Below are 72,089 nucleotides of genomic sequence, written 5' to 3' on the forward strand. Positions count from 1 at the left end.
AGAGCAAAAGTCTTGAGCAAAAAAAAGCCAGACCCCTTTTTCAAGTCCCAGGACTGGCACAAAAATAAAAGATTTCAGGTAACACACTAGGTAACTGCCATACTGACAACATTAAAATGTACTACTACTCAATGAAATTAGAAAATAATTACACAAGGAGCCTGGCAGTATATTTTTCTCAGAGAAACTAAACAAGAGTAAATGCCATAAAATCTCAGGCTTTCATATAATGAATGATTGTTGTTCCATAAGGTACTATGTTATCTCTCATCTCTTTTGCTGTCCCTTGGTTATCTCATATTGTTACAGTATCTCACTTTGTTACCTGATATATAAGATATATTTGTATTTGGTTATTTGAAATTGGATAGGGAAGGGGGAAAAACAAGATGAGGGGTGGGGGTGGGGGGAGGGAAATGGTGACCAAGACATGTGAAAGGGTATCAATGCATGTGAAATAATCCACCTCCTATCTGACAAATATCATGTAACCCTTCTATTAATTACAATAAAAATACATAAAAAAACTCAGGCTTAGCATAATATCACATGCTCAGCCCATTGCAAAAAATTCCAGAGAGACAAGAAGCCTTTCATATTTTTAAATATAAAGAACTATATGAATTATATGCAGCTCCAAAATAGAAATACCTTATCTTTAAATAATTTTCAGAAATAACTATTCTTTTATTAATATGTTGATTATATGATGAATGCTATATTTAAGGCCAATAAGCAATAGGTGTATATAAAATTTCATATATACATCATCACAAAAAGGAAAGATTCATCCTCATAGTCACATATGACAGTATTTCCTTCCTTTGTAAATAGTGAATAATGCTTCATATGTATTAATGGTATCTTTACATTTTTAAGTCCATCAAGCTAAACTATAATAGAAAATATCTCTATTGAAAAAAGAATATGAAGAAAAGCAAGAAGAAAGAAGAAGATGAAGAAGAAAAGGAGGAGGAAGAGGTGGAGGAAGAGAAAGAAAAGAAAGAAGAGCAGAGAAGAAGAAGGAAGAGGAGTGAGGCTGTGGTGGCAGCAGCAGCATATCCCAAGCATAGGGTCTTTCTTTCCTCCACTCCTACAAAATAAGCTTGGTTCTTAGATATCGCTATCTACTATGAGATAGAGATGACCCTGTGCATGCCATGATGCCATGATAAACTTTCGGTATTCATGTGTATTATATTAATATATTCATAATTAATTAAACATAACTCGGAATGAACAGACTTACTTTAACAATTAGTATACTTATCTCAACAGAGAAGAAGTTGCATTTTTAAAATTATTTCAACTAAGCAATTCTGAATGAAAACTTTGATGATGTAGAATTCTGCTTGAAGAATGAATTGTAATTATCTTGGGATGTGTCTCCATGCAAACTTGTCAAACCATGAAAACCAAAACCTTATTTGCTATTACTTCATTCCATTCTCAAGTGTAAACACTCATTTGCTTAATAGTCTCCCACAAAAAAAGTGTCCGCACATTTCAAGAGTCCCAATATTAAGTATTTAGTTAGCACATACAGAGAGAGAGAAAGAAAGAGAGAGAGAGAGAGAGAGAGAGAGAGAGAGAGAGAGAGAAATAAAACTGTGAATCTCAAAGCCGTTTGTGAAAACTAAATCTATTTTCTAAATAAACTGTACTAAACTACTAGAAAATATCAATTAACTTATGTATTTTAGGAAATACTCAACAGCACAAGCTGTCTGTAGTGCCTTTTATTGTGGTGGTTGGCGCCTTTTGAATACACCTACTGTTATTTCCTCCAGTACATTGAACAGGGAAGCGGGATATAAGATAAAGTACTTTTCAGAGCCAGAAAGATATCTGTGAAAGACTGTTACCAAATGAGGAAAACTCTACTGGGAATGATCAACTTTCTATAGGCCAAGGGCTGAACTCATCTTGATGAGATCTCAAGATCTCCCACCTATCTGGATTTTAGGTAGGATCTGCAGCATGAGCTACCATGTCTAGCTTCTGGGGGAAATAGTTTAATATTAACATTTTTGCTAAGACTGGCCTTAAACCAGGATCCTCACAATCTCTACCTCCTGAATCACTAAGATTATAAACATCTACTACTCAACATATTAATTAGAATATCCAAAATACTTCTTTTAACTTTGATCTTCATTAAATGTGTGTGCATGTGTGTGTGTGCATGTGAATGTGTGTAGGAAGATGAACTTTCATGACAGTGAAAGTGCTAGAAGTCACATCGATTTAGGAAGTATATCCATATCAACTGGAATACTGTCTAGATGTGCTAATCAGACAAAATAAGATGAGGGGCGGGGTGGAGGGAGGGAAATGGGGACTAAGACATGAGAAAGAGTATCAATGCTTGTGAAGTAATGTACTTTCTACCTGGTGAATATAGTGTAACCCTTCTATTAATTACAATAAAAAATATATGAAAAGAAGAAAGGCTGATAGCAACATTCTTGGATGGTGTGAAGTCCCAGCATATGGTCCTAGTTAGCTGGAGCTGAAATCATTAGGAACTGTTTATCTCCCTTAGGAATCGTCACCGTCTGCAAGGTCAATGTACTCAGTTTTTACAACATCGTTTGTTCTCCAGCTTCTCAATTTTCCTCACCATGGACTCTTGAGATTTAATCACATGTATAGCAAAAGACTTATGGTCTATTTTCTCTTTTTCAAGGGCTAAAATTTTGAATCTGTGCTGCCTGCCTGCACCAGTATTGAGTATAATTTACTTTTCTAACTGATCAAAATGTCAGACGTGTGTCATTTCTTCCTCCCAAAGACCAAAACTGACCACAGCACTTAGCGTCCACTTTATCCAAGAAGTCTCTCTCCTTTCTTCTTGTTTAGAAAGTGTTGTTTCTCTTGAGTGTTTCACAGTGTTACCCCCAATGCAATTACAGTCTGGATTATAAATGAAGACTCCAAATGTAAAGTCATGAACACAACACCCAAACTAATATCAATACTTGGATAGAAAAGTCATCTATCTACAATCCAACTAATGTCAGATGTCAATAGAGTTCTTTTCCTCCTGTAAGAGCATGTATCATATTTCCACTGAGTCCAAGTGAGGAAGCACTCAGTGAGGATTGATATGTGTTCACAGAAGGAGTCCTTCTACAACTTTCACAGGCAAAAATTGGTATTCTGTATTAAAAAAAAGAACTATAATCTCCTTAAGAAAATTATACCAAAGGACAGGTTATATAACCAGCAGACAGAGAAATGGATGAGTAAATCAAAATTTCTAAATAGCCATAACTGACACAATTAGGTTTACTTATGCAATATTGCCAACCTATAACTCACTGTATCCTGTATTGTCCTTCATTTGCAACTTAAGGTAACTCCCAAGACTTGTGTCTTCTTAACAGTGTGTTTTCCTTTAGTACTGAGAAAGTAAGTACACTGGAGTGTTTAAACTCATCACTAGCTTACCCAACCATTTCTGTTAACAAGTCTTGTGGGTAAGAAAGCCATAAGATACCTATAAAGAAAAACCTTTACCAAGAGGTGCCAATGCTACCCATTCCCCAGTTCCCATGGTAGTTTATAATGCATGACTATGTGGGTCCATTCTCTGATGCTTGACTGAGGTTCTAGATATTTGATTATGCATGACAGGAATTTGGGGTTAAAGATAGTAATGACTATCTCCATGTGCTTAGAAGGATGGGAAAGGAAGAGTCCAAAAATAGCACTGTATGAAGGAAGGAGAAGAGGAGGAGGAGGAGGAGGAGGAGGAGGAGGAGGAGGAGGAGGAGGAGGAGGAGGAGGAGGAGGAGGAGGAGGAGGAGGAGGAGGAGGAGGAGGAGAAAAGGAAAGAAAACCTGAGACATTGTGAACTATGTTCAGACTTTTCAAAAGGATGTTCCTTTACACTGAAAGTCTCCTCCCATAAATTCCCTCTGAGATTTAAAAAAGAGAGCTTCCTTTGGCTCCTCCACAAAAGCCTCATTAATCCATTATCTTTCTGTCTAGCCAGACAGCCCTTCCTAAGAAACTGGCATGATTCAGCAGGTTTTGAGAGCTTGTGAAAAGAATGCTGAAACATAAAGCTTACTTAGAATTTGTAAATTGCATTCTTTCTTGATTGGAAAATTCAGTAAAAGAAAAGCACCACTTCTGGGGAAATAGTTTTACAGATCTTTAAAAATGCCCAAATTATCTCAAAGACTTGTTAAGTTTCTGCAATAATTATGTTTCAGCAAAAGCTGAATATGTATATATATATACACACACATATACATAAACTTTAAAAGAGGTGACCTAAGTCAAGTTATAGAAGGGAAAACAAATCAAACTCTCCTTTCATCTGCACAGACGAAAGCCAAAATTTTACCAGAAGCAGATAGACATTTCAAGTTCTATTATGAATCAGATTCCCAGGAAATCTGTATGAAGACTTGTTCTTTGGCTTTCTCGAGGCTGTGACTATGTTAAAATGAGACTCGGTCAAGACTGAAAGGACTACTTTATTAACCTGAGTACTCAAGATGTTGAGTCCTAAGGTATGAACTCAGTAATAATTTTTCAGGTACCCACACTTTGATACTTCTAATTTACTTTCTCATGTGCCTTTTTCATATATTTTTATTGTAATTAATAGAAGGGTTACATTATATTCACCAGATAGAAGGTGCATTACTTCACAAACATTGATACCCTTTCTTATGTTGTGGTCCCCATTTCCTCCCACACTCCCACCCCTCATCTTGTTTTCCTCCCTTCCCTATCCTATTTCAAATAACCAAATATGCATATATACAATATATCAGATAACAAGGTGAAATACTGTAACAATATGAGATAACCAAGGGACAGCAAAAGAGATGAGAGATAACATAGTACATTAAGGACAACAATCACTCATTTCATGTGCCTTGTTTATAAAAATAAATTTTGTATATTTTTCCTTTATTAACCAAACAATCTAGCCTGTTACCATAAAATTTAGCAGTTTAATACCTATAAATTTTTATAGGGAAGGAATCCAGGCACTTCTGGGGTATTCGGTTCCTTTGTTGTGAGACTTCTCCTGACATGAGAACAATAAATCTAGCAGCCAGCCTCACACATAGGGTTCCATAGGCACAGCCATAGTCATTCCAATGTTCAACTAAAGCACTCACTGGTTGTTGGCATTATCGCATTTCTCTAAGCTGAGGACCTGGCTTCTTCCTCACAACACTGGCATGAAGCACCCAAGGGCAAAATAACAGCAAGTATTATAGGATGAAAGAAATGGTATCCCATCATGTTTGCTGTAATCATGAAAAGTATATTACAAAGTCCAGCTATCCCCAAAGGAAAGTACCTACATCATAAATACCAGGAAGGAGAGAGAGACCATTAGGAAAAATCAGAATTTCCTTATCCCAAATATATGCACTATTTTACAGTTCTTTTTTTGCACTTGTAGAAGTAGTATAAATTGTAGAAGCTACTGTCAACTTACAGAGGATTATTTGTACATTCCTAATACTTTATTTTTTTATTTATTGTTATTGTGGAGTTGATATACAGAAGAGTTACATTTACATGAATCAGGTAATGAGTACAATTCTTTTTGATCTATGCTTTCTTTTCCACTGTAGTGTGCTCAGTTAACTTATTATAATTAGGAATGTACATATCTTGTGTATTTTACTTTGACCCATTAGCAGCAAAATGGATAAACCAATAGGACATTTTGTCAAGTAAACTACACAGGGAATGACAAGTGGTGAATATTTATTGTATCTGGAAGCTTAAATTTAAGCAGTCTACCTGAACATACAATAGTGACTTCTTTAGGTTGGGAACACAGGGAAAGCAAGTGGAAAAAGAGGATCTAGCTTTGATTAGTCCTGTTTTCTGAATGGTTGGAATAGCAAACAGAACCCACTAACATGTACACCTTATATGTGTTAATCAAAAATAAATATTTTGCTTGTAATCCTAGCAACTAAGATGGCTGACATCTGAGGCTCAGGACTCAAAGCCAGCCTGAGCAGGAAACTTTGTGAGAATCTTATTTTCAATGAACCACCAAAAATTTTAAATTAAAATTAAAAAGAAACAGAAATGGCATTGTGCCTCAGAGTGGTAGATCACTGGCCTTGAGTGCAAAAGCTCGGGACAGCACCTAGGCCCTGTGTTTATGCCCTATGGTCACACAAAAAAAATTAACAAATGTTTGTGTACCCACAATCTCACCAATGAATTATATAGCCAACATTTTATGTCTTTGCCAATATGAAAGGTAGAAAATGTGTTTTCTATCCTTTTCACATGTTTTAGGTTCATTAGACATCTTTCTCCATGATCTGCATACATCTTTTGCCCATTTTTTTCATATATTTATATTGTAATTAATAGAAGGATTACATTATATTCACCAGATAGAAGGTGCATTACTTCATAAATATTGATACCCTTTCTCATGTCTTGGTCCCCATTTCCCTCTCCCCATCCCCAACCCCATTTTGTTTTCCCCCTTCCCTATCTGATTTCAAGTAACCAATTAAGCATATATGCAATATATCAGATAACGAGGTGAAATACTGTAACAATATGAGATAACCAAGGGACAGCAAAAGAGATGAGAGATAATATAGTATATTAAAAACAGCAATCACACATTATGTGGCTCTTGTTTCTATATCCTGGAGGTCCTTTCATTTAGTGTCATACTATATGGCCTTGTATATCTTTTTGTTCTACTGTAAATCTCTGCTAGGAGAGCCCAAGTTTTCTACTGATTATGACAAATGAGGGAAACTATTGAGTCTATGTTCCTTTGAGTCTGGCTTACTTTACTTAATATGATTTTTTTCTAAGTCTTTCTATTTCCTTACAAATGGGGCAATGTCATTTTTTCAGACAGAAGCATAGAATTCCATTGTGTATAAATACCACATCTTGATGATCCACTCATCAACTGAGGGTTTTTGCCCATTTTTTAAAATCAGATTTTGACCATTCCTTCTCCCATTCTTTACTTTTTATGAGTTCCTTTATATATTATGCAAATTTGCTTTTTGTCTATTTTTCAAGGTGTAAATATGTTATCTTAACTGGCAATTTGCCTTTTCACTATGCTGATGATTTATCCCATGCAAAAGCTCAAATTTATCCCATGGAAATTCAAATTGATCAGTCTTTCAACGTTTTACTTCTGAAATTCAGGTTAAAAATAGAAAGGTTTTCCCACACAAAAGTTACAGAGAAATTCACTGACACTATACTCTGATACTTGGTCTAATTTTCATATATTTAAATCTCTGATCTATTTGCAATTTATGCTAGGGTTTTATGTAAAGTATAGATCCAATTTTATGTCTTTACAAATGGTCTGTTTTCTCACCATCACTTATTTTTTTTTAAAAAATCTGTCTTTCTGCAGAAACTGTTGATCCCATCATTAGATATTAAACTTGAATGTACACGTCTTCCTATAATTTCCATTAGAATTGTACCATTAGACCATCTAGTCTGATGCCAGTTCTGTACTGGTTTAATTAGAGAGGATTTAGAGAACATTTGTATATCTCCTCACTCCTGCTCTTGTGCATGGTACTTCTTGATTCCTTTTCTCGTGATTTATCCGCCTCAACTTTGTCACCATGTTATCTTACTCCAAAAAGAAAACAATCACCAATGTCAATGAGATCATATTGAATTAGTGTATTAAAAAAGTAAAAATTGGCACCTCTACAAAATGGAGTTGGCTTATCCAAGAACAAAGAATGCCCTTTCATTTGCACAGATATTATCATATCATTCTTACTTCTTAAGATGTCTCTTCTATTCCATGCTGCAGTTTCTCTTTCCCCAGATCCTCTAACCAAGCATATGGACTACTTGGTTTTGTATCTTACATATGCATTAATAGTTTGAAAACTACATAGGCAGAATATGCTGTCTCTAATCTAAGCAAATAGGGACTTGAAAGATTTCAAGTTCAACCAATATAAACAGCTAGTCTAATACTAAAATTTCCATGATTTTAACAAGTTCTGGTTACAAATAGATTAAATTTTGAAGAGTTCCAATTAAAGTATAAATAGGAAGAAAAGTGATGAGGTAGTATACATCCTACATGAACTTTCACTAGTTCTGAATTCATATTTTAAATGACTAATATGTTTTTAAAGAAAATGTCAGAATAAAATTTTACAAGGGTTACATGGTGTCGAGACAAGTTGACTATTCAGGGAGAAAATAAAACGTAAGACAAAAAGTGTGTGAATGGTGAGTGTACACATAGCTGAGTAGCATTAACAGACTCCAGATCAGCCCTCATCTAAGAAATGGATGCCACCTCATTCTCCTTTAGTCAAAAAGAAAAATCTAAACAGTTTCTGTCAACCAACATCAATATTTCTTGCTGATAAATGCAATCAAATCCTAAAAGTAGGAAACCTTTATTGATGTTTTTCCTTGAAACTACTAAATCTGCTTTCTGACAGGCAATGAAATAACAGCAAATAATGTAAGAATCAGATTCTGTAATCACCAACAGAACTCTCCAAAATCTAACTGAACAGAAAGACTACCATATGCAATGAATATGAAGTCTTCCATAGTGAAAATGAAATCACTCTCAACAGATACATTTAGTCCAAACTTATATGACAAACAAAACACTAAATACAAATCAATTAAACTGTCAGAAAATTTACAACTCTGTCCCTGGGTTGTGAGAACTCTGCTATGCACAATTGAAGAGGTTACAATCACAGCAGCATTTCAGAACAAAAGTAATTTTAAGGCACATTAAAAGGAAAAGCTTTAGTTGAAGTTAATACCCTTGAGATCTTTATGTCAATGGGTTCTGAGCGTGGTAGATTTACATGGGTAGAAGGATAGCCCATTTTCTTAATGCAAAGGAGTTAGATTGCAATATTTCCCTTCATCCACAGCCATATTCACCTTCCACATTTATATCCAGCAGTCAACTCAAGGCCTTGCATTTAACTCCTTGTAAAGCCCTTTAATTTCATCATATTCAATTATTTTTCTCTACACTGATAACCTACCAAGAGAGAATAATTTTGTTTTAATGCCTACGCCCTTTCTCTAGACTCATAGGAATATTTAGGAAAATATCAAGTGATAAATCTTTGATGTTTATTGCAATTGGCTGCAGCTTTGTTGGACTTTATCAAGTTAATTCTTACACAGGACTAAATAGCATAACACAGTTTAAATGCTAATTCTTATAACTTCTAATCCCAGCAGGCCAGCTGCTGAAAATAGCAGTTATATAAAACTAAATAAGGATTCTCTAAAAATGTGAAAGAAACTGAGCTTTGAAAAGATAAAAAGAATGTACAATGCTTAAAAGAAAAGGAAAAATCGGTAGCAGTGGTTCTGGATAAGCGTTCCATCTGTTCTCTTTTACAGCCAAACCAACCTATCACTGTTATGAGATACCCGTCATTCTGCTTTGAAGCAGGCATATTTCCCCATAATCAGAAGCCTGCACAACCATCAAAAACTTATCTGACAAAACAGGCCTCTTGTCATTTATTGCTGTTTACTCTTGAGTGCATTTCACAGCTTGACTAAGTCTTTGTTTTACCAATGCTAGCCCACAGAAATCTCACTTGTCAACCCACACACAAGAGAACTCAAATTGCTTCTTTACAACTTGCGATTATAGAACAGTAGCAACCCTTTCCTCCACAAAAACCTAGCAATGCTAATTTATTCTTGACTTGTACATTTTGAAGCATACAAATCAGGTGGCTTGGTAACTCTCAGTAAAATTCTTCAAAAACATTTTCTTAAAAAAAAAAAGAATGAAAACTGGTACTTGATCATCAAGGTTGGACAGAAAGATGTAGGAAGAACAAACTGCTTAATGCATAAGTGCATTTACATGAAAGGTTAACAGATTCAGTCTTGCAGTTCAAGAATAAACCATCTGGTTTCAAATGCACAGTTGAAATGAGCCCATAAAAAGGTAAAAATTTTTGGAAAGATAGCTTCGAAATACACATCCAGCAATTTCCAATATGTCACTGTTCCATTTTTTTACTGAAAAAAACCACTTTACAATTTATATCCAAACCCACCAAGTGAACACCTGCCCTCTCCTCATCTATCACTGCCACCCAGTAAATAAGGTGCTACTATCTCTAGATTTCATTTTAGTAGAAGTCACTGTGGTTTTAATGTATTGATACAGCACTCGCTTATACCTCGCCCTCCCTAAGAAAAGAATTGCACTCTGTTCCTTCCTTCCCCTCCACTCAGTATGTCTCTTCCTCAGCCATCTGGTGGGCACAAGATCAAGCAAGGTTGTGACAAAATAGTAGCTTTCCTTGACCCCAACCTCTTGACACACTGAGAAGGTTTGCCCTGTTCAGATTATCAACAGCAGCTGGCTCTTTTTCAGAAACCCTGTGCAAGTAGCTACACTGGCTAGACTACCAAATAAACTAGACTGCTTTACTAAGTTTGTGCAGGCACTATCAAATAATAGCAAACAACATCCACACTTAGGTTAAAGGAGACTCCTCTGGTATTAGTATTCCTATCTTCTATTGCATTAGTTATCTACTACAATATGGCAAAACACCTTCAAGTTTTCTTACTTAAAAGAAAAGCCATCTGCCACACACCAGTGGTTCAGTCTTGTCATCCTAGCTACTCAGGAGCCTGAGGTCTGAGGATCACTATTCAAAGCCAGCCAGTGCAGGAAAGTCCACAGCACTCTGATCTCCAATAAACTACTAAGAAAAGACTGGAAGTGGGAGCTGTGGCTAAAGTGATAGAGCACTAGGGCCAGCACCCAGCTGTGACTTCAAGCCCAGGACCAAAAAAAGTGTAATTTATTATTTCTCACAACTCTCTAGTTGCAGAGAGTGATACTCTCCATCTTGTGGGGTAGGTTGGGGACATGCATGATGCCTGAGTACTTCACGGAAGTTAGGCTGGGAGGTTTTTGCTACCTTGCCACTAGTCAAAGCAAGCTACAAGGCTAGCCCAGGTAAAAGGCAAAGTAGTGTGCTGAGGATATATTTCTCCTCTTGACAGGAGGAAGGGAATTACATATGGGAAGTGGAAGAAGTGATCAGCATCTTGGAGACCCCTTTAAAACCCTAAACGGAATTCACATAAAAATTAACATAAAAATAAGCTTTTTATATAATAGAATAACAAATACTTGTTATCTTTTTGCTATCATAAAAAAAGATAACAAAAATGTTTTAAGTAAAGCAGGAAAGAAACATTTATCTGGTTAGTGTTCAGGAGGCTAAAATAATAGACTCATCAGTTTTAGGCCAGCCTGATCTAAGCAACAAGAAGCTGTCAAAAAAAAAAAAAAAGAAATGGAGGAAGGGGGGAGGGAAGGAGAGAGGGAGGGAGAGGCAAGGAGGGAGGGAGGGAGTAATAGAGAGGAAGAAAGAGGGAGGGAGAAAGAGGGAGGGAAAGAAGAAGAAAGGAAGGAATTACTCATTACAATACTAATGAGCTACACTGCTATACCAAACCTTTCTATCTTGGCTTCCTTTCACTGTCAACCAACCATATCTTACCACAAAGGAATTATCACAGATACATAAGAAGTACAAGCACCTTGCCAAGACATACAAATTATATGGGAATGTCTATTACTGCACTGATAGCCATGTTAATATTATTTGATGTACAGCTTTCTTTCCTAGAAATTATTGTCTTGTCAGAATATGGGCATGTTCAGGGAAAATGATGCTATGGTTACAACACTTCAAATATACATAAACAGATATTGTTACTATTTAATCAGTAATTTCCTGGCCAGAAAATGGAAGGAATGAGAGACTGAAAAAAGAAAAGTCCCTCGAGCTAAAAATAATAAACACTGCGTGTCTGCAGTAAAATCCTGACAACCTTATCCCATGTTCTTCCTAAGGAAAGCAACAGGGATTGGAGGGACAATCAGCTGATTTCTTGAATGATAACATCTCTTTTATGGACATACAATAATTTATTTAGAGAATATTTAGATGTTTTTGCATCCTTGCTATTATAAACATCTTTGTAGTGATTATTTTTGCACTTACATCTTTGTGGAAATAACACTTAAAATTCTTAGAGCACTATGGAATTGAATAATCAGGATCTGAAAGCTTAGCAGTTCTATGAGCAAGTATTGAATCAGTCAAGAGTTAGTACTGAACCTCAGAACTACTTAGTTTTATTGAATGCCTGGCATAATTTTTAGAGTGTTGGAAGACAGCATAATGAGCTATGTTTGTCCACAGCTGGTGCATAGATTTCTTTCCTTTCAAGTATCCTAGGGCCAACAGAGACTTGAAAGTTGATAATATGCGTTTTTCCACTTTTGCTCTTTCAGCAACAGTTGTGAACTGTATTCTTATAAAAATGTCTGATTTAGAGTTGTTTGTACTTGTTGCCAAAGTCATACAAATTACAAATGTCAGAACATTTATTCTGTTATTTTTGAGGAAAAAAAAGAATGGAAATCTGAAAATTAGCCTTGGAAAGTAGGACTCAGGAAGTAACCTTGTTTGTCTGTGGGACAATTCCTGCATCCACGGGTTTGCTGTGATTCACTGAGGGAAGCAAAACACATTCTAGCCAGAGTCAGGAGTCCAAATGTAGACCAAGCCCGAGGCAGTATTTTCCAACCAGACAGTGTATCAGGACCACCACTGCCACTACCTCTAACAATCACTAAACCACAATACTAATACAAATCCTATATCTAATCCACCACAACCAAAGACCCCAAAACATCCTCTAGGTGTTGTCCCGTATCCACTGGTTCACTGGCTCTACCATGGAGTTGCAACTCATTCATGAGTATTTATTAATTTTGTGGCGACAAGTTGTTCATTTGTAACAATCACATTGATGATTTGACTTCATACATTTATGTTGTGGTGATCTTCATGATTATGCCTTCAAAGCCATCATTATTATATTAGTTACTTTTATTGTGGCCATTTCAGAATACTTGATATAACAACGTAAGGAAAGATTTCTATAATCTCATGGCTTCAGAGATATCAGCTTATCATGGTAGGGAAAGTGTCAGAGGAGGATAGTTCACATGGAAGCCAGGAAGGAGAGAACAGGGAATGTGGGGAGAAGCCAGGGCAAAACAGCTTCTAAGGTCTTTTTTATTTTTATTTTTTGCTGGTCCTAGGGCTTGAACTCAGGGCCTCAGCACTGACCTTGAGCTTTCTCAAGGCTAGCACTCTACAACTTGAGTCACAGCCCCACCTCAGGCTTTTTCTGTGTATGTGGCACAGAGGAATTGAACCCAGGGCTTTAGTGCATGCTACAAAAGCACTCTACCACTAGGCCACATTCCTGGCTGTGATGGTTACTTTTAATTGCCAATTAGTTGGATCAAGAAATAAGTGTGTCTGAAGATGATTGGGAGGGAAATGGGGACAAACACATGAGAAGGGGTATCATGTGCGAGAAGTAATGTACCCAGTACCTGACGAATGTAACTGTAACCCCTCTATACATTATCTCAACAATTAAATAAATAAATAAATATAGGGAAGAAAAAATTACCCTAATTCAAAAGAAAGAAAGAAAGAAAGAAAGAATGTGTCTGGAGTGGCATTTCCAGGTATGATTAAATCCTTAGTGATTTGACCTAATGAATGGACTGATAGCTTCACAGATACATCATACACTAGTGTTACTGGAAGGTGGTAGAAGGTCTACAGTGGGGTCCAGTTAGAGAATGATAACATCTTTACACAGCTAGTTAATAATAGAAATATAACTTTAAAAGTATTATAGCCAGAGTAAAAGGCTGAGTATGCATGTGAGCTGAGAAAAAGAAGAGCCAGAAAAGAGAAGATGGAGATGGAATCAGAGGAGCAACAGAGAAGATCATGTGGCTCATAGAGCCACTGAGTTGCTTTGACCTTCTCTGAGAATACAAAGAAGTTATTTCAAGGTTTTGAGCAAACAGCAGCATGCTTTGACCCAGTTTTTAAAAAAGATTACCATGGCTGCTGTATTGGGACTAAAGCACTGAGGGAAATTGGAGGTGGTGAACACTGGTCACGAGGAGAAATGGAGTTGTTGAAATGATCTTCTGGCTATCTGAACAATGGTAGATGATTGGACTGGTGTGGGAAAAGGACTAAAATCCATATGGTATTTTTATTTTAACTGCAGCCAGAATGACATACAGATTGAGGCAGGGGTTATAAATAAAGGAGAGGACCGAGGATGCATCTCCACTTTTGCTTACCATTGGAATAATGGAAAAATCATCAAGAGGCACAAAGAGAGTATGCTGTGGAATAGGTTCGGAAATAAATACCCTCAAGCTGGTATAGGAGGAGATGCCTGTTAAGAAGTAAGTAGAGAAGTCAAGTGAGCAGTCTATATTTGTTTTGGTTAGAACTAGGCTGAAGATATGCAAAGTATACTTTGTATCCACGCTATGAGACTGAATGGCAACATCCAGGGAGTAAGATACATCAGCAATTAGAGCACAGGGAGAAAAGAAGCATCTGTTACAGAGATGAGAAGAGTCAGCCAGGACAGTAGGCTGCAAGCCATGAAGTATGGGGTCCCAGTAACTAAGTAAATAAAAGGTAGCAACAAGCTGTGAGCACGTGTGCATAGGCTCGAAAGGTCAACAAGGAGGAAGAAAGAAAATCGCTCATTGAAGCCCAGTGCCTAGTGATACTTATAATCAGTAGGAGGCTGAGATTGGAGGATCACAGTTCAAAGCCAGCCTGGGCCGGTAAGTCCAGGAGACTCATCTCCAGTTAACCCTCAGAAGTGGAGTAAGTAGGAAAGTACTCATAAGCACACAAGCTCGAGGACAGCACCCAGACCCAGAGTTTAAGGCCCAGGACTGGCACACAGACACACACACAAAAGAAAGAATGAAAAGGAGAGAAAGGAAGAAGAAAACAAGAAGAAGGGAGGGAAAGAAGGGGGGAGAAAAGAAGGAAGGGAACGTAAGAGATACAGAGAGAGACAAGAGAGAAAGAAAGAAAGAAAGAAAGAAAGAAAGAAAGAAAGAAAGAAAGAAAGAAAGAAAGAAAGAAAGAAGAGAGAAAGAGAGAAAGAAAGAAAGAAAGAGAGAGAGAGAGAAAGAAAGAAAGTGAAAGAGAAAAGAGAAAAAAGAGAAAGAGAGAGAAACAAAGTATAAAAGAAAAGAAAGAATGCAAAAGAAAAGAGAAATTGGATATTGAAACCCAAAGGACAAGCAAAATTACATTATTTCAGAAACGGTGCCAAAATGCTCTGTGAGACAAGGTCTAATCGCTATTTAAATTTAGATATTCTACTCTCATTTTCTTCCACTTAAGGTTAAGAACAAAACTATTAAGCAAATGTATCTTCTGTCAGACAGTAGTGAAAATGTTATTTTTGATTCCCCAAATCATCATAGCATGACCATAATGCCTAATGCTTAGTTACCTCACTAACAGCATTTCCTACAAGGCAGGAGGCCAAATGATTGCTCAGATAAGACCTGAGGCTCCAGGGTCCATCTGTGCACAGTCCTCATTCCACAGGACTTCCTTATCTACAGAAAATAGTCGGAGGAAGAGAAAAGAGCAAGAGAGATAAGCCAAAAGCTAAACATAAATTCTAAAAGCAATACCCTGAAAACTAAATAATAAATAAATAAAAAGAACAAACAATCCCAGAAAACCTCTTCCAGGAAAATATTTGAAATATGATCTTGATTTTTTACTTTTAAGTGTTTTTAATCATAAATTACACTATTCTTTATGGATAAGAGAGACCATAAAACTCTCCAAAAAAATTTTATCCACTATCTGACACCTGTATGTCACCTATAACAAATAATACCTACAGTAAATAACCTGTAGTAAATAGCATAGATAGCAAATGTCACCTATAGTAAATACACTGTCCCAAAGGTTCATCAAGTGTTTAAGGATGGATTCTTAAAATTCTATAGCTTGTCTTATACAGGAAATTTAAAAGAATGTAAAAGAAGAGATCACAGGTCATAACTGGCCAGGTGTGGTGGCTCACGCCTATGATTCTAGCTACTCTGGAGGCTGAGATCTGAGGATCAAGATTCAAAGCCAGACCCAGCAATAAAAAGTCCATGAGACTCTTATCTCCAATTAATCACCAGAAAACCAGAAGTGGCAATGTGGCTCAAATGGTAAGGTGGTAACCTTGGGCTGAAGAGCTCAGGGACAACACCCAGGCCCAGAGTTCAGGTACCACAACAACAAAAAAGGAATAACCGTGTATATTAACCCTATTGATGTCATGATTTTCTACACACCTATTATACTATCACCTTTTTTCACTAATCTTGGAGCTATAGGAATGAAAATGTATGTACTCATGTAGAGTTGACAGTGATAGACTTAGATTTACTTATTTGTAAAGAGATGGGTATATGTAAAAATATTAAGTATATGTATAGATAAATATAGAGGTATATGTACTCACATGTTAGATATATTTCTAAAGTAACTGTACAAGTAGAATGTTATCTTCCCCATGATGGAAACTGCAATTCTAGAGTTCTCTTCAAACTGAAGCCAAACATCTTTTTTTAAGTTACCTTTCAAAATGAAGAATAATAAATAAAGATTTTTGAGGGCTGGCATATGTCAGGCAGCACTGCAGGCACTGAGTTCAAACCATGGTTCCTGCTGGCAAGGAACCTCTTTGAGGTTATAAAACTATATAGACTTAAAAGGTACAGAGCTGAGCAAAATTATTGCCCAATGGGCAGTTCAGAAAATGAGTCTCCCCATACCCCAGGGGGGGGAAAACAAAAAAATCTCTGCATGTTAAGAGCTTGTTTCCCAGTGGTGATGGCTGAGATGGAATAGACCTGATTGAAGGAAGCAGTTCATTCACTGGGAGCAGAGGGAAAGACACAATATCCTAGAAGAGAGTCTTCTGTCCTTACCTCTTCCACTTCTCCTTTGCTTCCTGAGTACTAGAGAGTGAGCAACCTTCCTCCCCAGTGTCCTTTTACCAGGCCAAAAAGCAAAAGTAACTGTGGACTAATGCCCTGAAACCATAAGCCAAAATAAATCTTTCCTCCTTTGAATTGATTTTTGCCACCGTGATGAAAAGTAGCTAACACAGAAAGATAGCGACCAGGAAGTGTGAAATTGACAGCTTTCAGATGGTGCTGTGTCTTCTCCCAATGCTTTGCAAAAGAACGTGAAATTCATCCTATGAAAAAGGGACAGTTTAATAGCATGGATAAAGGCACAGTGGTGGGATTATTGTGGCTCAATCAGGCCAGATCAGGTCAAAATTCAAACTGTAAAATGATGTTTAAAAAAAGGAGAAAACCAGTAGTTATGGGCCAAAGACTGCATGAGCACTCTTTCCTTTCTTCCTTGTTCTCCTCCTATCTCCACATCAAGCCCCCTCCTTGCCTTGAAATCACTGTGTCTTTAGAAACAGATTTGAATCCGAAGTATCTGATTCAATGTCTGTATGAATTGCAAATTGTTGTTATATGGATCTCAGCTTCTTTACTTAAAAAGGTATTACTTCTCTATACTAGAATGACTTACTTTTCCAGTGGAAATAGTTGTTTCTAGTATTGTCTTGAGCACTGTCTCACTAAATCCATACTGCTTCCCTTTGTACAGATAAGGAAATGAAGCACATTGATTTGCTTGCCCTGAATCAGTAAAGAGAAATTGACGAAGCTAGGACTGATCAAAGATCTAATTGACCTCAAGTCTATATCCGAAGGCGTACAGAGAGACCAGGGATAAAGCACCCCACTCCTGGAATCCTAACTACTTGGAGGCTGACATCTTAAGATTCAGTTCAAAGCAGCCTGGGCAGCAAAGTCTGTGAGTCTGTTATCTCCAATTAATCACCAAAGAGCCAACGTGGAAGTATGGCTCAAGTGGTAGAAACTCCCCTACCAACCTTGAGGGGAAAATGAATAAAGCTCAAGGACAGCTCCTCAGGCTTTGAGTTCGAGCCTGGGGAGCAGCACATACCCGAACCAAAGAAAAAGCTTTGTTTGCACCAATGAACATGGAAAGAATAATAAAGAAGCAAAGTCAGAAAAGTTGACACCAAAAGCCAGTAGTCATTGGTTGTACTATTAGGTTGAACATACACTACCATGTATTGTCACAATTTATGTTCGTTCCATCAGGATATGGCCAAGTGACTGCTCCCACTACCTGAAACGTTAATAAAACTGAAGAGGGATGCCGGGGCACCCTGAGGAGAGTCAAGGGGCAGGGGTGGAAGGACTTATGCAGGTTCAAAGGTAGCTGGAGAGTTGCAGAGGTTCTCGGGATGTGCCCTCAGAGTTTGTGGTAACAGTAGGGTGCTGGGAACACACTGTGTGGGTCAATGGTTCCACCAGGTGTGGCCTGCTTGGGGGAACTGGGGTGCCTGTCACCTGAGGGGCAAGGGTGAAAAAGTGGGTTTTCACATCCAGAATGGGCTGCAGAATTTCAAGAAGGTCCCACTGTGGGAGCAAAATTGAGTTATGAGAACATAGCAGAGTCCCGTCACTACCTGACTTCTTCCATGACCTCTTTAGTACGTGTTAGAAATTTAAAATGTACACATTACAGTTTTTCAATCTTACAATGAAACTCTTTAACCCAACACGTGATTAATAGATTCTGATATATGTGAGGATCTAAGTATTTGAAATCTCTTGAGGTAGTACAGAAAAGAAATGGAGACTTTCCCTCCTCTATTTTTTTATTAACTGAAGAAATTTTACTTGAGTAATAGAAGAAAAACCGTAAGTTTTAAGTATATTTAATAAACTTCTAGTAGTGGCCTCTGTAACAGATTAAGGGTTTCTAGGTCCTGTGAAACTGAGACAAGCCATACTTGTAAAAAAAATCATTGTAAAAGTGATGTACAGAGGGGTTAGAGTTACATGTGTCAGGTAATGAAAACATTTCCTTTTGAACAGCGTCACCCCCTTCCTCGTTATCTCCCAGTTTTTTTCTCTTCAGACCCCCCCCAAATTGCATATTCTATTTCCAACATAGTGTCTAGTGGGTTTCACCGATGAATTAATTCACTCCCCTTGATTTTCATTCCCTTCACCTCTTCCAACGCTTGCCACACAATTACATGAATTTGTAAAGAATATCCTCTGGAAATTCAAGGAAAAGGCTAAAAGAGGAAGCAAAGAGAAGTAGGAGGAGATTGTAAGGGCCAGTTGACCTTGCTGCTATTTCAGACTTTAGTGATAGGTATACATGAATATCAAACTGCAGATTCCCTAAAAATAAACTACTTCATTGTTTTCTATCTAGGTGATTGCCAATAACACTAGTCAATGCCACCTTGATTCAGTTCTACTCTTAGATGAACTAATTAAAGAATTAGAAAGAAGTTATATAAACCTTAAGACAGAGGGAAGTTTAGAAAAGTCATCCATATCTCTGTAGGCCAGAAAAGAATGAACATACCATCCAGAGACAGAGCCACAGACTTGCTCTATTCAACGCCCCAAAGGAGGCACTAGTATCTTGACTGTTTCTTCCTACAGGATAAGAAAGACTATATACTCTTCTAGATGAAATGGTACAACAGTCAGACTCATTATTGAAGTTGTAGTGAGACTGCTAAAGCCACGCAATGCAACTTATTCTAGATCTAGGAAGACAGGAAAGAACAAAGCAGCCTCCCCAACCCAAGTCAAGCTAACCTCTCCTAGCATCAGTACCTGGATCTGCTCTCATGCTTCTGCACAGTGACTCCAACATCACTGTCAGCTTTTAATCTAGGTTAGAGATACCAGATGGCTAGCAGAAAACAACTACAAAATAGACCATGGTGGTGGATGATCCGGAAATCCAATGTAGATACAAAAGAAAATCAATAAAGTACATTAATTACATGAAAAATGAGAATGAAAGTATTAAAAATGTGGAATGAACTTTAGCAGATGATATGCAATAATATAAATTTAAAACTTAATATGTTGGAACCAACCCATATGCCCCTCAGAAGATGAATGTATCAAGAAGATGTGGTACTTATACACAATGGAATTCTACACCGAGTTCTATACTTATACACAATGAAATTCTACATCAGAAAGAACGACATCGTCCCATTCATAAGGAAATTGAAAGACTTGGAAAAAATGACATTAAGTGAAGTAAGCCAGACCCAAAGGAACATAGGCTCCCTGGCTTCCCTCATTAGAACACATCTAGGACTCTCCTAGCAGAGGATCACAATACCTCAAAAGCTATGTACATAGGATCATACAGGGTGAGACTAAATGAAATGAACTCTGAGATATGGAAACAATAGGTTTATCTTTATGATTATTCCTTTTTTAATTACTTAAGGCCCCAATAAATTTTATTGGAGAGTGTTGTTCCAGATTCAAGATCATATCTCTCTCACATTGTTTAAACAGCCAGTTAGAATATATCTTTTAAGTATCAGCTCAGTTACAACTTTGAAAGTGTTTATGCGCTATCTATCTCATTGAGCAAGGCCTATATGCATTGTGAACAAAAACTGATGAAGCTCTGAGCAACCCTCGAAGGAAAGTAAAGAATACTAAAGATATCAACCCTTTAGTGAGAATAGACAATAGGCGAGGTGCCTTCTCCATATTAAGAAAAAAAACAAAATCCATAAAATACTTCCAGGCTGTTTCTTTGAATCTTTTTGAAGCACATGGATTAATCTTAAAGAGATGCCTAAATGATTACCAATCAAACATCTACTACCCTAAAAGCCATAGAGGGCAATAGATATAGCTGTACATGCTAGCTCCTATTGTTTAAACTCAAACATTCCCATTTTACCTTTTAAGCAAACTTTCTGAAATTAATTACTAAGATCATACAGCTAATAAGCATTTAGTCTGACTCACATCCATATGATTGTTCTTAATGTACTATGTAAAGTTATTTCTTTTATATTTTTTCCACTCAAGGTTAATCTCATGTGGTTACTGTATCTGACTTTGTTACCTGGTGTATTATATATATATGTTTATTTGAAATATGACAGAGAAGGGGCAACATAAGATTATTGGGAGAGGTGGGGGAAGGGGGATAAAAACAAGAGAAGGGGTATCAAGGTTCAAGAAGTAATGTACCCATTACCTGATGAATGTAATTGTAACCCCTCTATATATTATCTTGACACTAAAATGCAATTTTAAAAAACTCATATGTGAAAAAAGATACATATTTCTTTTTAATTGAGCAGGTTGGATAATCTGAACTGAATTTCTGTTGAAAGGAATTTATTTCAAAATAAACAACAATTGAGAAATAGAGAAAAAAAGAAGATTGAGTCTCCAACATAACCAAAACAAGAGTTCTAAAGAAAGAAGGGTAGATCTTAGAAGCAGGAACTTTTGAGAAACAATAGCTAAAAAATTTCCAAAAGCAAAAATGAACCCCCAAGCCAAGCTACCAATGACTCATGCCTGTAATCCCAGTTACCCAAGAGGCTGAGACCCATAGGACTGTGGTTTGAGACCATCCTACAAAACAAGATGACAATATGACTCTCTAGCCAATTGGTAGGAGGTCCTTAGTCCCTAGTATAGTATAAGCAAGCAAACAAACAAACAAACCAATTCTTGGTACCAAGCACAATAAATGAACTCACATAGTGATGCAACATAGTAGAATTGAAATAAGAGTGGAGTAGAACCTTGCCTAGGTATTACATTTGACACACACACACACACACACACACACACACACACACACACACACACATCAGTATTTATGTTTTTTCAACCTTTCACGTAATAGTTATTCATCATATTCTTCCATATAAAATCTTGCTTTTGACTAAATCTACACAGTAACTTTAGGTAAATGACATTTCACTGTGTCATAAAGTACATGTTATTTCATCAACTTAAGGACATATGCCAAATACCGTGGAACCGTGGAAATTCAGGACCTAAAAATATTTGGTACACAATCCTAGTGATTGGTAATATTGTGTAAATGAAGAAGTAAAAGTGCTAGGGAGTTTTTTAATGTATTCATTCTATCTTTAACAGTTATACAAAGAAGTTGTCATTCAACAAAGCAGTTGTCTTCCCCAAGTTTGACTTATAACAACTGATAGTATTAAAATGAACTCCACAAATGAATTTGAAGGCATGTGTGTAGAGCATTGTGCTAGAGACAGCCTTAAAATTATCAAGGAGCATTTATTCTTAGAACATATTATTATTAGAGCACATATTATTAGAAACACATTACACATATATGGGTATGTGCATATTTATAATATATATGTGTGTGAATATATATATATATATGACAGAAAAATAAGGAGAAAGGAAAGAGAATGTAATCAAGAATTCATTGTACATACTTTAAAATTAAGAAACACAAGGAAAGGGGTGCATTGAAGGGATATAAAATATTGAAGATATGACACACATCAAGGTGCATTATATGCATAAACTACTTCATTAACTAGCCAAAAAAAATTACATATCCTAAGAAAAATTTTAAGTGAGGGAAAGATACGTGTTGAAGAGGTGGTTGTGGTTGAGAATGTTGAGTAATATTGATCAAGACTTAGTGTATTCATAAACTGTTTTGTTGGGTGGCAATTTCTTATAGAATTACTTAAGGATGATTTAAAAGGGCTGGGAATTTGGGCTAGTGGTAGTGCTTGCCTAGCATGCACAAAGACACGAGTCTGATTCCTCAGTACCACATATATAGAAAAAAGCCAGAAGTGGTGCTGTGGCTCAAGTGGTAGAACCTTAAGAAAGCCTAAGGTCAGTGCTCAGGCCCTGAGTTCAAGGCCCAGGACTGGCAAAAAAAATATTAAACTATTGAATACCTGAAATTTGATTGAAGGATATACCAACTGAAGCCTTTAACATCACGCTAGGGGTCTTGTGTAGAAATGAGCTGGTAATGAGAAAACAGTAAGAATCTTTAAAGAATGTATGGCATAGTGATGAAACACTTTTCTAAAGTTCCATCATCCAAATCGCAAAGAGCTCATCTGGAGAATTGAACGTTGGCAGTGTAAATAGGGCGAGTGCTCAGTTGAAAATAAGAGATGCGACCGTGGAGCAGCTGGGGCTGGAGAGGATTGCCAACATCGTGTGCATAGATGGAAACAAAGACGGTTGCTTGAAGTGCCAGCCAATGATTGTCAGCAACGGTACGAGCTCCATTAAGTCAAAAAGAAATGCCACTGAGGAAAAGACTCTTAAGAACATATGCTTAAGGACTAATAGCTGCAAAGGCGAGAGCAGATGCCTCAGAACTAGAGATAATAAACAGACCGGTATCTTAATCCACACGTACTGCTGTTAATATAATACCATGAACTGAGAAGCTTACAAGAAGCAAACACTGCATTTCCACAGTTTGGAGGGCTGGAGAATTCAAGATCAAGGAGCTGCATATTGGTGTCTGGTCAGAGACTGTTTTCTAGTATATATTCTCATTGTGTCCTCACATAGCTCTCTGAGGACTCAATAGTAAAGATGCTTCTACTTATATAACCTTATCACTTCTCAAAGACTTCATCTTGCCTACACCATCATCTTAACAATTAGCATTTTAAGTATGACCTCTAGGGTACTCAGATGTAGGAAACTCTAAAGTCTCATTGGAACTATGACAGAATGCAAGAACTATGGTCAATGCTGGATGCCAGTAGAAAACTGCTACTTGTGAGCTTTCTTACCCTATGTCTGAGTAAAGACAGGACTTGGAGTGTCCTTCTGCAGTGTTCTTGTCAAAGGGTAGGCTGCATGCCTGTGTGTGCTTGTCTTACTGCTTGCTGATATCCTGTAATCGTCCCCTTGAAATGTGCCCTTCTGATCTGTTCCCAAAATTGTCCACCCCCACACAGTCTGACCCTATAAAAGGAAAGAATGGGGAAGACACAGTGGACTTAATCATGTCTGTGAGTTTAATTCATTCCTCATCTCTTAGTGCTATCATTAAAATGAGATATCAACTGCATGTATACTTCTTTTTTCTGTTGCCATGGTATCTGAAAATAGGAGAGACAACCAACATCCTCTAGAAAATTTTCATAGGAAATGATAGGCAGTACCAGATTTGAGTGGGAATTACACAGGATGTAGGGGAGAGTCCTGCGCCTCCTTTTGGCATAATGGGAGGAATTAGGATTTTCTCTTTTGTATTGTCATAGACTCTCAAAGTACCCTTCTGGTTTTGTTCTTCCATTTTAGACTATGTAAATCCTTCAAGAGTAGATACAGTCATGAACTGTTTGTTTCCCTAATACCAAGCCCAACACATGCAGAAAACAATATACCATAACCAAGAAAAAAGGATTTTAAAGGGCATGAAAAATGAAATTAGTGAGGTAAAGTACTAAATAATTCAGAAGTATTAAGATCAGGATTAGGATCAAGGATAGCCTTGAATGATAGAAATTATCCCCATTGCTTTACTTAAAGGAAAAAATGAGCCGTACTTGCTATAGGAAGTATGCAGTAATCATATACAGGGTGTATATACTCTTTCAAAAAATTTTGATGCCCTGAGAGTTATATCATTATACCAGCAACTTCTATATCTCAATTTTCCTTTTGAAACATCCATTCAAAATAACTGAGGCCAGGTGCGATGGCACGTACTTGTATTCCCAGCTACTCAGGCAGAGTTAGAAGGACTGCAGTCTGAAAGCTAGTCCTGACAAAACTGTGAGGCCCTATCAGAAAATAAAGAAAAAAAAAAAACAACTGAGAAATGAAGCTCAATTTAAAGAGTATTTGCTTTGCAAGTACAAGAACCTCAATTTATACCATATTGCCACAAACATGTAATCATAAATAATATTTTATTATAAATGAATCAATCAGTAAATAAATAAGCTTAAAAGTTTTGGTAAGGAAAACAAAAAGAAGAAGAAAGGCTCAAGGGAAAGCAAGGAAAATCTGGCAAATAACCAGGAAGAGAAAGGAAGCAGATGGTCCAGGAATTTCTATAAATAAAACTTAACTGGAGATTCTCCACCTCTACACCATTTCCAATGTGCTCTTCGATTTCAAAGTTTTGTGAATATACTGAAGCCACTATCTCAGCCATATCTCAAATCCCCTTGACTTGATAGCTCTCAGAGGGAGGATCCACTTCTGTACAAAGGGGGAGTTCCATGTTTGAAAGCTTAAATCTTAAAATCTTTAAAAAGGCAAGAAGGCATCCCCATGCCAAGAGCTGATCTGAGTCTCAAATAACCATGTAAGAACTTGTCCTAGAAGGGTCAGCTTCTCTTGACATCCAGTAGTAATGGGTTAAGGAGAAATGGCTGAACGTAACAAAGATTTCTGATCCAGCTTAGCAACATGAGCAGACTTCATAATAAAAAAAAGAAATAGGGGCTGGGAGTTTGGCCTGGTGGTAGAGTGCTCGTCTAGCATGCACGAAGACTCGGGTTCAATTCCTTGACTCCACATACATAGAAAAAAGGCAGAAGCGGTGCTGTGGCTCAAGCAGTAGAGCTCTAGCTAGCCTTGAGAAAACTCAAGGACAGTGCTCAGGCCCTGAGCTCAAGCCCAGGACTGGCCAAAAAAATAATAAAAATAAATCTTTACATGAGATGTGTCAGCTTTCTGTTCTACTTTTAATGGTGAATGTACAAGGGAATGTACGAGGGAATGAGGGTGTTTCTCCTAACTTCCCATTGAAGAGTGATCCCAAAACAGAAGTAGAGAATATGTCAGCTAGTTACCACCTTCAGAATTTTTTTGCCAATCTTGGTGACTGAATTCAGGGCCTGAGCACTGTCGTTGGGCTTTCTCAAGGCCAGAGTTCTATCACTTGAGCCACAGCATCATTTCTGTTTTTTTCAATGTCTGTGGTACCGAGGACTTGAACCAGGTCTTATTGCATGCTAGGCAAGCACTCTACTACTAGGCCAAACTCCTGGCCCCTCACCTTCTGAATTTATTCAGCTAATGTGACTGAATCTCAGAAATTCAAGAGCCTCAGGAAACACTGCCTGTGGAGATGCACACGTGGTAGGTTAATACCCATGCCAGGATCAGAATTGATAGCCTCTGAATATTCAGTCTGCTTCTGAGCCTTGAAGTATTAGGCCATATTATTTTACTCTCTAATTTATTTAGACATACTTTGATTGTACTTATATTGTATTTCCAATATTTTACTTCTCACTCAAGCATTCTGTCTTCCAAAGCCCCACTGGCCTTCAATTATCCCTGCTTCTCTGCGTGACTCCTTCCTCTCCATAGCCTTCCCAGCAGGACAAGTGAGTCACAACTCTGCAGTAATTTTTAAATTTTGAAGACAGAGGTGATTTCTCATAGAAACACAAAACATTACATTGGTTTCATACATCCCCGGAGCACTAATCACCTCAGAGTTTTGGTCTCTGAAGAGTAGATGTGTTTTTCCAGTGCTACCACCAAAAATTACTCTTCATTAATCCTTAGTTCCTAAAGAAATATAGTACCACAGTAAAGGTGAACTGAAAGATATATACCAATACAAACACAAAAGGTTTCAACAACAAAAATACAAAATTTGTTTTTCTTATTTCTTTTCATTTTGTAAAACATTCTGCAAAGGTTAATAACTGCTTCCACTCTTTCTAAGAGCAAAATTCTTTTAAGTGAGAAAAATAATAAACAAAAGGAATAATTCAATGTTCCTTCAAGCCAAATATTTGTACAGCAAACATTTTTTCACATCAGAACACAGCATCGAATATAAAATAAAATTTTATTGGACAAGTCAAACTTGGTTAGTGCAAACCTGAAATCTCCTAATCTCCTATTTATGACACAGAGGCAAGAGAAGTACCAACTTAAGAATAGTGAAGGCAAAGATAGCAGTAAAAAAAAAAAAGGAGGGGGACTAAGGACAAAGTTCAAGTGGTATAAAAGCTTACAAATGACTTAGGTCTTGAGGTCTTGATTCTCGTTACAGGGAAGGTGGAGGGGAAGGAGGGAGGAAACTGTATCCTACATATTACAATATTTAAATATTTTGATGACTGTATGCCAATATAGTTTATTTTCTTTCTATTCTATATTTTATTTTATTTACAGTTAGGAAATTTCATTTGAAGACACTGACTCCTGGCATTGTAGCATAAGAAGTTTCATTATCCTCAAGCAACAAGAGATGTTCAAATTACTCTAGATAAAATAGCATCTAAACAACTTTTAGAGGAAAATGCAACATTTTCTTAATAGTTGAAACTTTTGAAAAATAAATAACTTCTTTATGTCTAGCCTAAATCTCTAAAGGTACAGTTGCTTAAGTTCTGTTTTATTTCAGATCATATTTTTTTCAGTGATGTACTTGAGGACTATGGTGGTGGAAGTAAAATTGCATATGAATATGCAGTCACAATTGATATACCCTTGTATTTTCAAATATTTAATAGTGCCTCTTTAAAAAGTAACAGATCGTTGGTAAAGGTGATATATAAAACAGCATAGATCATACTTCCCACAGAACATGCTGAGGCTGAATAAAACCCAGAAGATATCATCTTAAAAGCAACTTTGTATCCTAGAAATATTTACATGTGGTACTAAAAGCAAAATCCAACTTAATTTAAATAAACTATTTGAGAAATGACTAAAGAATAATCTTTTCTCCATCTATAAGATCTGGATAAATTTCCATTTTAAAAGAACTGTGTAGGTAAGTTATAGTCAGTTTCTGAAAATGTTTTATTTTCATGGAAATGTGCTCTACAGACTAAACTTTAGTAGGCAATCATTTAAATGCTTTTTCTTGATCTTAAATCTCTTGGAGCTTGTTCTGCCTTATATTTACAATTTTAAGATCCCAATTTTTACAGTTCTGAGTCAGTACTTCTTCTTCTAGACTTACTGGTAGTTTTATTACAGTGGTGGAAATGATGCACCTCTAACTGCTGTGCCCTCCTGACTCAGGTTACTTCTGTTAAGGGATGAAGAGACATTAGTTCTTCCCAGGAAATGTTCAACCAGTCATTACAGACCTCCAAATTCCTAAGGGTTGTTCTCATGAACAATTAAGAGGAATTGGAGTAATTCCCAGAGTCACATAACACACGGGCAGTTTAGGAATTTTTCTGGGTTCTATTATGATCTAGAGTCTTAGGTGTCTACAGACCCTTAACCAAACAGTGTGTACATTTTAAGGGATCAATGAGTTCCCATTGGAAATTTCTGAATTTTCATTTCACTGCATTTTGCTGTTGGTGTTGGGCATGGGTCATGAATTCAGGGGCTGGGTGCTCTTCCTGACCATTTTCACTCAAGGCTAGCACTCTACCTCTTTAAGTAAGCCACAGCTCTACTTCCAAGTTGTCTGGTGGTTCATTTAGAGACATTAGGCCAAATAGTACGGCACTAAATGTAAGGACCGCCAGGATAAGGAAACAAAAGCCATATAATGAATGACTGCCGTTCTTAATGTACTATGTTGTCTCTCATCTCTTTTGCCATCCCTTGGTTATCTCATATTGTTACAATATTTCACCTTGTTATCTGATATACTTTATATGTGATTAATTGGTTATTTGAAATTGGATAGGGAAGGGGGAAATCAAGATAAGTGGGGGGAGGGTGGGAGGGAAATGGGGACCATGTCATGAGAAAGGGTATCAATGTTTGTGAAGATATGCACCTTCTGTCTGGTGAATATAATGTAACCCTTCTATTAATCACAATAAAAAATAAATTTAAAAAAAGAGTCTTATGCACTGTTGTGGTCTTCTGCTAAGAGAATCATAGATGTATGCTAATTATTACAAATGAGGGAAACCATGGAGCCTAGATTCCTTGGGGTCTGTCTTACTTAATATGACTTTTTTCCAATTCTTTTCATTTCCTTATGAATGGGGCAATGTCATTTTTTCTGATGACAGCATCAAATTCCATTGTGTATAAACACCACATCTTCTTGATCCAATCATCTACTGAGGGGCATTTGGGTTGGTTCCATAGCTTATGTATGGTAAAGAATGCTGCTATAAGGAGTAAAATAGCTCAAAAGCTATGTGCATATGGCCATAAAGGATGAGGTTAAGTGAAATGAACTCTAGGATAGGAAAACAAGAGATTTATCTTAGTGTTTGCTGTTATTAATGTACTATGTGAAGTTACTTCTTTTCTGTTTTTTTCCCCTTATGGTTTATCTCATGTGGTTATTGTATCTGACTTTGATACCTGGTACATTGCATATATGTCTATTTGTTTGCTTGAAATAGAGAAGAGAAGGGGGAAAAACAGATGTTTGGGAGGGGATAAGGGGAAGCAAAGTGGGAGAAAAACATGGGAGGCAGTATTAACATTCAAGAAGTAATGTACCCACAACCTCATGAATGTAACTATAACACCTCTATACATCATCTCAACAATAAAATATAAACATTGAAATAGGATAGGGAAGGGGGGAAAACAAGATGAAGGGAGGAGTGGGGGAGGAAAATGGAGACAAAAACATGAGAAAGGGTAGCAATGTTTGAGAAGTAATGAACCTTCTTTCTGGGGAATATAATGTAACCCCTTTATTAATTACAATAAAAATATATTTGAAAAATAAAGTCATCCATATGCCTATTTTTTGCCAGTCCTGGGCATGAGCTCAGGGCCTGAGCACTGTCCTTGGACTTTCTCAAAGCTCTACCACTTGAGCCTCAGCACCACTTCCAGCTTTTTTTTTCTAAATATATAATACTGAGGAATTGAACCTGGGTATTTGTGCATGGAGACAAGCACTCTACCACTAGGCCAAACTCCCAGCCCCCACATTAGTATCCCAAAATACCTGCTTCATTTCTGCTTATATTTACTTGTTTGTTTTGTTAGTTGTAGGGCTTGAACTCAGGGCCTGGGCACTGACGCTGAACCTCTTGTACTCAAAGCTAGCACTCTACCACATTAAGCCACAGCACCACCTCCATTTCCCTGGCAGTTAACTGAAGATAAGATTCTCACTGACTTTCCTGCCTATGCTGCCTTGGAACCAAGATCATCAGATCTCAGCTTTCTGAGTAGCTAGGGTTACAGGTGTAAATCACTGGTGACCAGCTCAGATGTTTTTTTAAGCATAGCAAGGGTTAAAACACTGCTAGCTATTATGATTTTATTCATTGGACATTTATATGTGTATGTATTGAAAAAACAATGAATTCCTTTAATTTATGAAATTAATATATATATAAATAGTATATGAATAAAAGATTTCAGAATATTTAACACTTTTTATAACTATACTATTATAGTTGATTTCCATTGTATACTATATTTCATTTTATAATTTAGAATATTTTATTTGAAGACACTGACTCTCTGCATTGCAGCATATGGAGTTTCATTGACCTGCACCTCAATAAAACTGGAAAATTATTTTCAAAAACAACAAAACAAATATTCCATCAAACAGTAAATGAACCTCAATTCAAAAATATCTATAAATCAAAACTTTATAAGAAGGAATAGGAGATACACTAGGTCTCTTTGGAACAGATCGAAACTTTCTTAATAAGGACCAAGAAACACAATAAATCAGAAAAAGTCTAGATAAGTTGGGACTGCATTAAACTGCAGAGGATATAGCTAGCAAATTAATTAGAAAGTCTACAGAGTGGGAGAAGATCTTCACTAACCATACAACAGATAAAGGTCTCATATCTAAAATATATCAACAGCTCAAAAAATTGAATCACTCCAAAATTAATCTCCAAAGAAACAACCATCCCTTGAAAGATAGGCCAAAGACTTAGAGTCTTCTCTGAAGAAGAAATAAAAATGGCCTATAGACACATGAAGAAATGCTCGACATCTCTTGTCATAAAAGAAATGCAAATCAAAACAACTCTAAGATTCCACCTCACTCCAGTTAGAATGGCCAGGATCAACAAATCTAATAACAACAGGTGCTGGAGGGGATGTGGCCAGGAGGGATCACTATTACATTGCTGGTGGGAGTGAAAATTCATTCAACCACTATGGAAAGCAGTATGGTGGTTCCTTCAAAGATTAAACATAGAGCTCCCCTATGACCCAGCAATTCCACTACTTGGCATTTACCCAATTGTCCAGAAACAAGGACATACTAAATCCACTAGCACAATGATGTTCATTGCAGCACTATTTGCCATAGCAAAGATATGGAACCAACCCAGACGTCCCTCAGTTGATGAGTGGATCAACAAGTTGTGGTATTTGTACACAATGGAATTCTATGCTGCTGTCAGAAAAAACGACATCGCCACATTTGTAAGGAAATGGAAAGACTTAGAAAAACTCATATTAAGTAAAGTAAGCCAGACTCCAAGGAACATAGACTCATTTCCGTCATTTGTCATAATCAGTAGAAACCTTGGGCTCTCCTAGCAGAGATTTACAATAGAGGGAGACCTAGATACATACGGCCATATAGTATGACACTAAGTGAAAGGACCTCTAGGATATAGAAACAAAAGACATATAATGAGTGATTATTGTCCTGTTATCCTTAATGTACTATGTTATCTCTCATCTCTTTTGCTTTCCCTTGGTTATCTCATATTGTTACAGTATTTCATTTTGTTATCTGATATATTGGATATATGCGTATTTGGTTATTTGAAAGTTAATAGGGAAGGGGGGAGAACAAGATGAGGGGTGGGGATCGGGTGTGGGAAGTGGGGACCAAGACATGATAAGGGGTATCAATGTTTATGAAGTAATGCACCTTCTCTCTGGTGAATATAATGTAACCCTTCTATTAATTACAATAAAAATATATGAAAAAAGAAAATCTATAAATATCCTGTAGGAAAGACCAAAGTCTGTGCTGCTCACATCAAGACTTTTCCCTCCTTTTCCTCCTCAATGGAATAGCAGGTGAGGACAAGCCTCCAAACTGCTACAGCAGAAATCACTGGAACCCCTCTCCATCCAGCTCCCAGACAGACAACATTCTTCCAGAAGGAACCTACGTCAGCATGTTTCATTCTATCCCTATCTGTCTACTGCTAAAGTTAATTCTGAGCCTCAGCATCTACCTACTATGGAGACTGAGATCTGGGGACCATGGTTGATAGCCATCACAAACAAGAAAGTCCATAAGACGGTCATCTTAAATCAACCACCCAAACTGCTAGAAGTGGAGCTGTACTTCATGGCTAGCCCTCCTTCTATCCAAATCCCATTACCAAAATGGAGGCTCTGCCTTGAATGCAGTAAAATGACAGTCCTGAAATTCCAGTGGCCTTTGCTCTATCTGTGAGGTGGTAGGTCTATACCAGGCAAGACAAGCCTAGAAGTTGTGGGTCTACATACTTCTACTAAGGACTCAGCCACAAGACAGAAGATGTCACTTAGAGAGAAATTTCCCAAGCCTGACAGTCAGCATAACTATGCCTTACCATGCAATTGACTCCAACAGTAACAATGTTGCACAGAATATACATAAATATATCCTATATATACATACACACACATATATAAAAACTACAACTGAAATTTTAAAATTCACTGAGAAATTCCATAGTGAATTCAAACTTAAAGAGGTAAGACTTAGTGAACTTGAAGATATTGCACAAGATGAAAGACAAGAAAATAGAAAAGGGAAAAAGAACATGGCTTCAGAAAATTGGAATTCGGGGCAATTATACTAATATATGAATGAATAAATTTAGTATTTCTAGGAGTACCAGAAGGAGGAGAAATATGGCAAAAGAAAGGAAAAGAATGACTAATACTCCAAAATTTATTGAAAAAATATGGCCTATACATCTAAGAAGCTAAAGAAACTCAAACATTAAACAGATTTACAAGAATATCATTCAAAAAATGTTGAAAACCAAAGGTGAAAATATTGATATCAGCAAGAGAAAAACTTATGAGAAAATATTCTTGCATCAGACTGCCAAGGATCCTGGGTACTGTCCCTGAGCTTTTCAGTTCAAGGCTACCGTCCTACCCCTTGAGCCACAGTGCCACTTCTGGTATTCTGGTGATTAACTGGCGATAAGTGTTTCAGTACTTTTTAGTGCCCAGGCTGGCTTTGAACCGTGATCTTCAGATCTCAGCCTCCTGAGTAGCTAGGATTACAGGCATGAGCCACCGCACCTGGCTAGCAATGTAATTTTTCAATGGGTAAGAAAGGTTCAATAATAGTTTAGCTGTCTTACTGTTAAATGGATTTAAAAAATAGATTGTTACTGCAAAATTTGTCATTTGTCTTAAAATGGCAAACTATGAATCATTTTATGATAAAAAAATTTAAGTGCTTCCAAAACCACTTTGACAATGAAACCCATTTGGAGGTTCATGTACAGGATGAGAATATGAAGACTATTAGGGAAACATTGAACTTTATAAGAATGAAGGGCATTGGTCACTTCTGGAATCAATGAGCTTCTTTGTTTCCTGTATTTCTCTATGAATCATGATAGACAATTATCCACACTTTCAAGGACAACCTAGGTCAAAAGCTATCTGAGGTTCTGATAATTCTGACTTCCAAAGCAACAAATTTAAGCCCCCCACACACAGACACACAATGGGTGGCTATGTCCCATCCTGTCTATTTGGATCACATTGTGTTTAAAAAAAAATCTTCAGACTCTTCATTAATTAGTGCAGAAAAGGACAACCAGCGCTAAGGGGGCTTGTGTACATGGAAAATTCCTTTCCTTGCTTCTAGTCTTATGTGGTAGTTTATAATAACAGCCTATCAAAATGTTGCATAGAGCTTCAAAAAACAAAGTCATCATCTGAGAGCTATACTTAACATCAAATGCCGGGGCAGATTTATCAGCAGCGAGGCTTGGAACACTGCCAATTCACAGCACTGAAGCTTTTCCCACTGCAGCTTGCCATGAGAGTGTGCAGATCCAAGGAATATGGACTCAAGCCATAAATCCAGAAGCTGTGGCTCAGCAACTTGAATCAGGGTGATACCCAGCAAGGAGGACTGCAGAGCAGTGACAAAGCACACCAAGTCAACTTCAAGAAACATAATGTTAATGGTACCTGTCAGAAAATGTCATAGCAGCAGAGTATGCCATTCAGAGATGAAGCTATGTAGCTATGTCTCTTTGTAAATAATGCTTACAGCTGATGGCTGGAAGTAGTTTCTCATAAGGAACTAAACACACAGGCAAATAACCTTAGTAGATAAATGAATAGATGAAATTTCACAATGGAAATATGTCTAACCAAGGGCACCATGAAATATAATACTTCCTAGAGAAAATATGATTCCTGTGCATTCTGTGTTACCATTTACCTCTGCTCCAATTGCAAGCTTGTAAATCTCTAAGTTCTATCCTGCCTGAGAGCCTTTGAATACTTTCTCCCAGATCAAATCAATCATATTGCATTTGATCATATTCAGTGTTGGGCAATTAACTGAACCATGATTGAGACCGAGTTTGTACTTTCTTACAAAGTGGTTCATGGGAGAGTGCACATGAAACATTGGCTTATTGATGGATTCATGACAGGACAGACAGAGTTTGGTTGTCTTTTTCAAGCAGCCTGCTATCTGCCAAAGACAGGATAAAACTTCGAAGATAAAACCACCAGACAACTAAGTACTAAAACTAGAAATAGGGGCCAGGAGTTTGGCCTAGTGGCAGAGTGCTTGCCTACCATGCACGAAGACCCGGGTTCAATTCCTTGGTACCACATACGTAGAAAACAAAAAGCTGGAAATGGTGCTGAGGCTCAAGTGGTAGAGCTCTAGCCTTGAGAAAGTCCAAGGACAGTGCTCAGGCCCTGAGCTCAAGCCCAGGACTGGCAAAAAAAAAAAAAAAAAAAACTGAAAATATCTAAAAGAGCTAGAAAAAGGTTGTATAAGGAATAGAGTTACAAATAGATGAATAAATATCATAGATGAAAAATACTATTTTGAGCCAATGAACACATTTGTGAGTCCCAAGGCCTGTGGTTAAAAGAGGATCCATTGACAACCAGAAGCCCAAGATTATACCAAGAATCTGTATACGGAAAAAACTCCTCTATCAAATTGATATTTTTAAAAGACAATGTAACTTACCTTGGCCAATTCAGAATATGCTCATACTGAGGACAGGATTATTAATTGCTACATTGATTCAAGATAAATAATCAACAAGGTTTTAAAATGTTCAGTTTTCTTGGCATATATTTTTATTTCTAGAAATTGTCTCCACTGAAAACCTACAAGAATTACCTGTGAGGGCTTCGGAATGATTAGTCTTCCAGATATTGACAATGGTGCTATATATGCTGAGATGATACAGAAATATTTATTTTCTGAATTTATATCTCTCTCTTCAGATTCTTTTTTGGTTTATAAAAATATACTAGAGATGAGATATAATTCACTAGCAAAGTGCTTGCCTAGAAAGTGCAACTTCCCCAGTACCAAAAGAGAAAAGAATATACATACATATGTGTGTAAGTATATAAAGATATATTCATTATAACAAGATACTGGTGGCTTATACCTATAATCCTAGCTACTTAGGAGATTGAGATCTGGAAGATCATTGTTCAAAGCCAACTCAGGCAGAAAAGTCCAAGAAACTCCATCTCCAACTTTCCAGCAAAATATCAAGCTGGAGGCATGACTTAAGTGATAGTGCAACAAGCCATGCACAAGCAAGTCAAGTGAGTGTACGGTTCTGAGTTCAAACCTCAGTAGAGATGACAGAAAAGGAAAAAATTACTAATTCAGTAATACACCAAATAAGACACATTTATACATGATTGACTTAAAGTTTGATTATATTTTATGCCATTTCTAAATTACTGCATGGTTCCAGAGAGGGAAGCATTAACTTAGAAGAATTGTTTCAGAGGTTACAATTAGAAATTAAACAGTGAATGATGCCTCGTTGAAATAGAGACACTGGAATTCAATGGCAACAATATCTACAAAAGATCAATAAATAAATTGAAAAGCCAACACCCTTATTACTACACAAATACAGCTTCCCTCTCTGTCAGTCACAAGAAACATTGGAGAATTTACATCTAACTGGAGAAAACCAGTATAACACAAATATGTTACATTTTGGGCAAAGTCAAGGAAGTTTTGTGAAATCAACTAAATGGGTGTTTTTTAGAATAGAATAATGCTAATTTTTGTTAATCTAATAAAATTTATTTTCTAAGCCTTGGAGACCTAGGAGGCTGAAAACCAAATCTTACTTGTGAAGGTTTCTTTCAAGATAACAAGCTGACTCAAGGGAAGTTCAATGGATATAAATAAAATTGGAATCCATTGCACTTGCACCCCCAAACCATCCACTCCAATCCAAAGAAAGCCAGAAATGAGGTACTCATACTAGGCACCTTGGTAAAATGTACAAGTTTACAGAATTAATGTTTGGAAACTCTCATGACGTCATTCTTACTGCATTTGTGTTCAGGTCAGTCTGCTCCCACTCGTCAGTCCTGATGCAGCCATCATAAAAGTGCCAGTTGCCACACTTCTCTGGGTGTTTCTATGCTTTATGTTTTATGATTGAATCATTGCGAAGTAACATTTAGGTAGTTGACCCACAGTAAATTTAACAAGATCTTGACACGCATCAGCGGAATCACAAGCCGATGAAATTGGTGCTGACTGGATGACAGTCTTATTGTGGGACTGAGAGGGGCTTGAGGGCCTTTAAAAGGAATGGGAATGACAGCACTTCACAAGGGCCTCATGCAAATTCTTTGGCAGGTTATATCGTCACACACAAAAGCACTCTTGCAGCTGTCACACATCATCACTTTCTAAACGTGTCAAACTTGTATTAGACTGCATAAAAAATCCAGAGAATATTCTAGCAGTGGTTACTTGCGATTTCGATCCCAAATCTCAAATCTAGATTACAACGCAAAAGTTTTCTCTGCTGTTCTCTTGGCTAGACTTTCAGAATGACTGGATTCTTTCATTAGGAAAAATATTACTTTGAATTTAATAAGTTTAATTAGTTAATAATTAAATACCTTGGAAATACTAATGGATTTACAGTAGTGTGTCTATTATCTCCAGGAAATGCTAGCGGTCAGATTTGTTCTAAATTGAGTATAGTCATCTCCTTTTTAGGCTCTTAACCTGGTTTTCTGCAAAGTAATATCATTCCAGTCAAGCCCTTTCATGAATCTAATATTCCTTTGTTGCTACACATATGGTTTGTTAGTCAGTGTTTTGCTACATCACAAAACACTTGAGGCAGCTGCTTACAAAGGAGAAGCTTATGAGCTATGGCTTTGGATGCAGAAAGTCCAATATGCCTCACACAAACACTCTGTGGTCATGACAGAGTACAGAGGGAGAGAAGAATCACATGGAACTAGAAGTTGAGGGAGAATGAGTCTAATACTCTTAATATAGTCTTCAGACTTTCCAACAAACTCATGCATCTATCTAGACATCTGCTCAGTAGTTCCTATTATACTCTCAACACTGGGACTCTCACCTGTTAACCTGCAAGGTAAAAGTAAAAATCCTCACTGATAGGAACCATGGGACAGTCACTGAACTAAAACTCACATACATTAGTTCTGATCATTGTTCCTCAACTAGACAGGTGCCATTGTTTTACTGGTGTAGATCTGAGATTTGTCCTAAGAGATTAACAACCTTAGAGTTAAACAAAACTGAGGAGCCCTACCATTAACTTGGAATACAATCTTGAAGGCATTCACCTGACTTCTCAATTCTACTTTATTTTCCTCATAAATAAAACAGAAGTAATTGTGTATAATGGAAAATTTGAGAGAAACATGCACCACTTTATAAGTATATATACTACTTCACTATATTATTAAATACATTTATATACATATGTATGTGTGTACATGTGTATACAGATGCTCATTTTCTTGTTTAAATGAAAACATTAGTCTGTTCGTTAGTCTCAGAATGGATTGCAGAAGCAAGGAAGGAATAAAGGAAGGAAGGAAGAAAAGAAGGAAGGAAGAAAGGAAGAAAAGAAGGAAGGAAGGAAGGAAGGAAGGGTCAGTAAGTTTTCATTTCTCCAGAAACTTAGAGCATGTTATATAACCCAGAAATGAACAAACAGTGCAGTTTTGGATAACCAGACTTACTGGCAAGCTGAATTCTCTCTGTGAGATACCCTTGAGTTTCCCTCTTTTTTTTCCTCTTCTATTTCCGAGCATATAAGAAATAAGAAGGTAAATATAGTCTCAGAACTATCTTCACATTACTATGTATAATGCATATTAAGATATACAGAAGTGCAGCAGGGCTCAGTGGCTCCTACCTATAATCCTAGATGCTCAAGCGGCTGAGATCTGAGGGTCGCAGTTTGAAACCATTCCAGGAGGCTGGAGTTTGGCCTAGTGGTAGAGTGCTTGCCTAGCATGCACTAAGACCCAGGTTCGAGTCCTTCAGTACCACATACAGAGAAAAAAGCTGTAAGTGGTGCTATGGCTCAAGTGGTAGAGCTCTAGCCTTGAGAAAGCCCAAGGACAATGCTCAGGCCCTGAGTTCAAGGCCCAGGACTGGCAAAAAAAAAAGAAAAAGAAAGAAAGAAACAAAAAAACAACCCCAGCACTAAAGTCTGTGAGACTCTTTGAGCTGAAGAGCTCAGGGACAAGGCCCAAGCCCAGGAGTAGGGCAGTAGCCTTGAGCTGAAGAGCTCAGAGACAATGCCCAGGCCCCTGATTTCGAGCCCCATGACCAACAAAAAATAAGATATATAGAAGTCCATATATATACACATATAAACACATACAATAGGATTGATTTTTTTATATGTATATATGTGTGAATGTGTGTTTATATGAATGCATGCATATATGGAGAAGCTATGTAATGAAAACTTTGAACTTTTTCAGACATGGAGTGATAAGATGCTAGATGGTGAATTAAAATTGTTCCTGTTAAAAATTATTTTGATATGAATGAATGGGCTCTCGTTTATTGCTACTTTTACCATCTTTCTCTGTCTTTGATCTAAAGTTTTTAAGTTGTGTCGTCTTTGGTGTTTCAAAAATTATATTGCTCTTCTCTCACAGCAATTGTTTATAAGAAGCTTATATCATTAAAAGTGCTTCTTACCCTTTCCACTTCTAAAAGTAACATGGAAATTTTCTCTTTTGGTCTTTCTCAAAAATGTTGACCTCCTTCATAAAAATTATACTATATTGGGGCCAGGAGTTTGGCCTAATGGTAGAAAGCTTTCCTACCATGCACGAAGACCTGAGTTCGTGAGCATTTAAGACCTGAGCATTTAAGATACATCAAAAACTGAATAATGTACATATTCTGTGACAAGTTATTTCACTTCAAAAAACGCATCTTTTTCTTTTTTGGCCATGGGACTTGAACTCTGGGCCTGGGCGTTGTCCCTGAACTCTTCAGCTCAAGGCTACCACCCTACCACTTGATTAATTGGAGATTAATTGGAGATAAGAGTTTCACTTTTTAGTGAGACTCTGACTTTTTAGTCCCTGGGATGGCTTTGAATTGAGATCTTCGTATTTCAGCCCTCAGGCATGAGCCACTGAGCTAGGCTAAAAAACTTGTCTTAAAGAAATAATGTAACTAAACATAGTGGTATGTGCCAAGCTATACTTGAGTTTAAGGACAGCCCCACAAACCTTGAGACATTCCCCAAAAAGTAAATAAAAAAAGGTTGGGAGTATGGTTCAAATGCTAAGCTTGCCTGCCTACCAAGAACAAAGCCTTAAGTTCAAAATTCAGTATCACCAAATAAAAATAGTAACAACAGAATATATGTATAAAGTACCATGTTTAGGGGCCGGGAGTTTGGCCTAGTGGTAGAGTGCTTGCCTAGCATGCACAAAGACCAGGGTTTGATTCCTCAGTACCATATACATAGAAAAAAGCCGGAAGTGGTGCTGAGGCTCAAGCGGTAGAGATCTAGCCTTGAGAAAGTCCAAGGACAGTGCTCAGGCCCTGAGCTTAAGCTCAGGACTAGCAAAAACATATTATACTATATTGATAAAAAAAACATTTAGCATCTGATAAACAATTAGCATGATTTGTCTAATACCCCAACACCTATCAAGTAAGTACTGAACGACAAAAATCAGAATGTCATTCCAACTGTCACATAGACACATTAATTACTTTTTGGTATTCAATTCACTTCAGCCCAAAGTGATATAAAAATAGTTAAGTATCTCATTACATCCATATATATGAAGCATTCAAAACAGAATTTCTGGAATACTCAGTTACTCATGTATTAGTATGATGATAATGATGATGGTGATGATGATGATGATGATGGTGATGATGATGATGGTGATGATGATGACGATGACAATGATGCCAGGCAGTACTTCAAAACAAAATTCCTTAAAATCTACAAACTTCGCAGTGTACTGTTTACAAGGCTGGACTTGTTTTGGGATACTCTGAGCAATACTATCAAAACATGCACTTATACTGAGGCCGTCTGACCCATGTTCCCAGGTTGGGACGTGGCTCTCTTGGGATATGCAGATGCCGACTGAGCCTTGAATACTCCCTCCCTTATTACAAGTTGTCAGTTAAAATGCAAGCCACCCAGTTACACTTAATACCCAAGGTATTACATGGAACATACCTGTAAAGGTAAGTTATATAACTGATTATTCTGGACTCTCTTCAGCTGATCCTACCCTTTCTCATAACAGATAATGCTACCAAATTGCATGACTTTATTATCATTATTTTATACTTTTTCATTTCAATAGCTCTACCCTTTTCATAGCTGTATGATTTCCAAAGGTCATGAGGTATTAATTATAGAAAAATTATAATAACAATTATAATGATCTCTTGAAAACTGAGCAAATGTCTGAAAAGACAGCAATCATTTATAGTTATAGTTATAGTGGATCTAGCAACAAATGGGCTCCAAATATGGCTTAATGTTCAAGTACATATCTACAGAACTAGTAAAGTAATTCAATGAATTGTTAGTCATGAAAATAAGGATGTATCTCCTCTGAAAGGGACAACAGGCTCTGCATTGCTATCTTTTGACACTTTTTTCCAAATGACTCCAATAACCTAATAGTTATAAGCTATCCTCCAAGTGAGAAAATTTTTGAGGGTTGCTGTGTATGCTGATATGAGCCTTAAACTCAGAGTGTCTCCCTCCTGTTACTCTATTATCTGAGTCACACCTCCTCCAGTTCTGGCTTTTTGATGGTAAGCCACAGGAGTCTCAAAGATTTGTTTAACTAGGCTGACTTTGAACCATAACCCTCAGATTTCAGCCTCTTACGTAGCTAGGATTACATATGTGAGCCACTATGGTTTTTTTGTTTTGTTTTGTTTTCCTTTTTTTTATTAGAGAATTTATTAACGTTGATTTTTACATCACATTTTAAATGACAAGTTTAACAAACAAGTGTTCAAGGAGGGAATCTCTATTTACCATCACTGGGACTTAGTATTTAGAACTTAATCAAAATTAGGCTAAGGGTTTGTAGGTCATAGGCCACTAGGTTTTAATTTAGAAAACATTGTGTAGGCCTTGCTTCACGCGCCTGTGAGGAACCTCCCATCTCTAACTTCACAAGCCTTGCACCCAGATCTCAAAGTCAAGCTCATGAGCCTCTGTCAGTCTCAACTTGATGAATGCTGTAGGCAATAAAATAATAATTGAACTTTAAATTATTGATAAATGTGGTAATATGTTTCAAATTCCCCTTAAAGTTTTCTGCCCAAAGTAAACAGCCTCTCAACATTATTTTTTGTCACAGTCAATTCTGTTTCTTTCCATCTCAGTTCCTAGAATCTATGGCCTCATTTTATTTTCCTACTAACCCATCAAAAGGTAATTGCTGTCACGCTGATTCTGAACCATGCCAAAAAATGTACATATTTAAGCCAAGATTATTTTCCACAGAAGCTTCTTTTTTACTAAAATAATCAAATGTTGTACCTGTTGCTCAATGAAACATAATTTTAAGATTATAAATGTAGCACCTAACAGTGTCATTCTAGCTGTATAAACTATTGAACACTTTCCAGTTAAAATATCTTTACTGTAATCATTTTTCTTTCAGTTTCCTGCAAAGTCATATGCAATGCACTCTCCAGGACAGGTAAATCACCCTAGTGTGGCTGGTGCTTGGTCATGTGATTCATGTGATCTCAGACTTCTTAGGTAAGAAATCGTTTAAAGTGCTGAGACTCGGTGCGTGTAACACAGAAATCCAACATGGGAATTCTACCTGCTGCTTTGATTACTTTGGTATCTGATTAATTGCTCACATAAATAGATAGATATGCAATTACTTTCTGCCAAGGCAACAGAAAATTCCTTTCTCCTACCTGATTTAGGAACAATGAGTTTTTAATCAATTTTATCCCCCAAAAAGAAGAAAAGAAACTAAATGGACTCTTTAAAGGCACTTCAAACTCATACTGGGACAATTCATTTGTATTCCAATATTTTTATGACAAGCCATTATAGGCTTTGGGCTAAATTGAATATGGGCTCCAACCTGTGTCGTATAAGTCCTTGGGCAATGTCCACCAATGACGGTAAGCCTTAATATTTTAACTCACAAAATACAGTTCAAAACAGTTCATAACAATTATTTTGTAAAACTAAAGCATAATGTCAACTTAAGAATGTTACTAATATCTATCTCTACATATTTAACAGCGCTCTCTCTCTCTCTCTCTCTCTCTCTCTCTCTCTCTCTCTCTCTCTCTCTCTCTCTCTCTTTCTCTCTCTCTCTCTCTTTCCCTCCCCCAATATGAAATAAATGCAACTAGAAAAATATAATCCTCCTAAAGGGAAAAAATAAAACCTACTAGGTTGATTACAGTTTGCAAACTGAATAAAAAGTTGCCATCAGTCAGGTGCTGGTGGCTCACACCTGTCACCCTAGCTACTCAGGAGGCTGAGATCTGAGGATCCCGGTTCAAAGCCAGCCGAGGCATGAAAGTCCCTGAGACTCTTATCTCCAATGAACCACCAGAAAACTAGAAGTGTCTCTTGGCTCACATAATAGAGTACTAGCCTTGAGCTGAAGAGTTCAGGGACAGCTACTAGGCCCAGTGTGTGTTCAAGCCCCACGAACAACAACACTTTCTTAGTCCATGCTTAGTACCAACTGTCATGAGGCCAGCAGGAGTGATGTTTGCTAAGCACTCACCATCCAAGTCATAAGCCATAATAACACTCACAAGCCTGGGAAATATGAGGAGACAGAAAGAAGGAATCAAGTTTTTGCCCCAAAGACATTTGTGGAAATAATGCCATGCCTCAAACAGTTTCAAAAGTCTTGAGCCATATAGACTTTGACCTTCCAAGCATAGTTAGAGGTCAGGATGAGAATAAAGTAGGGCCTTTTCTCTCAATGACTCAAAAGGAAATTCCCCTCATATTGCTTTGTTCACACAAAGGAAACTCATATGGAGCATACATGCAATTCAATTCCCATGACACTGGAGTGCCTATTAAGTTCAAAGTGACTTCAAGTTTCTCACATAAGTGCATTTAAAGAGAGCCAGGCAATGTTTAAATTTTGACAGTGCTACAATTCTTGGGGGACCAGCTATCCAAGGGAAAGCAGGAGCTAGCATGACGTTCCCTGAGTGGATAATGGCTGCCTGTCACATTCCTGTTCACCGCACACACTGACAGCATGCATGGAGCAATACGATGTGATGAAGCACCTTGCTACCCTGCTCAAGGAAGAAGGTCTGAATAAGAATTTCTTCTTTCTGGCCAGTTCTTTTGACTGCTGAAACTCAGAAGAGAACTAAGGGGCAAATATCAGGGAGTAGGGATAGATATGAAATTGGACCATAACCATATATGAAGCTGGTTCAGGCATTAAGTGTCTTCCATGACCAGAGGTGACATGGTATCTCATTCTGCTGCGGAGAAAGTATGCTAAATTATAACTTTTATTTTCCACAAATCCTTATCTTTGTCTTTTTTCTGGCTTATTCTTCACTCTCAATAGTTAAGATCATGTTTCCAGAATACTAGGAGACAATTTACTGCTCAAAAGTCATCTCCACATGGCAATGAGTTACAAAGCCTAGGAAAAAGACTGCCTGACCTTGGTCCAATTTGGGGCCCTCGGTTGAAAGAAAATGGCTAAAGAGAGAAAGATTAAACACCAGCAATTCCTACAGCCTATTTGCTGCTTTGTATGTAGACTCCTGGAAGGTGAAAGATAAAAGAAAGGGCAATACTTCCTGACTCACCAAGTCTGATGTATACTGTGAAAAAAACTGTCAGACACTGGTGGGTTGTGCCCATAACCCCAACTACTCAGAAGGCTCAGATGGATAGCAGTTTGAAGTGAGTACAGGCAGGAAAGTCTGTGGGACTCTTATTTCCAATTAATCACCAAAAACTGGAAGTAGAGGTGTGTCTCAAGTGGTAGAACACTGGCTTTAAGCAAGAAAATTTAGGGAGAGTTCCCAGGACCCATGTTCAAGCCCTCAGACCAGCTAAAAGAAAAGAAAATAGGCACATAGATTTGACTGTTAGCAACTACCTTCAAAAGTATCATAAGAAACATGTGGTTCCACATACAAGTACAAAATTCAACATTACTGAAGAAAACATAAGATTACTACAGGAAACATCCATTTCTCTTAACTTGCAAACTGGAAGCATTTTTGTCAAATTAAAAAATATTAGTTTGATAAACGTATGAAACAAAATGTTACATAAAATGGGTTCTGCAAGACTTTTTAAAGCTTTTTTTCTCAGACTAAACATAGAGCTCCCCTATGACCCAGCAATTCCACTACTTGGCATTTACCCAATTGTCCAGAAACAAGGACATACTAAATCCACTAGCACAATGATGTTCATTGCAGCACTATTCACCATAGCAAAGATATGGAACCAACCTAGATGTGCCTCGGTTGATGAGTGGATCAATAAGATGTGCTGCTGTCAGAAAGAACGACATTGCCCCATTTGTAAGGAAATGGAAAGACTTAGAAAAGATCATATTAAGTGAACTAAGCCAGACGCAAAGGAACATAGGCTCAGTGGTTTCTCTCATTTGTCAGAATCACTAGAAACCTTGGGCTCTCCTAGCAGAGATTTACAGTAGAACAAAACATAGATACATAAGGCCATATAGTATGACACTAAATGAAAGGACCTCCAGGATATAGAAACAAAAGCCATACAATGAGTGATTGGTGTCCTGTTATCCTCAATGTACTATGTTATCTCTCATCTCTTTTTGCCGTCCCTTGGTTATCTCATATTGTTACAGTATTTCACCTTATTTTCTGATATATTGTATATAGGCTTATTTGGTTATTTGAAATAGGATAGGGAAGGGGGGAAAATAAGATGAAGGGAGGGGGTGGAGGGAGGGAAATGGGGACCAAGACATGTGAAAGGGTATCAATGTATGTGAATTAATGCACCTTCTATCTTGCAAATATCATGTAACCCTTCTATTAATTACAGAATAATAAATGTAATAAAGACTGTCATTTTAAAAAAATTATATTAAAAAATACATAAATAGCTTTTCCCTCATTGTCTAAATGAGACCAGAAGTTTCACAAATCAAATTATTGAAATCATCAGTGTTAGCACAGAGTCAGCCACATGATAACTTGTTGGTCTTCCCCCTCAGTGACTCATCTGTTTTGACACTCTTGAGAGGAGCAAGAAAAGTGAATCTTATTGAATACAATACCTTTTACTTCCAACTTCAAGGCTGATAAATAGAAAAGCGAGACAGTGATATTTTCAAGGAGAGTATGTTAAATGAGGTCTAACACTTGGCTACTTTTACTTGCCCACAGAAGGAGTGAATTTAATGTCATAGTTTGAAACAGCCTTTTCTACTGGGAAGGAGAGAAAAGGATCACAAAAGAAATTGAGGTCAAGTTAAAATAAGAAATGAAGACACTGAATTGACTGAAGAATAGCCCTGCTGGGTAGTTCTAAAATGGAAAATATGAAACCAGAACTTTAATCACATTTCTTAAAGGTCAGAGAAAAATAGGCAATGAATAAGAATTTCTTTCTAATACTTTAAAAGTACAACATTGTTCCCAATGTTAGATTTCAGGATTGGAAACAATAGTTTATCTGCTCTTGCATTTTGTTATTTCTAAACCATTGTTTAATTAGAATTTTTGTATTGTGCTGTGGGTGTAGCTCAGTGGTAGAATGCATGTACATTCAAGACCTCAGCACCAGAAAGAAAAGAAAAACATTTTATGTATTTTTAACCATTACACTATAATTACTTTATTCCCTACAATTTTCCCCTTCCATTAATATTTTGCAACTCTTTCCAGATTTTAAAATAGAATATTAAGGAAAGTTTTTAAAACCAATGCTAAATTACTACATCTTTATCAAAACTAACATACAGCAATTATGTTCATTTCATTCCAACCTTTTAAATCTCATACCTGATTAGCTGCCAGATAAATTCGTTCCACTTTTCTCCTTTGACTAACAATATTTTTGACAGTATTGGGGTTTGAACTCAGAGCTCTATATTTTCTAGGCAGGTGCCACATCAATTAACTGAAAATAAACATGTTACTATTCTTATTTGTATCTAAATTCTCCAAATTCCTTTTTTCATGTGCACCACAGAGAGGCCCACAATAGATTCCTTAATATGCTTCTAACTATACCCAGTGCTTTAAAGTGGCTGAGGGTGGTTACCAATCTTCATTCTTCTCCATAACAAATGCCTTCTGTGATCCATAGATCTTCCATGAAAAAACTCACTAACTGCTGCAGGTTGTTTGTTGTCCCCTGAAATTTTTTCTTCTTTCCCCATCACTGCTTGGAGTTCCTGAGCCATTAATCTTTAATATCCCAACATAGATTTTTATATGCCTTGAGACAGACAGATAGATAGATAGATAGATAGATAGATAGATAGATAGATAGGAAAATAGATAGATGATACAAACAAAAAAGATCAAACATGGAAATTTCATTATTTAGTTATGCTAAATGACAGTAATAGCAACATAATCGCTAACAACATAAGCCAAAGTTTCTCAGTGCTTTTCTTTCTGATATCTGTAACTTTCTCTGTGTGCTTTCCATTTTCAGGCAGTTAAAGATTAAACATAACTTGTAGACAGAACATGCATCTGAAGACACAACATCCTAGAAAGAGGAAAGAACCCATAGAAAGACCCTACAGGATGAAAGGGGGTAGCCCCTGTCCTCGGCCACCATAAGGATCATGGATGATACAGCTATAAAGTAAAACAGATTAACAAGAGAAAAGCATATCAAAGTTTTTAAATCAAAGTTACATGGGCACTGGAGCCTTTAGAAAGAAGACCCAAAGACCTAGTGTGAACACCACCTTCTATGTTCAGTTCTCTTCTGTGTTTAGACATTCATTGAAATGTGATTGAACAAAAGAGTATAATCTCATGCCTCTAGACTGAGTGAGGAATCCTGGGTGAAGAAATGCAGCAAAAGTATTATTCACCATAGCAAAGATATGGAACCAACCTAGATGTCCCTCAGTTGATGAATGGATCAACAAGTTGTGGTATTTGTACACAGTGGAATTCTATGCTGCTGTCAGAAAAAAGGACATCGCCCCATTTGTTAGGAAATGGAAAGACTTAGAAAAAAATCATATTAAGTGAAGTAAGCCAGCCTCAAAGGAACTTAGGCTCAATGGTTTCCCTCATTTGTCATAATCAGTAGAAACCTTGGACTCTACTAGCAGAGATCTGCAATAGAGCAAAACCTTGATACATAAGGCCATATAGTATGAAGCTAATTGAAAGGACCTCCAGGATATTGAAACAAAAGCCATATAACGAATGATTGCTGTCCTTAATGTACTATGTTATCCCTCATCTCCTTTGCTGTCCCTTGGTTATCTCATATTGGTATAGTATCTCACTTTGTTATCTGATATATTGAATTTATTTGTATTTGGTAATCTGAAACTTGATAGGGAAGGGGGGAAAACCAATACGGGGAGTGGGTGGTGGATGGGGGGAGGGTAATGGGTACCAAGACATGTGAAAGGGTATCAATGTATGTGAATTAACGCACCTTCTATCTGGCAAATATCATGTAACCCTTTTATTAATTACAATAAAAATATAAAAAAAAGAAATAAGGGAAGCTGCATCTTCTCAAGACAGAAAAAAAAAAGAGATGCAGCAAAGCTTCTCTGCTCACTTTCTCCTTAGCCTCTGTGCAGCATTCTTTCATCCAGGGATGGCACACAACCCACTCTGATGTAAAGGACTTATCGTCTACTCTGAGACAAGGTAAGTCAGGGAAGTTCTTTACTGACAACTGCAAAACAGAAAAGTTAGGGGAAATTAGGAGAAAACTTTTAAGCTTTATAGCTTTCTCTATAAAAGGGGAGTCTACTATCTAAGCCCACTTGAAGAAGAATTATAGCTTCTGTGGTTTGCCTCGGTGATGTGAAAGGGAAGAAAAAAGAGGGAACAGGAGACCAGATGGGAGAAAATAGAGAGCTTTGGTTTTTAAAGCTTGCTTCTCAAATCTCCAAAGCATCATATGTTGGTGTATCATCTTCTGAGCCCCAATACAAAGGCATGCAGCAGACAGGGTAGGAATGCAGCCTTCATGTAGTTACAGGATTTCTGACACAGCTTCAGGAAGCAAATGTGCACAGAAAGTGGTAAGAGGCTTGTGAAGGAAGGATTCAGAAATCAAGTCATTGGATTTTTATTGAAGCAAAAGAGTTGACAAACTTTCATACATGGCCTGTTATTATATTTTAGGCATTTTCAGCCACCTACTGTCTCTGTCACATCTTCTTTGCTTATTCTTTTGTACAGACCTTTCAAAGGGTGAAAATCTTTCTTAACTTGCAGGGAGTACAGAAACAGGCCAAGGGCTAGATTTCATCCTTCACCTTCATTCTCTAACCTCTGCTTGTAGCTAGATCCTTATCTAGTCCTGTGGCCAAAAAATTCAGTGACTAGAGAAAGAGAGAAGCCAAAAGAATGGCTTCTATGCAGACAGCAGGAGAGTGAAGTCACATGGCTACCTGGGAATAGATATGCCATTTCTATGTGTTGATCCTGTGGCTTGTCTTAGTATTGAGAGAATGATATATAGCTGAATATTTGGAATCATATATAGATTTGAGTTTCATATTATGATAGCAAATATTTTCTTTCTGAGATTGTGTGCTAGCTATCAAAGAAAAGCTGTGCTTGTAGAAATGGATCACCTCCTTTATAAAACCTGAGTATCAATCTTAAATGAGCAATGCTTTCCTCATTCTTCCTGTTTACTGACTCCGTCCCACAAAATGAAGTCTCAGACACAGCAATAATGGCAGAGTTATTGAGATTTTCAGCAATGCTCAGCTCACCCCTGCTAGCGATTAACAACTCCAGTAGCCAATGGGGACACATCTCCCCGTGAAAAACAAGTACTATACTTTCTGGAGATTAGAAAAGAGTCTTTGTTATCTAAAGACAATATTACAAGGCAGTTAGTTTGAAAGCTTTCCTGACCTTATTAGTGATTCTAGATCATACTGTATTCAACAAAACAGAGTGAATGTTCCATTGGGTATAAGAGATAGTTAGATTTTTAAGATGGTAACAGGGGAAGAAAACTCTTGAGTGTGTGTGTGTGTGCGCGCGTGTGTGTGTGTGTGTGTGTAAGTTGATTACAAGAAGTACATGCTGCAATCTAAAGGCAATGTCTTCATTATGTATGTGAGGCCTTTTCTGAATGATCTCTGAACCAGCCTCCTGTTTCCATGTTGTGTTGATGTATTTGGGGTTCTACCTGTCTCCTTATGTGAGTGATTCCACTAGGGTTTGGTCTGGTCTTCTGGGGCTTTACTGAGGGACGATACTCAAAGCAAAAACTTATCATAAACTTCACTTAAATCGCACTGATAGCTCACAATTTTTGTGCAGTCATTCATGTATCAGTAACCCTGTTCATTTGCTCAACTTTCTGTCATACATATTCCCTCTTGTCATGAGTTCAAGGCTACAAAGCCCTGAGACATTTCATGTTTTTGACACACCCTATTCACTGTTCTTCTGCTTAAAAATCAAGGGTTGTACCCAATGCAAGCATTAGCAGCTCCAGCCTCTAATATAACATGTCTACCCAACGTATCAAGATACTAACCACATTTTCTTGCTCAATGCAGAGATCTGATTTTTCTGAAACTGATCTTTCGGTGAGCATTTAATTGGATAATCCTTGGCTGTGATTGGTGTTATCATAAATTTATTCTGCTTTTTGAATGCACATTGAATTTAAACACATCAAAATGTCATCTCTGACCTTTCATTATTCGCCATTTTCCTCACTGACCTTGCTAAATAGAGCTGACAAACACAGTGGGAATCTTAAAATATAAATACAGCCCAAATTTCTCAACAACTCAGAGTGATTCAATTTCCCTGCCACTTACAGTATTTTTATGTTTATGTATATTATATATGACTCAAAATCTTAACTAAATAACTTTCCAACACACCTAAGTGCAGCAATCATGTATTTCTATATATTAAAGAATATAAGGCATTAATTGTATTGTATCCTAATCTTAAAACTAAAAAAATGAAAACTAAAGGGAAAACTACAATTCAAAAATTTAGCAGTGAGCACAAATTAAGAAAACTTAAAAATATGAAGGAATCACTTTATAAAAGAACATATATGTGTGTAACTATATACCCATATGTAGTTAAAGTTAATTATATGTTTGCATATATTATTTATAATATGCTATTTATATATTTATATGAATAACTAGATATAAATATAGATAGATAGCTGAGGCTTAAACCCAGGGGCCATGCACTCTTGCTTGGTTTTTTTTTCACTCAAGCTCAGTAATCTACCACTAGAGACATACCTCCACTTGACAGCTTGCTAGCTAATAGCAGATGAAAGTCTCACAGAGTTATCTGGCTAGGCTGGCTTTAAACCATGACCCTCAGATTTCAGCCACATGAGTAACTAGGAACAGATATGAGCCAGCAGTGTTTACTACTAGTTACATTTTAATACTTAACTAGCACTTATAAAATCAGAAACATGAAGATTTATTAAGTGAAGAAAACCACACTCAAAGGAAGATAGGCTCAATGGTTTCCCTCATTTGTCATAATCAGTAGAAACCTTGGGCTCTCCTAGCAGAGATCTATAATAGAGAAAAACCTAGATACATAAGGCCATATAGAATGATGCTAAATGAAAGGACCTCCAGGATATAGAAACAAAAGCCATATAATGAGTGATTGTTGTTCTTAATGTACTATGTTATTTCTCATCTCTTTTGCTGTCCCTTGGTTATCTCATAGTGTTACAGTATTTTACCTTGTTATCTGATATAGTGTATATATATGTTCATTTTGTTATTTGAAATAGGATAGAGAAGGGGGTAAAACAAGATGAGTGGAGGAGGTCGGGGGAGATAAATGGGGACCAAGACATGAGAAAGGGTATCAATGTATGTGAAGTAATGCCTTCCATCTATTCTATTCTATGAAAAACATGAAGATTTATTAGTGTTTAAATGTACCATAAGAAATAGTGTCTCATATTATAAAACTTATGTTCTTTGTTCAAGAAAAACTGTAGGATACAGGTGGACAAAAATGGATGAAAAAAGGCTGCCGTGTGCTCTTCTACCACCGCCCAGTGAAGAAAAAGATACTTAACCATCACAATAAAATGGAATAACTATAACCATGCTATGTAAAAATTATTTGAGTAAACCAAAAGAAAACAAAAAGCTTTTACCCAGGTGACATCTGAGTAGCTCACATATAAAATTTCACACTCTTTCATGGTGCAAATAAAGTTTCTCAACCCTACATTCATTAGAGGAAAGTGGCCTCACTACCATCATTGTCCCCGTCACATTTCACACGTGTAACAAGTGCTTTTCTCAGATGGCTTGACGCCTCAGAAGCTCCAGAGTGGACAGGGATTCAGGCAACAAATGGCAACCATGCCTGGAGAACAGGATGTGAACACAAGTGTGTAATGAGCATATTGTAAGAAAATGCTTTGAGACCTCAAAGACCTTAAAAGTACATTGAGGTTTTGGCAAATGGACGTAATCCAGCAAAGAAATAAATTCCAATAGCTTTGCAGAAATTATTTTCTTTTTTTCATATATTTTTATTGTAATTAATAGAAGGGTTACATTATATTCGCCAGATAGAAGGTGCATTAATTCACATACATTGATACCCTTGCAGAAATTATTTTTTATATTAAAAAAAGAAATTATTTTTTAAAGATTCTGACTCTAGAGGCTCAACCTATTTTTCTACCTTATCAAGAGTTTTGTATTTTATGGGTACCTTATCAGTTTTATGGGTGCTATTCACTTATTATTATTATTATTATCATTATTATTATTATTGGCAGGACTAAGGTTTGAACTCAAGGCTCTAGAAAAGTAAGGTTTACCAGTCTGATCCTCTTAACACTGGAGTCACATCCTCAAGCCTTCTGACTTTATTTTACAGACTCTCATGTTTGTCACAAAGGCCGGCCTCAGACACAATCCTCTATAGACTCACTTATAGCTAGGATCACAAATGCATACCACCAAACCCAGACTCCTTGCTGAGATTGCAGTCTCACTAATATTTTACTCTGCATTGATCTCTGACTCCTGAGAAGCTGGGATTGTAGTAGTGAGCCACTTTATTTGGCTACCTATTGAGAAATAATTTTTCTATTCTCAATCTTCAGGACATTGCTTCAAATAAAAAGGATAATAACCCTTTGAAATTTTTCAAGTATTATTAATTTTCAAGAATTATAATTAATCATCTATATTCATTAATAACTCTCCCTTGGTTACCAATAAATAAGAACAATGTCCTCTTAAAATCACTAGGTTTAGAATAGGAAGGTAGACATTTACTGTAAATTTTCATTTATTTCACATGCTACAGGAACAAAATTTGGGCAAAAAGAATTCAATCTTTTGCATTTAATAGACAAAATAGGGCAATCATTTAACCTTCACAAGTTTATGTAGGAAGATCATTAATGGTGTGAAGCAGGCTTTGTGTACTAGGCACTGTTATCTCATCAGAATTGTCCCATAAATCATTACATATTAGAATTTCAGTCCCTGGTAAGATAACCAATATGGTGCTGTTTCATTACAAGTCTGCCAGTCAGCGACACTCTTTTCCGAGTATAATTTACATCATGCACAGTCACTTGCAACGGGACGTGTTTGCTCCTAATCACATTTTCTAGCACATGTTGGACCCACACCAAGGAGCTGATCATCAGCCGATGGCTCAGTAAGCACATTTCTCCAGTTGTCGCCAAGGTTTAATATCCTCCCTGAAGCAGGGGACCAATCAAACAAAATCCTTATCTTAACCAGTTTCATATGGAAAAAGCCTGATCATGCCCACTACCAAAATTTAGAAGGTCCCTTTCCCTCTGGTAATAGCATTTAGTGCCAGAGAAAGCCTCTTCCTCTTAAAATACATGAATATTTTTTATTTCAATGCTCTAGATTTTCTCCAGTATTCTAGTGAATAATTATTTTTCAATCTTAAAGTGAAAATGAGTTTCAAAAGGTGGAAACACTGCTTTGAAAACTTCCAAGATTAAAAAAAATGGCATAATCAGCAATCAGTTTCTAATTAAACATCATTGGTCCAGGTACCAGCACAGTCTTGTTAAATACATTAATTAATTTTATTTGATATTATTCAGGATACAAATCGTGCTCTGTTTTTAAGTCCAAAAGAGAGTCCTTGAGTTGAATTTTAAGTAACACTGGAATTTTCTGTCATATAAAACATTGTTAATTTGATTGAAAATCTTTTCCTGTTAACTGCATAGTGCTCTGTCATTTCCTGCACACCACTCATGCTGATTTCCAAGGTTATTCTTTTACTCTCTTCTTTGGCTCATATTCACAGTTATAATTAATCCTTACTTGGCACCTGTTCATATCCTCCCAATTTTTCCTTCCTCAGAATGAATATGGTTTCACTGCTCAGGGTCTTATCAAATAAATTATAGCTGGTTCAAGTCTGGCACCAATGGTTCACATTTGTAATCCTACCTGCTCAGGAGGCTGAGATGAGGATTGTGGTTCGAAGCCAGCCTGGGAAGGAAAGACTGTGAGACTTTTATTTCCAATTAACTACCCAAAAGCTGGAAGTAGAGCTGTGGCTGAAGTGATTGAGCCTTGATGAAAAAATAAATAAATAAAAGCTCAGGGGAACAAGATGAGGGGTGGGGGTGGGGGGAGGGAAATGGGGACCAAGACATGAGAAAGGGTATCAATGTATGTGAAGTAATGCACCTTCTATCTGGTGAATATAATGTAACCCTTCTATTGATTACAATAAAATATATATGGAAAAAAATAAAAGTTCAGGGATAACTTTCAGGTCCTGAGTTCAATTGCTAGGACTGGTACACACACACACACACACACACACACACACACACACACACACACACGCACGCACGCACGCACGCACGCACAAATAAAAACATTATACCTAGTTCAATTTGATCCACATCATCACATTTGAAATTTCCTCAAGAGTCTATTATCCTCTGGTATTTATCTTTTTCCAATCTTAGTAATCTTTTTAAAATTCTGTGAATGAGCATAGGAAATTGTGTTTAGTTATACAGTTTAACAAAGTATTTAATGCTTATGACTTTTATTACTGATTTTGGGTAAACACAACTTGTTATTCTAGGCATCATAGACAACTTTTCCTTGGTGTTCATTAAAATAATAGAATAGCTCTAATTTCTGCCTATCGGCCATGTATACGGAGAAGTAGGTTACATGAATCATAACTATCATCACCTACAATGCTGAGACTTGATCAATTTAGCACTTTTAGTTAGATATTTACAGCAGTCAGAAAAAAATGCCATGACTTACTTCTTTTTTCTGTGGTTGTCTGATATTTATAGAAAGCAAATGTATGTATATGTATGTATCTATATATATGTATATTCATTCCACTAATTTCCTTGTTGAATACTTTCACTTTTAAAAACCATCAATTTTAGCAATTGACAGTATAATGAAAGAAAAAGAATTCATTTTCACCACAAATTGTACTAAATTTTCTTTTTTAGAAAAATAAAACTATCAAGATAAAAGCAAAATTTAATAACAGCAGACTTCAGAAGAGTGTGTAAACCTCTATATACAAACTAATACATCATCATCTACAGTTATACCTTCTGAACTTACAAATTTTTAATTCTGAAAAGGTCAAGATTTGGAAATTATTGTGGTGGTACTCAACTTTTATTTCATTTGGGCTGACACAGAAATTGCAAACTTAGAAAAGACTAAAACTGTCTTCCAGTTCAAGCTTCTAATAGCATCAAAGTTTATAAGAAAACTAACTTAAATTCCATTTTGAGCAGAGTTCCATTAAGATCAGATAAATGCTAAGCATGAGCTTGAAGACCCAAATAATGACCTTTTAATGGAATTTTCATGTTGTTGTCACATTCCATATTGACAGATTTGGCAGCTTAATAATATCCTTGATGTGTCAGAAGCAACTTTAGCTTTAGACCTATGATTCCCTTATGTAACTAATGAATCAATTATCAGTCCTTTTACAGAAAAATGTCTACAGGACAGTCTCTGATAATTCAATATCTCACACCATGATCCACAGAGTTCCGAAGTCTCCTCTCTACAATACCAATTGTTGATTTTTCAGTGATTAAGAGACAGATTATTTCCTAAGGCATTTCTGTGCTAAACAACTGGATTACACAAATCTGTGCTATTTAAGAATTGTTGACTCTATAGACATAATGTTTTATTACATAGATTAATATGTATCTATGACATACAAACCCTCAGCCTAATTTTAATTATGTTCTAAAATCTAAGTGCCAGTGATTGTATATAGAGATTCTTTCTTGAATACTTGTTTGTTAAGTATGTCATTTGAAATACAATGTAAAAGTTAGTGTTAATAAATTCTTTAATTAAAAAAAGAAAGAAAGAATTGCCAAACTCTAACATGCATGAAATGGAAATATTATATCATTGATAGCAACTTCTTCCTATGGAAGTTCCTATGGAACTTTAATAAACTCTGAACAGTTATTTAGTAAAATTTATATAGAACTTTCCCAGTTAATTGTATGTAGACATAATAGCTATCTAGTAAGTAGCATCAGAATTATTTGCAAAAGAATATTCTCTCCAATGCTACTTACACTAGATTTGATCTATAATCATTTGTGTATCTATCTAGCACATTCAATAATATCATAAACTACCTAACATTCAGATTTGTTCTCAAGAACTAAAAAAAAATCATTTAGAAACTATTTCTCTATAAAATGTAGTCTTACCAAACAACTGAGATCAGTTTGTATTACAATGTTATCAATTCAGAAATTCACAAAGAAAGTGATTCTAATCTTGCTCCTTTGTATAAATGAAGTCAAATTGAACTGATGATTAATGTTCAGGTTAGTTCTTTTCTAATGACCACAATCTATTCATGTGAATGGACCATTCTCTAAAAAACAGTTTGGAGAACATTCTATGGCATTCTGCCACATGTTATTTATCCACCTTTAGTTGGCTATGAAGGTCAAACCAAAATCAGAGTTCATATAAAACTTTTGGTCCCAAATCTGGGGAAACAAAAACTCCTATAATCCCTGTAATAATCAAATAATTATTATATTTGGAATCTAGAAAAAAAGCAGTTATAGAGAAACTAAGGCATAGAGAACACTTAACATCTAAGTGTACTCAATATTGCTGTCTCCACTTAAAGGCAACTCAAGAGAGTCCAAAACCAAGCAACTGACAGACACACTGGGCATGGCAGAGGGGATAAATTAAAGAAAGCCCTCACATCGTATAGCTGGAAGGGAGCATGAAGGAGAAAGGTGGTCTTATTTACTTAGCTCTTATTTACTTAGTTCTACACTAAGGTTGTTTTAATGTCTTTTTAAAAAACTGTGTTTATAGTGACCATGGGAGAAAGGTAAAACTAACCTTAGAGGTATTTTTTTTTAATCTCTTACTCAAGGATTAACTCTGTAGGACTATTCTGAAGCAGATTTAGTGTAAAAAGTAAACCTCTAACACCTCCCAAAGGCCACCATTAGTTATTTATGTAGTGATTCTCCTTAGCCTTAACTTTACAGAAAGAGAAAAATAACTCTTGGTACCTTGGTTACTAAATAATCATCTGTGCTGCTATTGAACACTGTTAAATGGAGACTTGATTCTTATGAGAATCACTACTTTCTGTTCAAGTGTTAGTACTAATGGCACTGTACACTCACAAGCACAAACCAAAAGATTTTCTGTTTTAGCATAACTAACATAAGCAGTACTTGTCAGTTTGCTGTTAACAGAAATTAAAAACTCTATTGTTATGCTGCAACTGCTTCTCTGTAATAAAAGGCAGGTGGTTCTGTCATTATTAGAAATAATCACAGTACTGTAAAGAGGATTTTAACATTATATATACTATCTGAAGTGTTGAGAGACTAAATAGCAATAAAAGTCAACAACCCAACCATCTAAAATGCTGAATCACTCATCTACCCTTTTTTTTAAAACTAGTCCTGGAGCTTGACCTTCAGTCCTAAGCACTGTCCTTGGATTTTCCTCAAGGCTGGCACTCTACCACTTGAGCCACTGCACCACTTCTGGCTTCTTCTATGTATGTGGTACCAAGGAATTGAACCCTGGTCTTTGTGTATGGTAGGCAAGCACTCTACCACTAGGCCAAACTTCTGGCCCCTATCCATCCATTTTTAATAATCAAAAATGCTATTTAAAATGTCTTATGCACTTGGTTAAGCATTCAACTAATAAGTCCTTGTGTTTTCTTTTAATGAAAAATATTCTAAAATTTCTCAATTCATATTGCTATAAGCATAATATACATGTAACTATCATTTAGTGCTCCTCAAGTCAGCTTTTGTTTGTTAAAAGTTCTCTCCTAGCATGCCCCCCCAAAAAAAACAAAAGAAAAAGAAAATAATTGGCTTTGATATAGTTTTGAGCCCTGAAACTCCTTTATAATGCCAAATCCAGAATGTTAAGCCCAGAACTTGCCAGCATATAAGTCTTTTAAAATAAGACTGTGCAGATCAACAACCTTGAATTTCTCACTTTCCCCTTGACATTTCATCCCAAGCACATCTCAGTATCCAATTAAGTGCTTTCACTTACCATTAGAGGGACTGATCGTTGCCAGCCTTTGTAACCGTGCCTACAGCCACATGACAAGGCCAGCATCAGTTAAAACTAAGAAGGTCTACTTCAATTTGTCATGGTCCTAAAGGTTTGAAACCTCCTGGATATAAATTCAAGACAGGAATGCTTAACAGAGTCAAACAGCTTAACTGTGAGCTGAGCACAGCTGGTATATGGGTCTATCAGCATGTACAATCACTTTGAATTTGTTCTGCAAGTGGGCAGCTAAGTTCTTGCTTTTCTGAATCAGACACTTGGGGCAGACACCAGCACATCTCTCTCACTGTAAACTCCAAATCTGCTTTTACTATCAGCACACTTTCTTCTTAGAGCCTGTCATGACAGCTACATGCAGAAGCCATTCTAGGAACAGGTCATCAGTTAATACCTCCAGCTAGACGTTTTTAAGCATTGAAGGAAGAATGTGTTTTAATCACATTGCATCAAATGCGAAGTGGACCATTCAGGGTCAAAGGCAGTGGCTATCCTCCTTTATATTAATGAAAAGATTTTTCTATTCCAAAGTTGGGCACATATGAAAATCTGCATTATCTTCCCATGAGATGTCCCAGTGGGAAGACAGTTATCCAGGTTGTATATACTGGTAATGGCAAACAAAGCCACCAGAGAGACAAAAGCAAGGTCATATTCCCAGTCCCTGCAGAGCTAAGGAAATAACTCAGGTCCTTTGAGAGTCAGGAAAATTTGCTTTCTGGTAGATAAGGAGCTAGCTTTACTACTCACTGAAGAGCTTGTTTTAAGGGGATATCCCTTTAAAGCCCATTAAATGCTTTTATAGCAATTCAAAGGACTTGAATCAGAAATGAAGGAAGGTTCTTAGAAAGCACATTCTGTATCTGAAGCATGGGAAGGAGATTGCAATTTCCTGTCAGACCTAAAATTTGCTTAACTTTTATATTTGCTAGCACTAGAGCACTCTTCAGACTTGGGAATTGACAATCCAAGTCAATTTATTCTATCTGCCTGTTATTTCAAAGTGGAGTCATGGTATTTAAATTTCCCATGGATAGGGATACAGCAATAGTCAATCATTCAGAGTCAGCAAGAACTATTTAAGCTTTTATATGATACTCTAAATACAGTAAATCATTTCCAATGTTTCTGTACTTTAACAGGTTGCTTTAAATGCAATTATATTATCAAAATCAACAGAAGAAACATTCACCAGGCATGGTGCTTTGTAATCTCTTCTAGTCAGGGATCAGAGGCTAGTGGATCATGACTTAAAAAACAGTACAACAGTGGCTCATGCCTGTAATTCTAGCTACTCAGGATGGTGAGATCTGAGGATCGGGGTCAAAGCTAGGCTGGGCACGAAAGTCCATATGAGACTCTTATCTCCAATTAATCGCCAGAAAACTGGACGTGGTACTGGAGTTCAATGTGGTAGAGCACTAGCTTTGAGCTGAGGAGCTCAGGGACAGCACCCAGGCTCACAGTTCAAGCCCCACATCTGACAAAAAAGTACACACAAAGTTTGACTGTCTATCTTGAAGACAAAATACAAAGCAAAGAGATGAAGGTACCAAAAACATAACATTCTCACCTCCCTACTATAATATCTCAGACTTTTTTTTGCAACCTAGGATGTAACCTCATGTATCAGTTATTTTTCATAACTGATTCATTCTCTTTAGAAAATATACAATCAAAGAATATTATCTCTATCTAGAGATCTTGGCTGTATCTCTAATTAAAGTTTTTCTCTTGACAAAATAGAAGTCCTGGCCAAAATTTTTTAAAAATCATTTTTATATTCTCTTCCCAATTAAAACCTTTCTTTTACATAATTTAGTAACTTTTCCTATGTGTTTCAAGGTCACATGAAAATACAGAAAACATTACACAGAGCATTTACAGAATGTAAGAAATCAAATGTACTGCCCCATTCCTCTACCCAGAATAAGATCAGCCTACCCTAGCATGCTATAAATATATATACATCTCCAGACTCCTACCTCGTAACTACCACACCCTGTGAATAGCACCTGAAGAGCAGTTCTCAGTTTGTCTCATTTTTCATGATAACTTCTTGACCTGGATGATAATAAGTTTATGGATACTTTCATTCTAATGAATTATTGAACTAAACATTTTTGTTCTGCATATTTTATGCAGAACAAATCCGAAAAAAAAAATTCCCGAGTCAAGTCCAAAGTCCCATTTTCAAGTCTCTGCTCACATCACATCTGGTAACACCACTCAAAAGCCCAATTTGGCCAATACACTTCACATTACATTCAACCAAGGATTGGTAAACATATTCTATAAGGAGACAGACAGCCCACATACATTTCCTTTACATATTATGCTATATAACTTTTAAGGCTTTAAAACCTGTGAAGGCTATTATTAATAGAAAACTTTGCCAAAAAGAAAAAAGGACTGCAGTTGGATTTAGCCCATAAGCCCTAGTCTGCCAACTCTTCCATTAGGCCATAAAGGTTTTTTTTTAAGTGAGAAAAGTAATTTTATCTAACACAATTCATTCTTGTTGTAGCTATATATATCTCCACTTCTAAGAGATGAATTTCTCCCCCAAAATCATGCTTCAGAAAACTTGATCTCAAATGCAACAGCTGTAAGGTGGAATCTAAAGGGAAGTGTTTAGATAGTGAGGGCTCCCTCCTTCAGCGTGGATTTACGTCATGAGGAAAAGCCTTGAATGTTTAGGTTTGCTCTCTTTCTGTAGAGGAGGACATAGAATCTGTCCCATTTTCCCTTGTGTTTCACGGTCATGAAAAGGTGAAGAAACACTGGCACAGCTATCAGGTCCTGGCATTTTGTTCTTAAATGTCCCAGGTTCTAAAACTATAGTTTCTGCTGTTTATCAATGACTTTATCTGTAGTATTCTCTTATGGAAGAAAAAAGGGACTAGAAGATCTTCTATAAGCAAAATACTGGCATCCCTATCCCGAGATACTCAAATGTTCACCATAAGGCACCATTAAACTGACGTCCTGATCTATATCAAACCCAGGTATGGCCCCTTAGGATCTATAGGGTTTAGAAAGTGAAAAAGAAAAAAAAAACATGTTCACCAATGGTGTCTAAGGGGCCAAAGACAGCTGTAGTAAACACTCCTGTTCAAAAGGAAAAAGAGTGACAGATACTGGTCCTTGAAAATATTAACATTATACTCAAATTATATTAATCAAACATAGAAACCCGAATTGCCATTGCAAGTGCACTGGGGCCTGCCTGGGGAAAGTTTTAGCTTTAGTTTGGTAGGGTATGGTATAGTGTAGTGTGGTATGGTTTCCTTGAAGTGTTGGGTTTTTTTATGGTAGCCATCAGAATTTCCAAGAGGTCAAGCTTGGCCACACTAACACATTTCCTTGCTGTTACCATCACATTTATCAAATCAAGTCACATGAGAGGTCCCAAAGTTAAAAAATAAAGACATTACTGTATATCCACTGTGAGGCTATAACAAGAGTGTGGTTAAATAATACAAGTACAAAGAAGTGAGACAATCATGACGATCATGCCATCTGACAAACATCCCATTTTATAATTTAATGTGCAAAAATTTAGGTTTGATCTCTAGTAATTCCACATCAAGATTTATACGGATATGAATCAGATACTAAACCAAGGTGAGTGTAATATAAGATTTTTACTTAAAATAATGAATGTTAACTGTTAGCAAATATTTAAAATTAATAAGAAACAAAGTGATTCCTAGTAAACTTCATTGAGGAAAATAAACTTAATTGTTACAGGAAGGAGCACATAATATGAGGAACTATATTGAACCCATGTATGTGAAAATGGATCTCAGATAACTGAGTGCACATAAGAACGGGTGCTCTAATAAGACTTTCAAAAACCAGATGCAAACATGATGCATTTAAGAGGTTAAATGCCAAACTTAGGCCATAACCATCACTAATCTTCTGATTGTTCCGTTCTTAGAGCAATAGTTCAAGAGGATAAAGTAGGATGATTTTACAAGAAGACATGACTGAGAGAATGAGGGATCTTGGAATAATACCAGATGCTAATCACTTTCAAAATTTTAAGAAGAAATGATCTTAGAAAAACAAAAGGCAGGAAAGATGAGATATGTGTAAGAAATACCTTGAAATGTTCCCTCAGTTGGATATAGATCAAGGTGTAGCCAGGTTTTTCTGTAATAGTCCAACAAGAAAGTAAATACTGTAGGTAGGTTTTGCAAGCTTGTGATCTCTGTTTCAAGCACTTATTACTCATTATGCTCATACATGCCCAATAAAACCTCACTGACAAACACTGGAATTTGAATTTTACATAATTTCCACATGTCAAAAATATTATTGTTCCTTTTTTTTCTAGCCGTTTAAAATTTGTAAAGTATTATTAGCTAACAGGCAGCTGGCCAAATGTGGCCCACACACCAAGTAGGCAAACCTCTGCTATCAATGACAACCTAAGACACTGGATTCTAGTGACAAGAAATCAAGAACTCAAACACTAATAATAGCTGAAACAAAATGAAATGTTACACAAGTGCTATTGATAATTCATCCCACCAATGCGTTCAGTTACTCTTCAAACTGCTCGCTAGTGTCTTAAAATACTTCTATGCGGCCACACTGCCTGCAGGCTGTTTCCAGCTTCACAGAAAGCTAGCATGCCCACCTGCTAGATAGACTGGGAGGAGGTTAATTCTGAGCAGCTTCAGTCACTGATGCTAGAAAATGAGGAAGAAATGTTTCTGTTTCCTCTCCTGCATCGAACACCTTCATCTTGAGTATATACTGCTCATCGGGCAGTCACTATTATTGTAAATTCTAGTCACTTATAATGATAATTCTCTAAATAATGCCAACTCTATTAACTCTCTCCTCCCTTCACTTTCTTTTTTATTTTGAAAGACCACATACCAAATAAACTACTAGCTAGCCCCTCAAGGCCTAATCTTAGGTTTTGGTTTCTGTGAGCTCAAATGTGTCTTTTGGGGAGTTACTAAACAAATCCTCAGGACCAGATGATCACTCTGTATCGAAACTGGGGAAGGAAGTTTTAGGTTAGATCAGCAGTTCTCACTGCCTTTGCTCTCTAGGGCACATGTGACCTGGAAACCATTTGGGGGTGTCAAAATTGCCCCCACCACTATCCTGGTATCTACTGAGGAGAGGGAAGGTGGCAGCTAAATGTCCCTCAATCCAAGGACCAGTCCCACAAATAGCTATCCATCTGACTGTCCACAATTTGAAAACCCCCAAGGTAAACTTAAACTGCTTCTGATACCCCACGGTCTCTGTGGTTTTACGAAAGCATAAGAGTTTCTTAACATAGAAGAGATTTATACTCTCTCAGAAATTAGGTGTGAGCTTTTTTCACCTAAGTCCAATTTTTGCATGCTCCTAATGTGTCCACAGCATTTCAAAAATATGTGTGAAAGTTTGTGACCCATAAAGTATAAGAAGCAAACTGCAATAAATAATTTTTAAGAATTTTACTATAGGTCTCAATCTTTAACTAACATTTTTTTTCTCTTCCATAGAATTGAGGACTGTAGGGGTAGACTAGACATTTCAAGTTGGAGTCATTCATCACACCATTGCAAAATGCTGATAGGTATAAGACACAGGCAAAGAAGAGATTGAATTTAGTTAATTATGCTACATGAAGAGCACACAAACTTCCTGGAAATCAATCTGGCATTTTTCTCAAGTACTAATAAAACTGTTTTTCAATTCCTGATTAACATAGCTCAGCAAATATCACCACATATTGAGGAAGGAACTGGGCAAATGAAAATTGCATAGCAAAAAGTCCTTTATATTTTTTATCTCATATCTTTTTTAACACGATGCCATTGCCAACAAAATGTCTAAGATAAAAAATAAATTGGTATAGACCTTCCCCTCTGTAGATCTCTTAAACCTGGGCCATATAAATCAAGTAGGATTACTTTATCTGCAGCTAAGAATTCTGTAGAGACATATTGAACCTATAAGAAATGACAGAATCTGGCCAAGTTCGTCTTTTAGGTAATATATTTTACTCCCGTTCTGACTCTGCTTTCTGAGTTTTCTATTTTTTTATGTTAGAGCAAGATGTGTGGATTTGTCTATAGTATTAGAAGGATTTTTGGCAAGGAACCAAACTATTACGTTTTAAGTATGACTTCTCTATAGTTCTGGAATTCTAGATGTAGAAAATAAAAGTAACAACAATTAGCATGACCTAAAATTTGATGGGAAGCACAAATAATATAAAGACTATGTATCCTTATAATGATAATACTTTACGAGAACTTAATTTCAGCTATCATAAATTCAGATAGGTTAGAGAGGCGAGAAAGAAAAAGGAGGTAGGGGGAAAAAAGAGACTTTATCAATCAATATATAGAAACATTTAAAGCCTACAAGAATTACCCAACTAGAAATTCCAGTCATTTTTAGTTTCAAAATATATCCTTATCTTTCTAATACAATGTCAAGTTATATTAAGTGGATCCAATTATACAAAGCTGAGATTTGAATCTGAAACATTGGGAATAAGAGTCAAGAAAGAAAAATTTTAAAAAAATGATATTGATAACCTGGCCTGAAAGATTTTTAATGTTGGAAAGTAAGGAGTAACATAAGACTCTATGCTTCGCAAACGAGCTCAGAATTTGAAGTGCTCATCAAAAAGGGCCAATGCTTTAAAGGAAGAAAGAAATATTTAGGCTTTGAAAGGTGGTAGGAGCTGGTGTAACTCAAATGTGCCTAAGAACATGAAGCCATCTACACCCAAAAACAGCTCTGCCTAAAAGGAGAAGTAAGGCTTCCAACTTCCATCTAGTTTTGGAATTTGCTAAGAAATCCACAACGATTAGCTTTATAATTTAGAGAAAAATGATTCAAATATGAGAGAGAATTTCAGGTCCAGGAACCATACAGAGCAAAGATGATGAGCAAATGTCAGCCATTCCCTACAAGGACACACACTGAAGAGAAGAAAGACAAGGACACACACTGAACAGAAGAAAGAAATGCTCTGTACTGACATCAGTAGGGATGTTGTCAAGTTTAAACCAAAGTGAATGATGAGCTTAATTTAGCATGAAAAGAAATAGCCAGATTCACAGAAATAAATCTAGCTTTAACTATTATAGCTAGATCCAAGGGTCAGGAGTTTCTAGTAAAATTTTTACCTATGTCAGTTGTTTTGAGTTAAACCCTCTTATAAGAACTAGGAGAGGGCTGGGAGTTTGGCCTAGTGGTAGAGTGCTTGCCTAGCATGCATGAAGACCCAGGTTCGATTTCTTGGTACCACATACATAGAAAAAAGCTGGAAATGGTGCCTTGAGAAGGTCCAAGGACAGTGCTCAGGCCCTGAGCTCAAGTCCAGGACTGGCAAAAAAAAAAAGCATTTTGGGGCCAGGAGTTTGGCCTAGTGGTAGACTGCTTGCCTAGCATGCACAACGACCTGGGTTCGATTCCTCGGTACCACATACATAGAAAAAAGCTGGAAGTGGTGCTGAGGCTCAAGTGGTAGAGCTCTAGCCTTGAGAAAGTCCAAGGACAGTGCTCAGGCCCTGAGCTCAAGCCCAGGACTGGCAAAAAAAAAAAAAAAGAACTAGGAGAACACTAGAAGCTACAGGCTTTCTGTACTGCCGAAGAAATAGAAGCCAAGGAAAGACACTGAATGATGGAATATACTCATTGCCTGACCCATGTAATAGTAATCCCTCTGTATCACCTCTATAATAACAATAAAGTAAATCATATTTTGCCAGTCCTGGGCTTGAGCTCAGGGCCTGAGCACTGTCCTTGGACTTTCTCAAGGCTAGAGCTCTACCACTTGAGCCTCAGCACCACTTCCAGCTTTTTTTCTATGTATGTGGTACCAAGGAATTGAACCGAGGTCTTCGTGCATGCTAGGCAAGCACTCTACCACTAGACCAAACTCCGGCCCGTAAGTAATATTTTTTTGCCAGTTCTGGGCTTGGGCTCAGGATCGGGGCACTGTCCTTGGGTTTTTCTCAAGACTAGGGCTCGACCCCTTGAGCCACAGCACTACTTCTGGCTTTTACTGTGTATGTGCTACCGAGGAATCAAACCCCGGTCTTTGTACGTGCTAGGCAAGCACTCTGCCACTAGGCCAAACTCTCAGCCCCCGTATATAATATTTTTAAAAAGTACTACTTTCGCCCAAGTGCTGGTGGCTCATGCCTGTAATCCTAGCTACTCAGGAAGATGAGCTCTGATGATCATGGTTCAAAGCCAACCCAGGCATGGAAGTCCCTGAGACTCTTATTTCCAGTTAACCACCAGAAACTGGAAGTGGCACTGTGGCTCAAAGTGGTAGAGTGCTAGCCTTGAGCTGAAGAGCTCAGAGACAGCACCAGGCCCAGAGGTCAAACCCCAATGAAATCCGTATTCCATTCATAAATGAAAGCCCACCTAAGGAATTCATTGTTCTTGTAATCAAGTGTGAGCATGTATATGCTCAGCCAATGTAATGAACAGGAATAACATACAGAATCTTTGTTTCTCTAACCCTGAGTACATATCTATTTTTTCCTTCTGTCTCACAAAGATGCCAGTGAGGAAAGGGAAGCTGAAACCTATGTACTAAAGATCCAAAGCCATATCTAGTGTATTCATTAAGTTACTATGAGGAGAAACACACGTCTAGTTGGGGTAGCACCTCAAGTCCTTGTGCAAGATAAAAATAAACTCTTACCTGGCTTACTTGAAAATATTTTTGAGGTCTTCAAAAAGAAAAGAAGAAGGAAAGAAGGAAAGGAAGGAAGGAAGGAAGGAAGGAAGGAAGGAAGGAAGGAAGGAAGGAAGGAAGGAAGGAAGGAAGGGAAGGTGGAGAGAGGGAGGGGAAGCATGCATCCTCACTGGTCTGACAGAACTGACAGAAGTGAAGGTGTAGCTTGGCTTGGATTTTGTGACCCTCACTGAGTCTGTCACTGGAGTCAGCTGGTCCAGCCATGAAGTTGGCTGCCTCCAGGTCAAATACTTTCTCAACCTTTTGTTGTTTTAGAAAGAATGGGCGTGAAAATCAGGCCCCCTAAGCTTGGATGGAAGAATTGTTTCCTGTAAGGAGGGATGCTGAGCAGAAAATTAAAATTTAAATAGTGTGTCAAACACCTGCAACAGGACTTGCTTTGCAAGGTTTATATGTGAGATGGCAGAGTGGGGAGTTGTCACGCTTAAGTAAATAAATGTTTGCTGACCATTTACAACCACATTTCATTTATTCTAGCAATCGTTTCTCACACTTTAACAGTTCCAACTCTCAGAATGTTTCCAACATGAATGTATCCAAAATGAGTGTAGAATAATATTCTACAATCATTACCAGCCAAAGAGGCAGCTTTGATATTGTTTTCAAAGTCTGCAAAGAAGTCAGTCAGAATTCTGTATATTTTAATCTTTTCAGTTGAGTTACATACATTGTTAATGCTATACTTGTGGATTTTATTATTGTGTAAATTATATTTATCAATATTGGATATTGTTTAAGATACATTTAAAGTATCATAGCTAAAATTAAATATATGCAGTGAAAGAATCTGTGTGACAAGTAATAGATTTTATATTAATGAAACATCAATTTATGGTTTGGGAAATCATTGCAATTCCATATTTTTGACAAAATAACATCAAGTGATTTTTGATACTTAAGAAAGATGGTGCTACCTGGGCATATTGGCTTATACCTGTAATCCTAGCTACTCAGGAGGCTGAGATCTGAGGATCACATTTCAAAATCAGCCTGGGCATGAAAGTGTGTGTGACTCTTAAGTCCAATTAACCACTAGAAAACCAGAAGCGGTGCTATGGCTCAAGGGGTAGGGCAGTAGCCTTGAGCTGAAGAGCTCAGGGACAAGAACCAGGCCCATAGTTTAAGTCCCATGACCAACCAAAAAAAATAAAAAGGAAAGATGGCATTTATGTATAAAGGAAGCTTATGTAGCTAGTAGACAGTTAAGAAACGTGAGGGCTGACAAAGGACTTGCATGATGACAAAGAATTACATAATGAGTTGTTAATGTAATGACATCTAGCAGTGTCTTGCTGGCCTGCTAACCTCACACACAGCCTATGAAAAATAACCCTCCTCTATCTGATTATCCAGGAACTCCCTCACCCAACGCATGGAAGAAATTGAGGACATATAACTCAGATTCCAAAAGCTGATGACATTTTCTTGGTTGATTAACCCATTCTTCCAAAACTGATCCCTTTCATGTTCACCAACCCTAATAAAAGCCCGATGTGTTGAGACACTCCAGTACAGTGCTCCTTCTCCCATCAAGAGCTTGCACTTTTGCTTTGTTTCACTTTGTTTTCCATTAATAAATCTGTTCCTGCTTAAGACTCCTCTGTGTCTGTCTTTGAATTTATTTTCTCCACTGAAGTCAAGAACTTTCTGATCCTCCCCCAAGCAGTGATTAATTCTGATGGCAAAGCCATATTATAGTTACTTGTGATGTAAATAAAAATATTGTCTTTCACATGTTAAGAAATGCATCTGCTCAAAAGACTAAACATAGAGCTCCCCTATGGCCCAGCAATCTCACTTCTGGGCATTTACCCAAATATCCAGAAACAAAGCCATACTAAACCTCCTAGCAAAACTATGTTCATCAGAGCATTATTCACCATCGCTAAGATACCAACCCAGATGCCCCTCAGTAGATGAATGGATCATAAGGATGTGGTATACTTATGCCATGGAATTCTATGCTGCCATTAGAAAGAATGACACTGTCCCATTTGTAAGGAAAAGGAAAGAGGGAAAAAACATATTAAGTTAAGTAAGCCAGACCCAAACAAAAATAGGCTCAATAGTTTCCCTCATTTGAAACAATTAGTATATGTTTAGAATTCTCCTGGCAGAGGATCTTAATAGCTCAAAAACTATATACATAGGTTCAGGCTAAGCTAAATGAACTCCAGGATATGGAAACAAGAGGTTCATTTTGTGATTGTTGTTCTTAATGTATGTGAAGCTATTTCTTTTTTCTTCTTTTTCCCTTAGGTTTATCTCATGTTGCTACTGTATCTGACTTTGGTACTTGGTATACTGTATTTAAATTTATTAGTGTATTTGAAAATGAGGAGGTAAGGGAAAAATAAGATAAGTGGGATGGTATGGGGGAGGGAAAGTTGGAGAAGAACATGAGAAGGGGTAACAGTGTTCAAGAAGTAATGTACCCCTACCTGATTAATGTAATTGCAACCCCTCTGTATATCACCCCAACAATAAAATTAAATTTAAAAAAAGAAATGCATATGGAACCAACCTAGATGTCCCTCAGTTGATGAGTGGATCAACAAGATGTGGTATTTATACACAATGGAATTCTATGCTGCTGTCAGAAAGAACAACATCGACCCATTTGTTAGGAAATGGAAAGACTTAGAAAAAATCATATTAAGTGAAGTAAGCCAGACCCAAAGGAACTTAGGCTCAATGGTTTCCCTCATTCGTCATAATCAGTAGAAACCTTGGGCTCTACTAGCAGAGATCTGCAATAGAGCAAAATCTTGATACATAAGGCCATATAGTATGAAGCTAATTGAAAGGACCTCCAGGATATTGAAACAAAAGCCATATAATGAGTGATTGTTGTCCTTAATGTACTATGTTATCTCTCATCTCTTTTGCTGTTCCTTGGCTATATGATATTGTTACAGTATCTCACTTTGTTATCTGATATATTGGATATATTTGTATTTGGTTATTTGAAATTTGATAGGGAAGGGGGAAAAACCAAGATGGGGAGGTGGGGAGGAGGGTAATGGGGACCAAGATATGTGAAAGGGTATCAATGTATGTGAATTAATGCACCTTCTATCTGGCAAATATCATGTAACCCTTTTATTAATTACAATAAAAAATTTTTAAAAAAAAGAATATTTGGCATGTGTGAAGCCCAGGGTTCAATCCCTAAACACGACTGAACAGATAACAAAAAACAAATGCAAATATGTCTATTAAAATATTAATGCACTTGTTAAATAGATTTATGTTTTAAATTTTATATTTACATTTCTTTGTTTATAAAGTAATTTAAGTAGTAATGTCTTATTAGTGGGGAAATATGAAAATCATTAATAGATTTGATGAGATAAAATATATGCAAGGAGAAAATAACCATGGTCCTTCTACTTGAAATACACATTGTCTAATAGAAAATAGTACAACCTTCACAAAGCCAGAATCATTAAATCCCTTACCACATACCCTTTGTGTTCTAGTTCAAAAGTATTGGGGGTAGGGGGTAAACACTCATGTGTAATGTTTTTTAGATTATAAATCTACATATTTTCTGATTATAAAGTATTTACCTGTCTTCTAATTCCTAATATTCCACATATAAAGCCCAAAACTTGAGAGTTGATTTCGTTAATGTTCTCTCACGCCTTATATTCAGTTCAGTAGAAGTTGCTCTTTTAGCTTGAAAACATACCTACTGAATCTCACTTCTCAGTTGCAAACTGAAGCCATCCCACAGTCATCTCTCCCTGAAGCACTGCAAGAGCCTTTCTAACAGATCTTCCCTCTTTTGTCCTTACATCCTCCCACCGTCAGCCATGTCTTCACAGAGTTCTAGTATGTATTTGAAAAATTTGATACCCACTTGCAAAAGAATAAACCCACATAAAGACCTATCTCATCAGGCACACACACACTAGGAAAATTAACTCAAATGAAACAGAGAATTCAATGTAAGATCCAAAACTTAGAAAGCACCACAGAAGGAGAAATACTTCAAAATATAGGCAAAGGCAATGACCTTGTAAATAAGAATCTTAAAAGCTCAGAAAATAACAATGTGAGTTGAGAAATGGAATTTCATTGAACTAAAAAGCTTCAGTACAGTAAAGGAAACCAAAAGACAGCCAACCGAGTGAGAGAAAATCCTTTACAACTATTGACAGAGGGTAAGCATCCAGAATATACTAAGAACTCAACTCACTAAATTTATAAAGGGGCAAATGAACTGAACAGAAACTTTTCAAATGAAGTAATAAAATGTCTAACAAATAAATGAGAAAATGCTCAATGTTTTAATCCATTAGGGAATAAAATTGAAAATTGCATTGAGATTCCCTCTCACAGATCTGAAATATAGCCATGAAGAAAACAAAAATCTACAAATATTGATGAAAAAGTTAGAAAAAGGGAACCTTTGTACATCATTAGTAGGAACATAACTTAGTTTATACTCAGTGAAGATCAGTATGGAAATGCTTAAAAAAACTAAAAATAAACCTCACATGTGATCCAGCTATAACACTCCTGTATGAGTAACCAAGAAAATCAATAGAGATACATGAGCACCTATGTTTATTGTGCCATTACTCACAAATGCCATAACATGGAATCAGTAACAATCAATGCATTCAAGGATAAAGACAATATAGTACATATATACAATGGGACATTATTTTTTCTTTCTTCCATATATTTTTATTGTAATTAATAGAAGGGTCACATTATATTCACCGGATAGAAGATGTATTACTTCACAAACCTTGATACCCTTTCTCATGTCTTGGTCCCCATTTCCCTCCCCCCAACCTCACCCCTTATCTTATTTTCCCCCATTCCCTATCTGATTTCAAATAACCAAATATGCATATATACAATATATCAGATAACAAGGTGAAATACTGTAACAATATGAGATAACCAAGGGACAGCAAAAGAAATGAGAGATAACGTACTACGTTAAGGACAACAATCACTCATTATATGGCTTTTGTATCTATACCCTAGAAGTCCTTTCGTTTAGCGTCATACTATATGGCCTTATGTATCTAGGTTTGTTACAACAGATTTCTATGAAACAAGCCAGCTAAGACATAGACTTCGCTGTTGAAGGTAGATACCAGTATCTACGTGAATATATCCAAACTATTTCAAAAAGTCTATTAATTGAGGGCCGGGAGTTTGGCCTAGTGGTAGAGTGCTTGCCTAGCATGCACAAGG

Source organism: Megascapheus bottae, chromosome 12, assembly GCF_031878675.1.
Source record: "Megascapheus bottae isolate mThoBot1 chromosome 12, mThoBot2.hap1, whole genome shotgun sequence".
Lineage (NCBI taxonomy): Eukaryota > Metazoa > Chordata > Mammalia > Rodentia > Geomyidae > Megascapheus > Megascapheus bottae.